Source organism: Sphaerodactylus townsendi, linkage group LG03 (genome assembly GCF_021028975.2).
Source record: "Sphaerodactylus townsendi isolate TG3544 linkage group LG03, MPM_Stown_v2.3, whole genome shotgun sequence".
NCBI classification, from domain to species: domain Eukaryota; kingdom Metazoa; phylum Chordata; class Lepidosauria; order Squamata; family Sphaerodactylidae; genus Sphaerodactylus; species Sphaerodactylus townsendi.
The window spans coordinates 44,917,918-44,987,441 of NC_059427.1; the positions used below are offsets into that span (position 1 = coordinate 44,917,918).

Below are 69,524 nucleotides of genomic sequence, written 5' to 3' on the forward strand. Positions count from 1 at the left end.
GTCCACAATGCAATATTAGTGAATGAAGAAATTTAACAGCCCTGGCTAATGATTTGTTTACAGAATCAGTGTCAGCATTACCAATTGTTTATGTCAAATCGCTTGTGTTTGTAATTCTCTCCTGCTTCTTACATAAGGCAATTCCAGAGCACAATGTCTTGGGGGAATTATCATGGTTGCTGATCTCTTGACCTTTAACTTTGGCATCTATCCATCCATTCTACCTTTCTGTCTACTGCCTTTCTACTACACATCCTCTGCCGGGCTAAGTGACACAAAGCTATGTTAAGACCACTTATTGTTCCAGACTCAAAAATCGCTTCAGTGACGTGAAGGCACCATCTCAAGAGCTTTAATTGTGTTTGGACTAAATTCCTAGTGGAATTTCATATCTTGCAAAGAATCTCGACACCAGGAGCCAGCATTCAATGTTATGCATGTTAGTTTTGCCAGTTGTGGAGCATATCTGAAATTATTAGAAGCAACCTGGGCTTTTCCCGCACAAGTCACTTAAAATATTTCTGGAAAGTTTACGATCACACTTCTCCCTTTATCATAATGTTTGTCTGCTCTCACCTCCTACAAATGTTTCATTGTTGCCATGGGTTTTTTGTTTTGTTTTTGCTTATACATTGAAACGATGCCTCATTGATTAATTGCTTCAATGCTCTGTAGATCTGTTTAATCAATGTTTCACTGATTCACCCCAAATGACAAAACACACACGCAAAATGACAAAAATGAAGAGGCAAGGAAGAAAGGAGTGAGGTGAGGGACATGAAAAAATGGCACACCAGATGCCAAGGGGGAAGTTGGGCCATGGCAGAAAATGGCCAGGCTTTTTGGCAGCAAAGATAAAACATTTCAACTATGACGGCATTGCGAAGGAGGCTGACTTGGAAACATTTCAGCAAAAAGGAACTCTGTATAAGTATTTTCAGGTACTATGAAGAAAACCAAAATGGGGGTGGGGGGGACAAGGTGTAACTCCACGGAGGAAACATTTTATTTCCAACCTGGAAACATCATAAATGGCATATGTGCAAAAGGCCCTGGTTTCATTTACACATGCAAGCTGCATAATGCAAGCCCTGGCTTTATAAGTACTGGTTAAATGCATCCTACTGCACAGAGCAAATTCTAGGGCAAGTTTTACTGTTGCAAAATGATTATTCTTATCCTAGCAATTTACCTTAATGCTTCTCTGAAGTGATTCGGAGACCTCTTGTGGTGGAATTATATAACAGATGCTAGTTAGCATAATACAGAACCTTTTGAGATTTTACAACTGGGACATTTGATAGCAAGGAGCTAAGACTCAGTTCTTACATCATATAATCCTTACATTACTTTAAGTGTATGGCATCACGCAGGGGGCTGCAACTATGATCTTGTAGGCAAAAGCTGTTGAAGATTTTTGACTCTTGTATAAATGAAAGACTTCAAGGGGAAAAGATTCCACTGTAATCTAGAAAAGATATCTGCAAAGGCCCATTTCCCTTAGCTTACTTTCTTGGAAAGACGGCTTTTGAGAAAGTTTTAAAACTTTTTTTTTTTTTTTGCCAAACAGTAATGTCAGTCACAGCAGAGATGAGTACACCATGATGGTGTATAAACCTCATTCCGAACTGCTTTTACTGGGCTTTTAGTTCCTTTAATGTATCCTAGTGAAATCCTACTGAAAACAAAATCTGACTCTTTGAATCTTTCATCATATAGCTTGCCACTTGTTTTGTAGCCAGCACCAGCTGATTTAATAAACTCTGCAGCACAACCCATATTTCATTTTAAATGTCTGCATGCAGTAGATGTTGGTCCTCGCCCTTATGCCCTTTGAATCTTTTTGTTCTCCTTTGTGTGAGTGGTTAAAGTTCTGTCAAGTCTCAGCCAACTTGTGGTAACATGGTTGGGTTTTCAAGGCAAGATACCTTCAGAGGTGGTTTGCCGTTGCATTCCTCTGCATAGTGACCCTGGTATTCCTTGGTGGTCTCCCATCCAGCTACTAACCAGAAAAACCTTGCTGAGCTTCTGAGATCTGACAAGACCAGGCTAGCCTGGGCCATCCAAGTCAGCTCTTTCCCAATCTGTCTCTATTGCTGTACTGAATATACCACCTGATGAAGAGTTCTGGAGAATTCAAAATCTCGCTTACTGCTCTCTGATACTCAATTTGGTCTTAATAATACAATTGCTTCAGGATTTGTTTTCCTGTACAGCAACATATGTGCTTGTTCCTTCATCTTCCCAACTCAAAAATACTGCTAATGTCTATGATCTGCAGGAATGGCATCAGTGAGAGAGAACAGCCCACATCTACATATTTCTAGGAATGAAGCCATGCATGTCATCTTGAGAGTTCTAAAGTCTTTGATAATAGTAAATTCCTGCAAGTGACAGCAAAGAGCAAACAACTGAGAGCAGGTGGGCTGAACACTCTCCTTGTATCATATGATTGTGCAGCAGCACTCTCCTGGATAGTCTTTGGCATATACCTTCTTCTCATTGCCAAACACATAGAAGGAATGGAGCTTCCCTTTCCATTCATATTCTACCTTCGACACAGGCACCAACTCAACGGTTTGTTTCTGAAACAGAAATTTAAAATCCTAGAATAAGTTACCAATACAGTAAGAATAGCATTTTTTCATCTTCTCCAGATGAAGGAAATGAGACCCTACCTTTGTTGCCCTGATCTAGCTACAGTGGTCCATGCAACGATCACCTCCAGCCTAGAATATTGTAACTTTCTCTACGCATCACTGTCTTTTCTCTACGTATCACTGCCTTTGAGATGGCTCCAGACAACTAGTCCAGAATGCAGCAGCAAGAGTTTTGATGGGTACCTCATTAAGATATCATATGTGGCCTGTACTCTGCCAGCTATACTGGCTCCTAGTTGAATACTAGGTCAGGTTCAACATTTTTGTATTAATCTTTAAATGGTCTGGGACTGTCATACCTGCAGACTGCCTCTCCCAATATAACCCTGAAAGAGCACTATGGTTGATTGAAAACAACATCTGGTGGTCCTTGGCTCTTGGAGTGTCTGCTTGTCCTCCTCCAGGGCCAGAGCATTTTCTGTTGGCCTGGTGAAATGCAATGTGAACAGAAACATGGGCTTTGTGAGATCTTGCTGAATTCTGAAGGGCCTGTAATATGGAGATGTTCCACCAGGCCTGGGGTTGAGGCAGTGATGGTTACACTGCTGCTGGCCTCCCTGTCCTTATTTCTGTGTTATCCTTATTGTATTATATTAATATTGGTTTAGATATTGATTGGATTGGTTGATGTTTTCTATAAAGTTCTTTCTTAGTCACTGGGTAGTGAATGAGATGTTACTAGAACATCAGGGAATATTGCTGTATTGCAGTTTTAATACATATGAACTTTGGATTGCTTTAATATTTTAAGGCGTTAGCTGCTTTAAGCTTACTCCAGTCAGGAAAGGTCAGGATAGAAGCATAACAAACAAACATAAATGATTCCTGCACCAAAGAACTAGTTTAGAGAAGCAGGTGTGGTAGAGCAGAGGTCTCTAATGTGGTGACCATGGTGCACACTAAAACTTTTCTTGGCACCCATCAAGTGGTTTTTGAAAGCGGGTTGGGCTCTGGCCAAACAGGGCTTCTGATCAAAGATCTGAATGGAAACTGCATTACAATGTTTGTTGAAGTTTCTCTCACCCCTCATTCCTATTATGTTTTAATTATTCCTCTTCTCCCCTGCACTTGGGCTTCTTCTGTGTGAATGGTTCTGCCTCTCATGGCAGCCATTTTACGGCTGGTTCCACCTCCTGAGGTAGCCATTTTGTGGTTGTGCCTACCAGCTTATTCAGAATTCCAAAGGTGCTGACAGTCTCAAAAGTGTTGGGAATCCCTGTGGTAGAGAATGTGCTTTGCACATGGAATGGTCTCAGGAACAATTCCTGGCATGTTCAGCTAAAAAGGCCCAGGTGGGAGACAATGTGGCAGGCTTATACCTGAGATCTTGACCAATCAGTTAGGCCAGTGGTTTGGCTTAACATAAGACAGCTTAATGGGACCAAAATCTAATCTTCTGTGAACAGTTTGCTTACCAAGGTACCGGTAATTGCAGTGCATGGGTTACAGGCTGTGGCTTGTCATCACTGTGCTGCCAAGCAGGCAGCAGAACTGGCAGGTTTATCAAGTTCACAGTGGACTGTATTGGCTGAGCAGTGGGCACAGTCAGCCTGGTGGTCACAGCATGAATTAACACCAGGTCTAGGAAGCTATAGAGCAGTTATAAGAGGATCTATTCCAATTATTCAACTTCTTGCCTGGGGATCAACTGTGACTCATAAGAGTAAATGAAGAATGAAATTGCATTCTCTGCCCTGCCTAATGTGCAATTGTTAATTGATGTAACCTCTACAAATTTAGCATTATTGTTTGTTAATTTTTTAACCTTTGAAACACACATCACATAGCATTAAATCTCAGAAGTGAACCGTGTGAAAAATTACCTTCTTTAGATTTGGAACTTTGTCTATTTATTTTTTACAGGATTCTTCTTTCCGTTCTCCTATAGTTTTCAACTTTCTTTTAAAAAGAAGAGTAAATCTGTTTCTATTATATATATATACACATTATAATTCCAATAAATTTTGAAAACATTTATTTTCTGGAGGGTTCCTCAAGTTAACTGATGTTTTACTAAACTGTGATCTTTTAGAATTTGAAGGGTTTCATTCTTAGAAATTTCGGTTGACTGCTAACATTATTCGCCTTGTGTTCTTTATTTTGCTGTGTACTGCTTTTATTGGTGGCATCCCATGGAGTATTTTCATCCGCTGTTTTTGAGATCTTATTGTTTTCATTATATAACTGTTGCCTGACATATTTATTTTTGAATGCTATTATTTTATTTATTGTATTTCATACAAATTACCATATTGTTATTAACATCAACGACTTCTCTCAAGAATAGTTTTACATAAGGGGTCCCCAGTCTTTTTCAGCCTGTGAGGACCTTTGGAATTGTGACACAAAGGTGTGTGCACAACCACAAAATGGCTGCTACAAAAAGTGGACCTGGCTACAAAATGTCAGGGATGAAGTCATACATTACATTAATAATAACTCTTCAGCATTTCAGGCAGAATCTCTGTTTAACAAAATGCCTTTCAAAATGTTTGTTTAAAATTATGTTCTTGCATATACCTTTAGTCTCACAATGAAGACCCTTTTGTAGTGGTGGCAGCTGCTGCCAAAACAACTTGTAAACAATCTGCAAAGCCAGATGTCCAAAGGCCCTCAGAAGCCCTGATGGGCAAAAGCTTCATCTGATCCTACAGCAAAAAAGGTGCTGTCATGGCTAGCCCTCCGTCCATGTTGAACGCCCTGGTTTTACATGGAATGTTTCTCACCCAGTTTTGGGCCTGTTCTGCATGGGCCGAAATCACCAATTCTGGCCCAGTAAAACATTGTTGGGGGGGGGGACCCTTTGCACAGGTGGCACTGCCAAAACAATGCACCGCCGTTCTTCCCCCCCCCCCCCCCCAAACGTTGTATTCCAACCTTGCCCGGGGAGTGACGTTTTTAGAATACGCTGGCTTCCATCTGGTGCCAAGCAAATGGCACCGGGTGGAAGCCAGTGTATTCCGTTTGCCGCCCCCAAATGCCTCCTTACCTCCTCCTGGCTTCCATCGCTCTGTGGAAGCCAGGGGACACACCTCCGGGTCCTTGCAGTCGCCGCTCTGGCCATGGGGTCATGTCCCCTGGCCTCCACAGAGTGACAGAAGCCAGGAGGAGGTAAGGAGGAGTTTGGGGGGCTGCACAGCCGTGCGGAGCCTGCTCCGCCAGCTGCGCAGCCAGTGAGGCCATTCATGCGAACGGCCCCAGGGCTTACATCGGCATGAACCATGTCAATGCAGCCCCGCTGCTCTGGCCATGCAGAAAAGGCCTTGTATTTTATTTTTGTTCCCAATCCTTTATTTTATTTTTGTTCTGCTCACCTGCCTTAAGATGCGACTTTCCAATGCAAATTGCATTTTGTGTTGTTCAATGCACGCCCGTGAACCCTCATTAATAGATGACTCGGGGAAATTAACAATGGGATATACCTGGAGAACAAACAAATACACTGTTTCACATCCATTTTTGCATTTTTTTTTACATATTTCAGAGTGATAAAAATATGATGGTAACATTCTTTTAAGTGACCAACAGCAACAGATGACAGGCCATACTCATGGAGGGCTATACCTTAAAAGCTGTTGAAAGGCCAGAAAGTGTAGTGAAAAACAAACAAATATCTCCAGCAGCACTTTTACAGTAGTAAAGGGGATGATATAAAAATGAGATTCAAAATGGGAGCAGAAAGGTTGTATCGTCTCATGGGTCTGTGTCATAATGCATGGTGGCATAACAGGAATTCAGTGTGACAATCAAGGTCTAAATAAAGATTACAAAAGGTGAGCTAATATTTTTGTAGTACTAATTTTCCCCTTGCATAAAACTTAGTGGCAAGTGGAGAGACAAGTGGATTTTTGCAAAAGGTAAATCCTTTTCTCTTTCACCCAGCCTGTCTTTTCTGTCTTAAACTTTCTCCTGGCCCTACCACTGCCAGCTCTAAGCACACCCTATACACAAACATCTGCTTTCTTACTTAAGCACTTCTTCTCCTGCCTACCCCCCCATAATTGATTATGACATTTTCTTTCCACTCCCTTATCACCAGTTCTGCTACCCACACCCTGCAGCTTAGTGCTGTCTCTTTTTCTATGTTCTCCTGGCTTCTGCTCTCCCCACACCCAACTCCTTCTGGAGGAAGACATGATTTTGCAGCATGAACAATCAAAATCTATCACTGTTACAAGGTAGAAGGAGGGACATTATGGGATATTATAAAGTAATTTCCTTTGTCTTATTCTGGGGGAACATGTACATAATTTTCTGTGTGTATGTTTCCCCCAAACTTTCTGTTTGCAAATAAAGAATTTGGCTTCATTTAGACCAATCATTTGTCTGGAGAATGTTTCCAACACCTTTAAGAATTCTTCCTTGCACATGGAAATTTTAGGCAGGCTCCAACTCAAGAGCATTAACCCAGGCCCATCAAGCTGATGCTACATCTTCAAATTGGGCAACATTAACCCTTGTGGGAGAGAATACAAATTATTAATCCTCCTAAATGCAGCCTGAATAGAATTAAAAAACCTTTGGAAAGATAAAACTTCTCCATAAACACCGATGAGGAAATAGTACCTACGAATATAGAAAGATACTGTTTTAGGAATTGGATGATCCTTGTTTCACCCAAAATAGGGACCGGCCCCCAGATAGGTCAACCTCTTTCCTCGGAATGAAAAACAGGAAAGGGGGTTCTTTTTAAGGAATCAAGTGGGCAAGGTAAAGATAACCATTTGCCCACTTGCCAGGAAGAAGAAGAGAAGAAGAGTTTGGAAGCAAGTTTTGGAAGCAAGAGTTTGGAAGCAAGAAACAAGATAGATCACTATTTTGGAAATCTTGTGTCAGAGCCACAGAAACTGAGGATGAGTGTCTTATCACTGAAGAAATATACAGGGCTGCACACATGGGGATTCAGTTCCCACCTCAGAATAGTTCAGAGAGAAATCCTCCTAGTGGGGAGAAAAGAGTTAAAAGGTTTAGCACACCCTAACAGGAGAACTAGTGCTGTCAAAGCCCTCTCACTTGGCTACTAGTGAGCAAGAAAAGTGAGCAAAGAGAATATCAGTTAGTAAGGAGAGTAGTGTTGGGAGGTAGATTATCACCATGGAAACAACCATGGAAAAGCTCATCATCTAGATGCCCTTAGAAAAAGGAAAATAAATCCAAATATATATTTTAATAGTCATATACTCCAATAACCTCTAAAAGTCTGTCATATAGGGCTATAACACTGTAATCTTCTGTATGAATATGGTTGGTACTATCTTATATTTTATCCCCAGTCCTCACTGTTTGTAGTTCATATTTCTCTGTTGTTATTATTGTACATTAGAAGTCTTTGCAACGTAAGATTAAAGTTTTTTTACAAAATCACTCACGTACAGGAGGTTGATTAACCTGCCTTAATAATACTAAGATAAAAAGAGATGCTGCTTCAAAAACAAATGGCACTGAACAGTCGGCTGAATTACAGTGGCTAAGTACACCAGACAGCATGTGACTTTTTTGTCCTGTTCATTGGAAAAGATGGTATACAACTTATATCTATACCATCAGTGGTTTTTAACACCCTCTCAATGCTATTTTAATGTGTTACCAAAGAGTGCTCGTCAGTAAATATTCCTTTCCCCGTCACTTCCTGCAAACGGTAAACTGGAAAACCTGAGTTTTTGTCTACTACATGCTCTGTTCTGTTGTTCTTCCTGTTGAGAAAAGAAGGAAACAAAGAACTGCTAGTTTTCTTTCTATGATATAAATTTAAGGATGAGAAAATATGATCATTGTTGATCCATATCAGCCCCCACCCCTGTTGGCATTCAAAAGATATATTAAATCATGGCTCAGACTATATCTGATGACTGTGGTTATCATTTGGATGACTTACAGTTCCATCCTAGGCAGAGTTATGCTCTTCTATAGCCACTGCCTTCATTGGATTTCAATGGACATAACTCTGTTTAGGATTTCAGTGTTAGTGGAAATGTTCTGTTCAAATTTTGGACCCAAATATCTGAGATTGAGAGGCAATCCTGCTCTCTAATCAGATTAGCCATTTACTCAAGAAAGTCCTAAACCACAAAGACTACTTGGGTAAAACTGAAATACAGGGGAATCTACTTTTAAATATCATATCAGATTCTGCACTGATTTATTGTACACTGATTTATGTATTCCTTGAATGACAATTAATCTATGAACAAACATGCACAAGAGAAAGCTCTATGCTAATTTGTACTGGTGTTATGCCAGGATATCACTTCAGAATATTTAAGAGTTGTATAAAAACCACACATCTTATTCATTAAGACATTTTTCTTTAAGGCTTCGACTTACCAAGTTATTGTTAGTTCAGTATGAAACAGCAAGATGCCACTCCCACTGCAACGATAACATTTCAGCCATCCATTGCCTCCACACATAAAACAACTGTGGGAAGGGGGAAAATATTTAAACCGCAAAAGTTGGATCTTGTGTCTGTCTGCTGACAAGTTGGATCCCATGACTTTCTTCTGCTAAGTTGTCCTTCAAAAGAGAAATACTTCCTCCAATGGAAAATTGCTTTTTCTCATGCTAAAAGGCTCGTGATGAAAAGTCTACTTTGTTGAAGGAAGTCTTTTTCTGTTGGATGAAGGCTTGGTGAAAGGGAGCCCCGGATCCAAACAGAACACTTTCATGTAACCTCTGCCTCTTCATGTCAATACATTTTAAACTTTCTCAGGGCACTGGAATATTCTGCTAAAGTAATGATGTGGGATAGTCACCATAATGTATTTGATCAAATGCAACAATGTAAGATCTTCCATATCATTTCTCAGCCTCAGTGACTCTTCTGTAAAATGGGAATATTCTGTAAAATGGGATACAAATGGCTATGTTTGCAGAGGGTCAATAATAAATAGTGCAAAGGATTCTAAATGGATGCTGAAGGATTCCAAATTATTGCACAGAGGTTTTGATAAATGACAGCATTCTTCACAAATCATCCTTGCTGAACAAGCAAAGGATTCAACCAAGTGATAGCCTCCAATTGCGCAGGTTACTAAAGAAAGAAAGTCCAGTGGACATAACCTATCCCTTATTCACTTACCAAACCGTTCCTGAACCTCCACAAAATGAACAGATATTGAAGTCTGCCTGATCGGTAGTCCCACTTCCATTGCAAGCAGAACATGTTTTCTACACATGAAGAAATAACACACATTTTATTTTCTATCCTTTATATTCTATCCTTTATTTTCTATCATTCTTTACATTCAGTCAAGTGGATAAAAAGCTTGTCTTTTTTAAACCAGCAAGTGAAGTAGCAGATAGAAACCAGCACTTGCTCCGCCACTTCTAAATGCTAGCCATTGCTCACAGGCACAGCTCTGCCCGGACAATACTACAAATCAGGACGTTATTCTGCAACTGTAACGACAGCATTACGGGGTTAATTTTAAGAATAATGATGCTCACTTTGCATAAATAAATTAACAGGCTGGAAAGTTTCCAGTTTCTATATGTTTCATGACCGTTTATCATACAAAGTGCTGGGGAAGAGAGGAGAAGGGAGGATGAAGGAGGAGAAAGAGAGTTTCTGATCATCTGTCAGCTGCATGGTGGCAGCAGCTACGACATAAGGCGGTTGGGATGCTTGCAAGGGGAAGGAAGGGGCTGGTAAGTGATTGGGTGTTCCGGGGCCAGAGCTAGGGGAAACTGCCCAGGGCAAGCGTGTCCTTACACTCCACCTAGCCCCTGCCTGTCCCTGCCATGCCCTGGAATGCCCCCGAAATGCCCCCACACAGGCACGCTCGGTGCATTGCGTGCGCCCCCGCCCCCTTGGCGCTAAGCCACTGGAGTGTTCATGAAGAGTGCTCAGAAAACATGAAGGAGAATTGTCCAGGATAAAGGGGTTTTCTTTTGATATCACTGTTCACTGACATCTCTTTCAGGACTTATGCAGTGAGAGACCATTTGTCAAAGTAGTAGTGACTGTTCAGTGATTTTTGAATGGTGTTACCAGAGATGCACATTTTCTCCATACTTCCTTTATTGCTAATTTATCTGATCCCTTCCTCTGGATGGAAGAACACTACTGACTCTACCAGCAGTTTTCATTAGGCAGTAAGATGAGAATGATTCTCATAGGACTTATTTTCTGTTGCTTGTCCACAATGGAGGTGAAATGGTCATGTCATTTTTTTCCAGCCCATTGTTCTTCTCATCATGTGTGACAGAGCTTTTAAAACCAAATATCTCATCAAATGAATGTTAAGATGAACATGAACAAATTGGCACTGAGGGCAATTATGGCCAATGGTCATAATCTCAAGTTTGCTCCATAATTTTTATGTAGGAGAAAACATATATTGTAACACACCACAGTTGTCATATATTAGCATGTTCTTTGGAAGTCACTGCTACTGCTACTAAAGCTACTGTGATCTCTCTGCTGCTTAAACTATGGACAGTACTGGGTAAAATAATTTATCTCAGATTATCTCTTTTACAATCTTGCATTTTAACTCTTTTCGTCATATGGACACACGATTCTGCCTTCTAATTTCTATCTAAAATTCAAATGATTGCATTCACTTTACAAAATGTTGACCCAATAAAGGGTATAATCTACCAGTGTTTTTTTTCTTTTTTTCTTTTCAGTTTACTATTTTTCAATATAAAAACTAAACAGTGCATAAAAATATGTATCTACATAGACATATACTAAAGCAACCTATCCTGCTCTAATCTATTAATCTAATCTATTGATCTATTAATTTAATCTATTATACACCACATTTCAATTGATAAGAAAATTTGAGCTATTATCAATTCAGTTTCTATGTATTTATAGATAACTAGCGGTCCCGGCCATGCTTTACTGTGGCTTGGGGGGAGGGGGAATGAGAAGGGTGGCAGGGATTCCTGGGTGGGTGGGATGCGGCTCAAGCACGCGTGCGAGGGATGTCGGCAGTTGGTACTGGGACGGGGCGGGAGGGTCCCGTCCCAGGGCCGATGCCTGTGTGAGTGGCTCGCACTCGGATGGGTCGGGGAAGTTTCATCGTGGCTGGGGGGGGGGTTGAAAGGGAAGGGAGGAGGGAGGGGAGAGGGCTACCGTGTGTTTCTTGCGGCAGGGTTGTGAACGGTCCTCCTGCCTCTCCCTGTGGGTGGCAGCAGGTGGTGTCACACAGCGTGCACGCGCACAGCTCTGCAAAGACAGGCAAGGCATGCCCCTTCCCCGGCACGGCGGCCCCTGATTGGTCTGCTGAGGGATTGGGGAAACATCCCTTTTACTGGGCTCTGGTGTGACGTGCGAGCCCGGTGAAGAGCCAATTACTTGCCCACAATGGGGAGGGACATCGTGGCAAAATTTGGGAGCAATAAGGCCAGGCGTTTCGGCGTTAGGGCGTGACTAACACAGTCACGGTTAGCTTTTTATATATATATATAGATGAGATGAAATCTATGTCTCTCTCTCCACTCAAGAAAAGGAGCCCTGCTTTGTCTATATACGGGACTATTCTATACCCCCTCTGCCCTGAGGAAAAAATAATCCTAGACCATTGTGTGCACATTTCCCCATTTTGCACTCTCTTATTGATTCTTGCAGTCACCAAATTGTCAATTAGATTTACAAGATGAGCCCCCTACATGGCCCTCTTCAATTGCATTGGAGCACCAATTAACACGAGTATTTATCATTTTAATGAACTGTGTTCTGTTAACCTTTCCATACTCTCCAGGATGGCTTTCCAGAGATCATTTATCATTTTGTAGTCTCACATAATATATATAATACTTGGTCCTGCTTAGCCAAATCTCCAGTAATGACCTAAAACAGTATTGTACATGCATTTTTTTTAATTTATCCAGTGTATAAAGCCATCAACACAAAATTTTATAAACTTTTTCTTTAAACCTTGTATTCAATATTGTATGTCATGAACATTTATCAATTACCTTCTAAATGCACGTTTGGTTTTTATTATATGGGAATCAGATCACTTTGGGCCTTTCCCCACTCGAAGCAATCCCCCCTATGCCACGCGCTGCTCTCAGCGCCCATTATGCTTGATGCCGTTTTTTCCATCGCCAGGGATACCGCACACTGAGAGCAGTGTCGGGGCGGCTTCGCTGTGGCCGCCCCTGTCGTGGGGAGTGCCTGAGGACCCCGCACTACTTGAAGAGAGTAGTGCGGGGCTTAAGGTAAGTGGGGAAAGGCCCTTAGATAAGCATTTTAATATATAAATGTTGGCTCAGATCCATTAGAGTTTTTCACAGAAAGAAGGGATTTCCCTCTGGCTAGCAGGATTTCTCCACCTCCTACTCCACAGCAATTCCTGGAAGAAAGGCGAGCAGCATGGTATAGATGGAAGTCTGCAGTAGGGTGAGGAAAATTGGTGAAATCTGCAGAAATCTTACACAGGATCCAACCTTTAATCTATGGGTTCCCACAGGTTAAAATTATACATGGAAAGGGGCAGAAATATGTGATAAGAATTTTGTAATGTTTTCATCGTAGGATACCTTGCCAGTTCCATTGCACGATGTGCATTCAGTTCTGCCACGTCCTTTGCAGTTTGGACAGTGCTAAAATCAGAACACAGAAAGCCACATAACTTTGCCGTTTGCAAAGCTTCGACAGTGCACATTTTATCACAAAGACAGTCAGACACAGCCATGCAATAGAAAACTACCAGAGAAGCAAGCATCAGAATAAAGCAAATGTGAAAGAATAGATGTGGAGTGTGGGGAGAGCACTGAGGCCTAAGGTTCAGTGGGAGCCTGCCTGATCTGGACTGATCCCCAGTGGACCTTCCTTTGTCTTTACCTGCTGTTGGTTCATCTGTTCTTTGTTACAACATCTACTCCAGTACTAGAGTGGGTACCTCTCAGCCCTTGTTCAGTGTACTTGTTGCCAGCTTCTCTTCCCAGAGCAGACTAGGGCCCCTTCCGTATATGCAGAGTAATGCACTTTCAATCCATTTTTACAATTGTTTGCAAGTGGATTTTGCTATTCCGCACAGTAAAATCCAGCTGCAAAGTGCATTTAAAGTGCATTGAAAGTGCATTATGCTGCATGTGCGGAAGGGGCCTCTGTTGGAGCTAGTGCACTGAGAGCATGGCTTTTCATCATCACCACTGAGGGCCCCCTTGCAGCTGGCAGTTCAGATGATTACGCCTTCTGCTTTGCTGGGCTTAATGGGCTGCAAGTTGCATCCACTGACCATGTTCTAGCCCTGTCAAGCACTGGACCCCCGTGTCATGGTAGCTGTATGGGTCAAGTTGCCTGAATGGTATGCAGTACAGCTCAAGTGAGCACTCTGTAGCATCATTCATATTGTGCCTTCATTTGGCCTGGGGTCATGGAACTTCATGGACCTGGGGCAGGAAGCCCTTGGCCCATTATGCTTGATGCACAGACCATACAGCTGTGGGAAAGGAAGCGGCACACCTCCCTTGAGAATTATGAAAGCTTGGCAAACAGGATCCTGAGGCTGAGCCATATGTATGCAATGGCTTGAGGCTTGGAGCCAAGGTGGCCTTGACCATACATTCAGGGATGAACAAACAAGAGAAAATCTGACTCTTTTGTGGCCCACCAACAGTCCACATTGTGATTGGACTTGTGATGGGGTTTGGCCTGTGAGGCCCACAGATCCCCCTTTGCCATATTTGAAAGTGTCCAAAGGTGTCAGCTTTCCTTATTCTGCATTGACATGCAAGAGATATTTTCCAGCAACATCTACATGGATGTAACAAGCTGGCATAACATTTGTTTTCCTCCAAGTGTATCCTTCCATTCATAAACAATATTACATGAAAATCAACCCATAGACCCTTTTCCTTCTTTTGTGATAGAATTCTTTTAACAACATTTCCATTTAGTTAAACTATCTACATTACTTAGACATCCTGATGGCAAGAATCAAAAGTACTTTAAGAAACATGTCTTCTTTCAAAAGCAGGATCAGTGAACGCAACTGTTCCTACTGAGGGCATAACTGCCTCAAGTGGCACAACAGCTTATCCTGCCTTGGGCGCACTTAGGCAGGTCGTGTTGCCGGCCATCCCTCTTTCAACTGCACCCCACCCAAACTCCATACGAAGTTCAGGAGTAGGGGAGCAGTTGAATGGTAAGTTGACCAATGCGTGCTCGCCCTGCCTCACATTTCACATGGAGTTTGGAGCAGGAGTGGGCCTGTTCCACACTAAGCTCAGCTTGGCTGGGTGCAGCTTAAAATTACAGGCTAAACCTGAAGTTTAAAGCTCGACCCAAGCCACGCTGAACCCAGGATCGAACTAAACACTGGGCTGATGGCTCCAACTTTATACCGTTGGCTTCACCAATATGTGATATAGCTTTGATTTCTAAGATCTTGCAAGGAACAAAGGTGGAGCATTCCTGTTTTAAACAAAACAAATGCATAAACAGTTTGTTTTAACTGAAACTATTTTTTGTATTTAAATGTTGATTGTTTTGTGAACCGCCCTGAGCCCTTCGGGGGTAGGGCGGTCTATTAAATTTAATAATAATAATAATAATAATAATAATAATAATAATAATAATAATAATAATAATAATAATAATAATAATAAACAAATCAGGGAAAATCACTTATACCTGTATCACACAGGAGTATCAATGCTAACATTCTAAATACAGAAGGCATTCTAAATACAGAAGGCAATGTTTGGTGATTTTACCTCCACTGAATATGTATGAGGTACTGGGATATGCATTTCACAGTCTGTGAACAATGGAGGAGGATCCACTTCTATTTCCCAAAGGGCAGGAGGGGGCGCAACAGCACAAGAGTCTACAAATCCACCTGGAACAAATTTAAAAATTATTACTTGTAAAAATGATGTACCTTAAGACAAATAGCAATCATATTCCCAAATTTTCTGGCTTCTACCTTGCTACTGCACCCATGCATCTGGCAGTCTTCTATTAGCATCGTAGCTGTTCCTGAATCCCAGAAATATGGCAAATTGCTTTAAATTGAATTATACTACAGCTTCAATTCAGTCCTATTTCCATTTTCTCAGGACCACGGTTGGTACTACAGGCTATTTACAAATGTATTTAACGTTTTTTTGCCACAATTTGAGAAAGTATAAAATGTCTGGCTAACTTTGGGTAAAGAATCACTGGAACAATTCCTTCCATTCATTCAATGAGTTGCCAAGAGATTCTACAGGAATTCAAGATTGGATCTCCTTTACAGATGAATGTTCACAGAAACATTTATTCAGAGGTTTCACTCTTTAGATATCATTGAAGGAGAAAGTCTCCACATACTTTCCGTTCAGTAGCAAAACTAAAAAGAAGATCAAGAATTATCATGGGAATGCATCTGTAGTAGAGATTCAGATATGCCAAACCAAAAAAAGCTGAAAAAAACATTTTGACTTTTTTCAGCCAAAAAAAGAGGCATTACTTTAATGCAGCCAAAAAAGCAAGACTAGAGGGACGACACATTTTTTTTTTCAAATTAATTATCTTTGCAGGGGCCCATAAAGTTGGAAACTCTTCGCCAAATTTGGTTTTTTTCCTAAGGAGAGTCACCTGCAACTATGATGTAAATTTGGTGGTTCTACCTTTAAAAAAGCCTTGCAAATTTTTCCCATATGATTTAATGGACCTGAACATTTTTAGATATTTGGAAAAAGTCCAAAAAGATCATCATATCGATATGATTCAGCTTTTTTCAGCTTTTCCAAAAAATTCAGGTTTATTAAACTCAAATCCAAAACATACAAAAAAAATATTGGTGCACACCCCTAATCTGTAGCACGTGATATCCTTTGAAGGCAGATAGTACACCATTAATTAATTTTGTTACAGCAACCAATTTTTCTCAGCCCTTTGGCTCCACTTTTTCTTGAAAGGAAAGATGTTCAAAATCTCATGCGCTCAGCACAGAGTAAACTAATTTCACTGTTCAGGAGCTGATTAAAAAATGAACTGTATACAAGGAAACATAACTTCTGCCCAAAGCAATGCAGAAGCTCACATCTGCCACTGGAAACAGAAAAGGCAGTGTTGCTTTCTGAACTGGAAGATGTATAAGAAGCCCAGTAGCTCAACTGGGAGATCAGAGAACTACAAGGTGGAATATTCTTCTGCGAAAATAAGGCTTATCTGACCTCCTCCTTTTCCCAGGGCCACTCACCTTTGTAAAGCTCACTGGCCCGGTGCGTTTCTCGATGTTCAGTAAAGGTCTCTAGATGATACTGAGAATGCATAAGAGCAAATGTGTACATAAGAAGCGGCACTGAAGTGATTTTAATGAAAAAAAATCCTGGCTGCCTTGGGGGGAAAGGCAGAGTGGTATGCAAAAAATGGCTTTTCTCAGTGTGACCTTAACTGAAGTCAAAGTTTAATTGAATACAGGTTCTTCGATTCAACTTTGGAACACATGAAGCTAAGTACAGAGGTGTTTGGGCTTATGTCGATTTTAAAGTCATTTAACAATGCTAAGAGATGTTATTCTCCCTGCACCTTTTCAAGTGCAGAAATAGCCATGTAGGGGCTGGCTGTTTTAGCACTTCAAAATGTGTGGGGGAGAACATTTCAATTTACTATACTGCAGGCCTGATTAGGATTGGGCCCTCACAGGATTTTTAATTTACTTTAAACAAGTGGTATATCCTTGTGAGGGTTGCTGTCATGTCCAGTTTGGCTGAAACACAAGATATTAGGGAACCGGAGCCATTTTACAAATTGATCAGCCAATTAAGTTTTCAGGTTGGCTTACACATAAATCAAAATTAACAATAACAATCACTTAGATGTTTTGAAACAGCAAAACAATATATAAAAGGAAATAGTGCATAAAAGGAGTGATTTATTTAAATAAAATTAGTGAGAAAATCAAATCCACAAAATGCTAGTGAAAATAAATGGATTTCCATTTAAAAAAATGGATTTCCATTCAAAATTTTAAAACAGTTCAGCATCAGATATGCAATTACCAGGAAGGTGGTCTAAACTGGGTGACACAAAGAGCCCAGTTTGTCACTTCCTACCTCACTTCTGAAAGAGAAGAAAGAGTGAATGGGGTCTTTTTGGTTCTCAGTTGACAACTGGTTTGTATTTTGGCTGAATTTCTAGATCAAAGCTTGAGTTCAGTCAAGATAAGCTGCAGTGCAAAACTTTGCAGAGCTTTTTCTTTTTAAAGAAAAGGTTAGCTTAGAAGAAGAGTTTGGATTTATATCCCCACTTTCTCTCCAGTAAGGAGACTCAAAGGAGCTTACAATCTCCTTTCTCTCCCCCTCCCTCACACAACAAACCCTTTATGAGGGGGGTGGGGCTGATAGAGCTCCAAGGAATTGTGACTAGCCCAAGGTCACCCAGCTGCCGCTGGCATGTGTTGGAGTGCACGAGCTAATCTGGTTCACCAGATAAACCTCCACAGCTCAAGTGGCACAGAGAATCAAACCCAGTTCTCCAGATTAGAGTGCACCTGCTCTTAACCACTACACCACACTGGTTTACTTTATGCAGCTATGGTACGTACCCTGTATGTGTTGAGAGGGATGAGGTTCTGGACTTTCATATGCTTTGCAGGAGCAGTCCTATAGAAACACTTGCTGGATACATACTGCAGGAGAGCTTCTTTAATGTCCTGCTCAGAAACATAGACGGTGCTGGCAAATAAAGAAGTAGGTTATTCCTAGGTAACTTTCTATTTTTCATTTTTTTACATCAGTGTGAAGCGGTGTATAATGTAACAAATATTGCCTACTTTTTCACAAGCAAGTCTCATGCACACTGGCACATTTAAAGACTTCCTGTATGTCCATTTCTCCAGACGTACATAGGGTTGACATGATCTGGGTAGTTTCAACCAATGCAGAAACGTATCAGTCCTCCTCAGACAACATAACCAGGGAGACAAGGTGTAGTGATAGAGAGCAAAAATAAGCATACAGGCCTCACACCTGTCCTTGATGACACATATTGATCTCAACCATACCTATGCTGGAACACTATGACACCAACATCTGGTCAAAGGCCCCTTCCGCACACGCACAATAATGCATGTTCAAACCACTTTCACAACTGTTTGCAAGTGGATTTTGCTATTCTGCACAGCTTCAAAGAGCATTGAAAGCAGTTTGAAAGTGCATTATTCTGCATGTGCGGAAGGAGCCAAACTGTGCACACTTAGGCCCCATTCCCATGGCCATAAAAAATGAGTGTGCAGATGGATGGCTTTACTATGCACATTCCTGCTCCACATTTATGCATGTTGTCTTGTCTCTGCTTATGCCCTCTGAGGAGAGCTAGTATTACAGACTGGTACATAATTTTTGCACGTGATGAACTATGCTTGGGATTCTGTTTTCTTCCTCCCCACACACAGGGACTCAAGGTAGCTTATGGCATCACTGTCATCCACTTAATGCTCATAGTAACAATCTGTGAGGTAGGATAGGCAGTTTTCACTAGCCCAAAGCTACCCAGTAAGTGTCCATGGCAGAGTGGGGATTCCAGCCAAGCTCCTAACCCAACACCCTGACAGCCATACCATGCTGTATGTTTTTTCTTATGAAGAAGGTACTATGAGGAATTTATACTGTTGGAGAAAAATTAATACATGCAAGGTTTTCCCAAATATTTTAAAAATAATAATTGAATATCATTGTAACAATGTATTCATCAGCTTCTCTCTTTAAGCTTTAAAAAACGTCTAGCCACTTCTGTTGTGGAGATATAATAGGAAAGGTATAGCAGCAGGTTGGGAAAGATTACAGGAAAGTTGGGGAAACTCCTGGAAATACATAGATTCACCATGATGTTGTGAAGAAGGAGGGAAAAATATGCTTCTCAACATCATCCAAACTGGGGAAAACAATCCATATGAAAGTGATCAAGATTTTACTCCATGATTTTAAATACTGGTAAAAATTCATCTTACCTAAGCAAATTTAAAACAGCAGTTTTTAAAAGTCTTACTTCAGCTCTGTCTGGCATGGACTAAATTCTTCATGCTCCTGAAGGGCCAACTGATTAGCTTGGCCAGATTTGTCTCCTGCAATAGTATGGATGGAACATAATGTGATAGATAGGTTAATAACTTCTTTTACTACTGGTTTAGAGACAACTGAGCTGAAGGCATTGTTTAGTGATCAGTAATGAGCAGTCTGAACATCTGTGATATGGTACAGGAACACATGGTTTTCTATTTTCCATTTTTCTTGTGCATCCAGCCTGAACAAGAGTTATGTGAGATTCAAAAATTTGCTTCCCGGACAGTATAAAGGTGACATTTTCGTCACTGAAATTCATCTTCTTCCTTTCCTCTTCCCTTCCAGGAATTGCAGATCCTGTTTTTTTCAGGATATCATAACAAGATTATTACTAATATTACTAGATCTCAAGAGCACAAAAAGGGTCCCTCCTTCACACACAATCTTAGCCTTCACAGGCTTTTCTTTTGCAATAATAGGGAAGAATTATGAGAACTGGTTTCTTTTTTTGGAGGGGAGGAAGAATTATGACAGGGAGATGATCAATAATTGAAAAGATTCCTTGCAGTAGAGATTTCTGTAGAGATGGTCTTTATTTTATGTCTATTCTGCATGTGAATGGAGACATTCACTAGCCCAAACCTAGATAGCCCAGGCTAACCCAAGTTTGGAAGCTGAGTCTGCCCTGGTTTATTATTTGGATGGGAGTTGGTGGAAGTCTAGGGTTGTTTGGAAGAGGCAGGCAATGGCAAACCACCTCTGAACATCTCTTGCCCTGCAACTTGAGGGCACATTCCCCTCCCCCCCAAAGCAGAGATATCCCTTAAAACCTCAATTATTTATATGTATAATTCAGATGCATAATAACTTAGTAGAAGAGTGGGTTTTTTTAAAAAAAATTGTAAATATGTGCTGGATAAGCTGCATGAAAGATTGAATGCCACACTGTAGCTTCTCATTAAAAATATTTTTGCTCAAATCATCAAAAGTCATCAAATCATCATATACAGGCTGAACCTTGGGGTGGCCAGGGGCGGTGCTGCTGCAGCAGCACACCACTGCCTCCAGAGGGCTTTTCAGCAGTGCAGGGAGGCAAAATACAAAAAAACTCTCCCTGCCACCAAAAAACCCTTCATTGGTCTCAATGGGCTTATGCCACCCAAAGGGTAGCATAAATCCATGCCCTGTCCTGTCACTTATCTGGAGGCAGCCAGGATGGCACGTGGCTAAAGTTATCCCCAGCCCTGACCATGCCTTTGAAATAACCATGCTACAGCAGAAGGTCCAGTGGTGCTGCAGAGGCTCAAGCAAGAGCTCTGCACTATGCCCAGGTATTTTGTCAGGCCACAGTGTCCACCTACTGGCAGATTTGTCCCTCTGCCAGGGTAAGTTCCACTGGCACAGGGCCATGCTACCTCCTGATGGAGGTTCCCCCCACCCCCAGATTGAACCATAAGTGTATACCTACCAGTATTTTTCATTCCATTCTCCATTAGCTCAAAAGGGGGTGCAGAGGCTCCTTCGTAGGCAGAATATTGGTCAGGTGCACCTACAACCCAGAAGGGAATCATTCACAGACTCAAAAAGCTTCTCTTCCCCTTGCTCATGTAACTAGGTATTGAGGATACAGCAGGACAATCCATCTACTTCACAGCAGGTAGTTCTAATAACTATAAGCTTGTTAGCACTGTTAATCATGCAGAGATGGAGCATGGCCCAAAGGACAGAGTGTGAGATGTTGAGTGGGGAGATGAGAGTCTGGATACCATGGCTAAAAGGGAATCACTTTCTTTCAACAACATGCTCTCAGGTTATAAAAGTAACACTAACACCTGAACTCACAAAATAATGGCAGCTGACAGAAATGCGGAAATGACTTTCCACATACAAAAGTTAAAACTCAAAAGTGTTTTTGTAATGATAAATGTTCATAAGTCAAATTACACTGGATATGTACAATTACACGTGTTTTCATAAATTAGAAAGTTCACCATTAACTCCTTGGAACAGATAGCAGTGCCCTACACTGATTCCCTCCAGGAACATTACTTTGAACTGGTTTCTAAAAATTATTTCGTGAATGTTGCCTCTGAAAGAATCAAGATATGAGAGTGGCAAAAAAGTTTTAACTTATCATATACTTACTTGACCCTGATTTCAAGGTTTAATTTAATCCAGTGCTCACACTGGTTTTCTGAAAATGGAACTGAGCCCTGGTCTTGGCAGGGGAGATTCCAGTCAAGTTGAATACAACTTATGACAACCCCTCACAGTTTTCAAGGCAAGGTGGTTTACATTTCCTGTCTCTATGAAATAACCCTAGATTTCCTTGGTGGTTTTCCATCTGATACTAACCAAGAATGGGGGGGGGGGGGGGAGAAAGAGAGAGCGAGGGAGAGAGTCAGAAAAGGCCTTAAAATTAAAAGGAGTGTGTTTTCAAAACACATGAAATAGAACATTTTGTTAATTACCTCATGTCATTAAAAGAGCCACTTGTATGCTAGTGAGCCAGCAAATAATTATAAAGCCATTTTTTAAAAAAAAAACAACTTTGCACTAGTTGTTCCTGATGACCAATGAAAACATCTGCAGCTCTTTTTGAATTTTTATTCCAGATGGAGGATTTAATCATCTATTCTGCATCTCTCATTGTTGTGAGGACAGTTTGACAACCATGCTTCATGGCACACTAGGTGGCACTGTTGAACTTAGCTCTAAAAGTGAACAAAGTAAAGAAGCCACTTGTGTTTAAGGTCTCATAGTACATACCGGTATCTGGAATACCTTTTGGGTCACAGCTGTCTCTGAATACCTGCTGTTGCATATGGATGAATTTGAAAATATTCTAGCTTCCAGAACAGCCCAGATAATATCAGCAGGTCTGTTGCTGCTGCAGCCAAAATGATTTTCACTGGATCAGAGTATGTGTAAAAAATTGAGCATAACTCCACCTTTCATTAGCTGCTTGGGTAAGTGAAGACATGGAGGAACTTTCTTAACAGGAAAAAATCTTAAGTACATGGAATTTCACAACTCACCATGTGATTGCAGAAGAGGGTGTGTTTCAGCAAGAGGGAAGCATTTGCTTTAAATGGAGCATTGTCGTGCTCACATGACATGGGTTTTATCGCTGTAAGACAATCCAGGTCTTCTGAAACTGGAAGGCCAAGATGTTTGTCCCAGCAAGTCAATAGAGGTAGACATTTTACCTCCCACAAGTTTATGAAACAATCAACATTCTTTGAGAATGTAAAAATCCAAAATGTCCTTAAATTTAGTTGGATTTTTTAACAAGTATACATTGTTAACATTAGAATAAACTAGTAAATCCAATATACCTGCCACAGTAGGAGAATAATGATTGAAATTAATGGAGCTGGATGCCTTTTCTGTTCTGACAAAAAAAGAAACATCTGGCTATGACCTAAAATGTGGCTCCTATTTTTAAAAAGGCAGCATCTTTCTAGTTATGGTGTTAAAGCTTCAAAATTCCTTTTTCAAATAGGAATTTCAGTCAAAACTAAATCTTGATGTTACTGGGACTGACTGTGATCTCTTTTTCTAATTGATAGTATTTGAGGGCTGAGACAAACTGAGGGAACAGATATCAAGCAAGTATAAGGAGTCATTAGATGTTGCTTATTCCTTAAAAGGACAGCAGTATTATCCAAAGGAGGATTGCATACTTCTAAACTTATTGGGTTGGATCCAGCCAACTTGTCCATTAATTCCCACTCTGTTCCCTTTCATGCAAGCACTTGTTCTACATGAGTTTTTTATCCATGCCAGTCTCATGATATCCGGAACAGCTTTCATGGTTAGATTCAAGTTCCATAATGCATTAGAAAGTTAGACCTCCCATTGGCTCTTGAAAGCTTACATACCTCCAAATCTGTTTGGTCTCTAAGGTGTTACTGGACTCAAATCTAGCTGTTCTACTGCAGACCAGCACAGTTACCCTCTGAAAGTAGTTTTCTTGGTGGTCAGTAGTGGCCACCTCTTCCCCTCAAACTGTTTAATTCAGTTGAACTCAAACTGTTTAATTCAATTGACTAAGAAGGATGTGACTGGGCTTAGAATTGCACCGTGGAGATTTTTTTCCTGTTGAAATCAATGTGTACCAGCCCAATGATAGTTATATTGTCTCTTTTCTCTCTCCCCCAGCTCCTGCCTGCCTTCTCTCCTCATCTGTACTGGGTAACAGCAAACCAACCAGGTTTCACCAACCAGGAGACTGAGAATTCTCTAGCCATCTGGCTCACCTTGCTTGAAAGTAACTTTCAGTTCTTATGAATAGGGCTGGCTGAATCAATCATACCTTCCGCAGTCCTTGCAGGGAGAAGGTGGTTACTTCCATAGCTCGCACAGCTTTTACCTCTGTCAGGAAGAATTCAAACAAAGAGTGTTATGGACCATCTTCTTAAAGAAGAGTTAGATATTGTGACGACAAAGGTTTGAAATGAATTCACTTTATCCTATAATGAAGATGAGAAGCATAGCCTAGCAACAGGCGCATAGCTGCAATGGGGACATCCAGGACAGCTTGGCCGGGTGCCACCATTGCAGTCACATGGGGAGGCGGGGCTGGGAGCATGTTGGGGGTGTGTTGGGGGAGGGGCGTGTCAGGGTAGGGAGGGCGCACGTGGGCAGTTCATACCCCGGGCGCAGTTCCCCCCCGTCACTTTGTCAGTGATCTCTGAGTTTACTGTATCAACAAGCCTATTCTGAACTGATCAGTTCCTAGTAAATAGTTTTGCTTTTTTTCAAAAAGAAAAAAAACCCATATTTGTCTGATTCATAATTCTCAGTAATTCTCAAAAATAGTTTTAGAGTTTGCTCTTCTGCCAAAGATCTCCATTTTCCTTCCCCATCACTAAACCTTCCAAGTGTCAAATTGGTTTTGACCTTTAAGGCACATGAGCGGTCTTGGACCTGTGTACCTTAGGGCAGTGGTGGGATTCAAATAATTTAACAACCGGTTCTGGTGGTGAAATTCAAATAATTTAACAACTGGTTGTTAACGAGCACCATTTTAACAACCGGTTCTGCTGAAGTAGTGAGAACCTGCTGAATCCCACCACTGCCTTAGGGACCGCCTTTCCCCATGTCACCCAATCAGGTCCCTCTGCTCCCTGGGGGAGAACCTGCTGGTAATCCCTGGCCCGAAGAATACCCAGCTGGTCTCAACAAGAGCCAGAAGCTTTTCGGTCCTGGCCTCCACCTGGTGGAATGGGCTCCTGAGAAAGATAACAGGGCCATGCGGGATCTGAATTCCTTCTGCAGGGCCTGAAAGATGGAGCTCTTCCGACGGGTATTTCCTAGGGGCCAGCTGAGCTAACATCTATTATGTTATCCCAGAGGATAGTAGAGATAAGTCGCCATCATGTATGAATCTGGTGATTTTGTTGTATTGTTGTATTGTATTTCTATTTTAATTGTATTTTATTTTATCTTGTTTTATTGCCACCCTGATCCCTTCAGGGATGGGAGGGGTATAAATGAATGAATGAATGAATGAATGAATGAATGAACCTAAGACATTATCCGTGTTATCATTCAGACTGTGGTCAGAAGGACCTCGGTACATGCTGTGCGGTCTCTCTGAACAACACAGAATGGATCAACTACACCCAAGCTACTGGGTGTAAAGACAAAGTGAACACATATATATATATATGCTAGCCAGCCGGCAGGTGCACTATACCCCTGTAGCGGATGAATGCTATAAGTCTTGATGCAAAAGTGTCTCACAATAGATCCAAAGGAGTATTCACAGGCACTGAAATAATCAATTTAAAAAGGAGCACGAGAGCCAGCATGGTGTAGTGGTTAAGAGCAGGTGGATTCTAATCTATCTATCTATCTATCTATCTATCTATCTATCTATCTATCTATCTATCTATCTATCTATCTATCTATCTATCTATCTATCTATCTATCTATCTATCTATCGTCTGTGTGTCTGTGTGTGTGTGTGTGTGTGTGTGTGTCTGTCTGTCTGTCTGTCTGTCTGTCTGTCTGTCTACGTCTTGGGTAAATGGTGGTCATAGTAAACAATGGGCATATTTTCCAGAAGACCCCTGTTTCACCGTAGGCGGCTTCTTCAGCAATGCCCAGATATTGCTAACTTGCTCAGAAAAAAGATATAAATATCAAGCTTTAAACATGATAATATAATGTATAAAAGCAATTAAATGTACATAACATAAATGAATTAGCATAAATAGGTACAGATAGTATAAAATATAACTCTATCACATTTTTGTTTCCATAAATAAATACAAATGTTGCAATGTATAGCTGAAAAATGCCATCAGGAAAAATGCTATGAATAATTAAATACATGTTTATAAATATAGCATAATAATACTATGTCTAAAAACCCTATGAAGCAGGTTATAAAATTTAGAAAGCTAATAACAGTAAATATACTCACATTAAAGTGCAGCTTGTACAAAAAAATTCCCAAAACCAATACGGCTAAGTGCAAAAAAATGTTTTCTTGTAGGTTACATATTGGTATATTATTTATCTGGTTACTACACGTAAAATAAATAGTAAAAGCTAATAAGTCAATGTAATAACCACTCAATAGCCATTGAAATTAGCATCCTAATAATCTAAACAACTTTGTTCATTCACAGCTCCTGGAAAGACTCATATCAATGAAGACCCAATTCAATAGGAGATGTCCAGAAAGGCAAAGTGTTATTGTGCACAATAAATAATCATTTTACAAATACTTTTGAAAACTATCTTATTATTTAAACCAGGGGTCTGCAATCTGCCTGCTCCATCTGGCAGAGGGGGTTTTCCTGCCTGGCACCACCGCCTCCCGCAGAACAAGAGGCGGCGGCACCAGGCAGGCTGCAGCCGCCATCCCCCCTCTGCCCCACGGAGCAGATGCCTGCCTGCTCCGTCAGGCAGAGGGGGTTTCCCTGCCCGGGGCCTCCGCCTCCCAGCACTGGAAGGAAAGGTGAGTGGAGGAGCCGAACCAGAGGCGGCTCCTTAGATCTTTGGGGCTGAGGAATTCGGGTCCAAATGGCTCTTTGGGTGATAAAGGTTGCTGACCCCTGATTTAAACCATAGGGGTGGAAGGATCTGAAGGTAAAAATAAACTTGTCCTCCAGCCGGTGAAATTATTTTTTTCTGATGTCAATCTGTTTAAATAGACAGCCCTTTTTAGTGTTTAGTACAGAAAATTTCAGATCATTTTCAGTATGTCCTGAGTCTATAAAATGATATACAAGAGGGGGGGAGTGTTCTAGAACCTTATTGCGGATCTTAAATTTATGCTCAATCAATCTCACATGATTGGCCCTTCCTGACATTCCAGTATATTTAAGACCACATGGGTATTCAAAAAGATAGACAAATTGTTAAATATTTCCACCTCAATTTTTTTCTTCAAACTGGCATGTGCATATTCAATCCAGGAACACCCACTCACATACGCATGCAGAAACCATAGAGCAGCTCATGGAGGCCAATGGAAGAAAGGTCAGGAGGAGTCACCAGAGGCATATGGCCACACCCAGAAGGGGTGAATCAGATTTGGAACTGAACAACTACTCCCACAATGGGAAGAGGCGAGGGAGAGGTGATGCCCTCGTCACTGGACCCAATGGCCACAGAGGGAGAAATTCAAAAGGACAGCCAAGGTAGCTCCAATAACCAGAAGGGCCCAATGCCACTAACTGGCCTGGAGGCATGGTGGCCTAATATTGACAGGTTATCGGTTATTCAAACAGCCCAGCCCATCTTGGGGTACCCCAAATACCATGAACTCTAGCATAATTTGCATAGTGCCAATGCCATGTGATGGTGTACCTGACCTTCCCAGACTCTTTGCCCAAATCACCAGGAGTTTCCTAACCAAGATCTGGCAACCCTACCCTCCATCTCCCACCATGGTCAGTTGGGGGGCGGAGGGGAATCTGACAACCCTTGGTGCAAGAAAAGTTTTCAGAATACACTGTTTCTCTTTCAAATTGAAGTGTACATTTGTCCTCTCTAAATGGGAGGAAAATGTTAAGGGAAATGAATGGCAAAGTAAGATGCAAATAAACATCACAGAAATTATTTAGGGAAACGAGTAACAAAGTATGACACAAATAAACAAGTGAACAAATTCATTGTTATATTGGCAACAAAAGAACTTCCCACACTGCTATACTCAACACATGGAAAAAATACAACACCCAGCAAGAGGTTCCACTGAAACACTGTGAAATCAAATATGCTCAGCTTAGATTTTATCAATGTCACTAATATACAAAAAATATTACTGCTGTGTTGTTCACTAGATATAGTAAGCACTGGGCATTGTTGAGATATTATCACTGATGGCTTTATTTGGTTAACATGAAATCATTGCTTTTAAATAACACTCACCCAATAAGCAATTCTTTGTTCATTGCTATTTTGGCTTGAGGGGCTGGAAGAGAGAACAAAATGGTCCTGCGTTCTAGAAAGCCTCCTTGATATGCTTGGGATGAGTGTGTATGCCCAAAGCCCGGAGAACAGCAGTTTGCTGTTCAGCTGCTGTGGAAGTAATCAGAATGGTCCCATAAAGTAAAAAAAAATGTTTCTTAGCTTGTGAAAGAAGGAAGGAAATCAATGACACTTCCTCACTGCACACAAGATCATTAGTAATAGGCAACGCTGTAAGTTTCAGTTTGAAGAAACTTTGACCAGAATGTACAAATAACAGCATGCTATTGTCTGTTGTGGGGGGGGGGGAATCTGTGTGCATTCCTCTCCCCTCCCATTATTATGTCACTGTTGGTCAAATGATTCAATGCAGGGAAGGTTTTGTGGCTGCACTTGTAACCCCTGTGTCAGAATGGGATGACCCAGAAAGGGGTGGAGTCTGAAATGAAGTAGAATGCTGCAGAACTCATGAGGTTGGAGGAAGCGAGACTACCAGGCTGGGACCTTGATTGATTTTATTAAGCCCTTAACACCTTGTTTAAGGTAACTGCAATGTTGTGGGGAACTAGTGGGAAGGAGAGTTTATTTTTTGCTATATTGTAAATGTTAAATTTATTGTTTCCAGGGTTTTTTTTGTGTGTATGTAAAATGGGTAGAGTTTTTCTGGGAACCTTCTATCATCCTTGAAGCCCATTCACCAAGCCTCAGAAGTCTTCAAAACCAACCACCAACTTGAAGGTGGACTTGGCAATATCAGTAGACTGTAAATAAGGACTTGAAAATGCAAACTTAACAGGACTGCAAAGTGTAAAGGTTAAATTGCTCTTTTAAAAGTGTTATTTGTTGTTAAGTAAAGTAAACTGTTTTGTTTAAATTTGGTTCTTTGCAACTCCTTCCAAAAAGTACTGCCCCCCACAGAACCCACAAGCTGAGGTTACAAATCTGAGCCCAACCAGCGTGGGGCTTGGAAGTGAGGATTGCAAATATAAATTGCTTGGTACCAATGGAAGTGTGCAAAACAAGTTGGGGTTTGATCCCCTTAAAACTGTCTTGTTATGTGATGCATAAGTTCAAAGATGTTAATGAGAGGATATTCAACATACTGTATGAAACTTATGAGGTGCAATTGCTAAAATGCACAGGATAAAGGGCAGAGGGAAAGAGGGATGTTGCTGTGTGAATTTGAAACACATAATTCTGTTTGCAAGATAGTCAACCAATGTATAAACTCAGTTGTAGAATTGCAAAGGAAATGGGATGTAATCCCTATTGATGATGCAAGAGAGTTTGAAAGCAGTTGGTTAGGGAAGTGAAGCAAAAGGAAACCACCAGTGCACAGGGAGAAAAAAAAGGGAACACTGTTTGGCAGTTAAGCATGAATGGAAGTGGGATTCCAGTTGCAACCTCTACCCCTTTTGCAAACTCATCCCTCTGGATTGCAGCAGCTGCTGGAAAAGAGTTTTTGCAAAAGGCCAGTACATCTAAGTTTCCAGCAGTAGACCTTGAAGTTTGCAATTAAAAAACATTTTAAATTTTACCTAAACCAGCAGGGGAAATTAGGAATATTCAGTTTAGTGAGGAGTTCATGCAAGAGGAATTAATCTGCGAAAGATGACAGTGTTCCTGAAAAATATTAAAAGAAGGAAAATTATAGAGAGCTTGCTGCCTCCTGCACTTGCCCATATGGCTTTGGGAATGGGAAAGGATAGATCTGCAAAACAATGTTTGCATATTTTGAAAGTGCATATGGCAATATTGTCTCAGTTCTGAATTGAAAGCCAAGGCTCTTTATGAGACATATCAGCACATTAATATGAACCCCCATCAGCATATTCATCGGTTGCATGCTCTAGGCCTATGGAAATATTAAGAAGAGGGATTGCTTGATAGAAGAACTTAAGTTCTATGTTCAGGAACAATTCTTTAGGGGATGCTGGCATGAAGCATTGTTAAGCAATACTCAAAATAAGGAACATAAGAGTGCAGTAGTGGGCTAAAAGAAGTTGGTCAATATGTTGCTCTCCTTCAATGCAGTGAGAGATCCACAGTAGGAGAAAGAAATCTCTAGTAAAACAGGGAAAAAAGAAAACTGAAGAAGCAGAGATGAGGGGAAAAGGGAAAAGCCCTCAAATAAAGAATTGTGGGACTATTTGATAAAAAATACAGAAAAGACTGAGAAAAGAGTGGTACTAACAAAGAGATAGAATGGAAATCTAAATACTTACAAGCTGAGAGGGAGGTGGCTAAAGTGAAGACTTCCTCTCATCAAGCAAGGGGATTGTAGCAATTCAAAACCTCCAGTTCTCCCAGGGTCTGAGAGAAAAGGAGAATGGTAGCCTCTAAAGACCCCTGGCAGTAAGATATGGTGCCTTTAACTGTGGACTTAAAGGGTCACATGTTAAGCGTGGAATGTGTCAATCAGCCAAAATCCAGAATTGGTTCATCAAATATTACTAAATACAGTTGGTGTAAACCAAGAAAAAAAACTTGTTTAGATGGACCATCTAAAAAAACAGCACTGCTCTGGAAGTCAGTGGGCATCTGGAAAGCAGACTACAGGTATGGGTGGGAAAGAAACTATTACCTTGGAGTTTGAGGTAGGACCTGTATGCTGCCATGACTAAGCGTGATATTTGGATGGAGTGAAATGCTGCTGTTTCTAATAGATACAGGTTCACAAGTGACATGCATTTGTGAGGACCCACATAAAGCCCCACTTATCTCTACTTCAATGAACTGCAGCCTATTAGGGATTTATTGGATATAGAAGGAGCAGGAGGTCAGACAGTGCCCTATTTGGGATTTATATTTCCTAGAATTGCACATTCCAATTAATACTGAAGGTATAGAAGAGAAATATGAAATTTTAGCTCTAAGTTTGCCCAGACCAACGCATGAATCAACAAAGTTTCAGCCATTATTGGTACCTAAATGTATTAAGATGTGTGACTTATGCCAATATTGATTCAGATGGGATCAGTTTTGCAACTAAGCGAAGACTTGCCATATCAGTTGGAAAAGAAGCTTGGCAGCTATTATTTAGAAGACACAAAAGTTTAAGAAGAATTGAAGTGGAAGAGGGAAGTGAAGTATGTGGCTTATCCAGGGTGCAGGAAGGGGCCTGTACATGTCCCCGGCAGGAGGGTGCATGCACAGTGATGACAGGTGTGTTGTAAACTTCACCACAGAAAAATAGGAACAACAGTCCTTTTTTTAGAAGACCCAGAAGTGGCAACTGGACCAGGAGGGTTTATCCATCTTTCCACAAATGAAGTAAAACCCCTAATGGTAATCAAATATGAGAGGATAGGGGTCTGTGCTCAAGAATTTGACACAAAAAAAAGGATATTAATAAATTGAAGCCTCATACAGTAGTTGCTAAAGCTTCTGAAGTAGAATGGACAAGAGCTCCTAGCCCTGCTCAGGTTTGGACCCTCCCCACAAATATAAATGGAAATAGATTCCCAGTTCTTTTAAATTTTGAAGCTTCAGCATTAAGTCCAGTCAAGAACAGGAAAGAATTTCACAGCGATGCTTAACAAGAAACACCAAAGGGTCTCTTTGCAATGCATGATTTAGACCTTGCAGGAGAGTTTCAGGAGTGTTGCCCACAAAATTTCATTTTAAAAAAGTGATGATGCCCTTTAGAGAGAACTGGCCGAGGTTCGCCTTCAGATTTTGAAGATCTAACGGCAACATTTGGGGAGTTGGCTTGCAAGCACTAGGTGTAAATTGAAAAAGAAGAAACCAACAGTCCATATGCATCACCAATAGTATTGGTAAGGAAAAGAAAAAATGGGAGCTCTCTTAGGGATGGTAGTGGACTATAGGAAATTAAATAATTTTAACAGAAAAGGATGCTTACCCTCTGCCAAGAATAGAAGAAATTTTTTGCTTGCACTTACCCGGATCACAGTGGTTCTCTACCATCGCCGAATTTTAAAAAAGTTGATATTAAACCTCAGGTGCCAATGGACTCCAGTAGATTTCCAAAAGAGCAGCATTTACCACCCCATTTGGTAATTGGCAGTTCAAGATGATGCCCCAAAGGGTTAACAAATGCCCCCTCAACCTTTCCTTGAATGATGGAAAAGAAAATGTGATGCAAGGCTTCTTAAACCTTACTGAAACTATTGCCTTTTTGGATGATTTGATCATATTCTCTGCAACTAAAGAAGAGCACGCTGAAGAAGAGCGTCTCCTCAAAGGTTTCCTTGCAAAGACTTCCAGAACATATGGATTAAAGTTGGCTCCCTTCTAAATGTAAAGCTATTCTCAATCATCAGTGAAATATTTAGGTCAGCATCATATCAGCCTCTGGAGATAGAGCCAGGACAAGGAAAAAGACGAATGCCATTACCACCTGGCCTGGTAAGCCTCTACAAACCCTCAGTGAACTTCTTCGAGATTTCTTGGAGTTTGCTTGGATATTATAGGAAGGTTTGTGTCAGGGATATTCAGTCATTGCTAAGCCAAGATTAAATTCATTTGCTAGCAAGGTAGTCTCTAGAGGAAGTAAAAATAAAGGGAAACCAGTCTCCTCAAAAGACAAATGGGATGTAGGCTGTCAAGAGGCCTTTGAAGGACTTTTAAAGTTAAAGTTGACCACAGCACCAGTATTATTGGGATTTTGCAGACTGGAAGTTGCCATATATATTGCATCACAGTTGCTAGTCTCTACAGGATTAAGTGCAGCCCACATACCAAGTGCAAAATAACTTTGTCTCCGTGTCATCGCATATGCCAGTAGAGGTTTTAAGCCCCGTGAGTGAACACTTAATTATCCAGGGCACAAAATTGGAGTTTTTGGCATTAAAATGGGGCAGTTTGTGACAAGTTCCATGATTTTTTTTGTATGGATCAAGAGTCTTCAAGGTAATGGACTGATAACAACCTACTGACTTATGTTCTAACCTCTGCCTAAATTAGATGCACTGCAGGGCAGAGGTGGGTGTCAGCATTATCTTGCTTATATGAATTTTGAAATGAGTCTACAGATCTGGAAAAGCTAATATAGATGCTTGACTCACTTTCTAGGGAGACATGAAAGAGCTCCACTGAAGGGATGAGGGAAGGAGATAAACAACTAGAAAAATTTTCTAAAATGCTCCTAAAAGATTCAACATGATCCTAATGCTAAAATTAAGCTATGGGATGCTGAGAGTCTGTAAGGACAGTTATCCAAGTTCATAGTGTATGCGCCCCAAACATCCAGCTAGTGCCCAAGATGCTGAATGGAAGTGGGACCACAGTTATATTGAGACCCTTACCTGCCTCTGAGGAGGACAGTATTTCCAGAAGAATTTGCAAATGAAGGATGTCATATTAAATCCCCTTCTGATCAAAATGACGAAGTTTCTGACTGGAAGAGAGTTGCAAAGAAAGGGACAAATATATATAGCTAAGAATAATACACTTTTGAGAGAGAGAAGCATAAACCCATCCTGGGATGAAGAAAGAAAAGAGGAGTATGAAACTAGACTGTACTTGAGAGAAATTGGTCCTCCAACCTTTTTCTGTCAAAATGGAGTTCTATATCCCGGAAGGCTGTCTAACGTAAAAGGAAGAAGATGTAAGAGCAATCTTGTGATCCCACTTACACTCAATCGAGGAAGAGAGCTCTGGAGAAGGCATTCATGATGAAATGGGTCATACCTTTGGGAATTGGAAAAGAACTTTGGAATTGTACAAGGGATTAGATTCTTCATGGCCTAGAATGGCACAGAAGCCTATAGAGACAGAAGTGCCGCAGTGAATTAGAGCAGCTTGCCTAGTAGTAAAGAGAGGAAAGCAGTGAGAGTAGAAAAGAGCAGCTGAATTGGATTAACATAAGAAACATATGTCTCCTTTTAGAGTTAGATCATTATAGGATTTTTTTTAACTCTTGAACCTGATGTAAATGGCACCAAAAATATTTTAGTAGTTACTGATCATTTTACCAAATACTGCACAAGCATACTTACCCCACTCGAGATCAAGGACTGCAAGGAACAGTAGCTACAGCTCTCTGGGAAGGAAATTTTATATGCCATTATGGATTTCCTAGAAGATTCCACAGTGATCAAGGAGGCATGCTCTTTGAGTCCGGAACTGGTTACAGAACTGAGTAAAAATTGCAGGAACTAAGTCCCACTTTGTACAACACCATATCACCCAAGAGGGAAACCCTGTTGAGAGAGAGTTCAATGCGTACCCTTTTAGACATGTTGCTTGGGCACATTAGAGGTAAATAATAAGAAATCTAATTGGAGAGAAGTACATAAAACCATTAGTTCATGCTTATAATTGTACCCAAAAAATGATACTCACTGGAGAATCTCCTTATTTTTTTAATGTTTGGAAGACAAATCCATTACTACCAATTGATTTGTAAGTTTTGGGGATAAAGTCGAGGAAGGAGCAAAAACAGAAGTAACTCATCAAGAATTATGTAAGAAGACTTAAAGCGCCATGGGCTCTCGTTATGCATATGATCTGGCCACCTCAGGAGAAAGTGAAAAAGCATCAGCAAGCCAATAGCGAAGATGGGATAGGAAAGGCTCATCAAATCAACCATTCTTCAACAGGAGACAGAGGTGCTAGTTAAGTAACTTAAGCCCCCGTGGAATGCAGTAGAAATTAGCTGGACCCGATGGGAACCTGTTGTGCATATAGTTCTGAACAACCCTGATGGGGAAACCCTTCCACTGTTTACAGGAGTCCAATCAGAAGATGCAGGCAAAGGTGTTGTTCGAACTCTGCAATCGGGATATGCTGAGACCATGTGGTTTTACTATTTCCTCCTCTGAGGATATAGGAGTGATTTGAGACAGTCCAGAGAGGATACCTATTAGTGAGTAGGATATGAGACAAAGAGATTAGCTGATGTGAACTCCAGTAGGAGAGAGAAAGATTGTGCATCCACATCTAACTCTCTTTCAGAACCCTCAATCCCATGGCAAGGGAATTACACACCAAGCTCCCCTTCCAATGAGGTTACTGCAGTCCGAGGAAATCCTTGTAAGAAAAGACAAAGGGAAAGACAAAAGGTTATTGCTGTCAGATTCACTCAAATGTGGTCCCTACCAGTACAGGGGATCTCTGGGGAAATTAGTAACCTACCCCTTAGACCCATAAAGAGTTAAGAACCCAGCCTACTAAGGATTAGCTGGATTATGTTCTGAATTTCTTCTAATGAGGAGTTAAATTGGAGTCAACACTCCACTACTGTAATATGTCATTTGTTCAATCATTTTCAAGAGGATTAGAATTGTAAGAAATACTGTCGAGACGACAAGAATTTTTAGTGGGGAGAATGTAACCCCTGTGTCCAGGAGAAATGGGATGACCCAGGGGTGGAGTCTGAAATGAAAGTAGAATGGCTGCCAGAACTCAATGAGGTTGGAGGCAGCTGAGACTACCACCGAGGCTGGGACCTTGGATTGGATTTTATTAAGCCCTTAACACCTTTGTTTAAAAGGTAGCAATCCTGTAATGTTGCATTGGGGAAACTAGTGGGAAGGGAGCTTCTACATTTTTTTTGCTATGCATTGTAAAATGTTAGAATTTCTATTGTTTCCAGGGTCTTTGGTATGTACAAATGGTGAGAGTTTTCTGGGAACCTTCATCATCTTGAAGCCCATTCACCAAGCCTCAGAAGTCTTCAAAACCAACCACCAGCAAAGAAGAATTGGACTTGGCAATATCAGTAGACTGTAAATAAGGACTTGAAAATGCAAACTTAACAGGACTGCAAAGTGTAAAGGTTAAATGTTTTAAAAGTGTTATTTGTTAAGTAAAGTAAACTGTTTTGTTTAAATTTGGTTCTTTGCAACTCCTTCCAAGTACTGCCCCACAGAACCCACAAGCTGAGGTTACACACTCACAGGTACTGTGTACCAGCACCTTGCCGTGTGTGTGTGTGTGTGTGTGTGTGTGTGTGTGTCCAATGTCTTGAAAGGGGAATTGATAGAAATCAGTGCACCTTGTGTGTAAATACTTCCATCTTTTTGTTATTGTTCTCCCCCCCCCCCCCCCCCAAAAAAAGCCCTGCTTTTAGGAAGGAACTAAATATCTGATTTGTATGGGTTAAAGGGGGAATTGTAAGGAGCTTCTATGGGGAAGAGGCAAAGATCTACTCCACTTTCAAAATGGTGTGCCACTCTCCTTTTAAGCTTTTTTCACTGTCCTTATTTAACTGTGCTGCAGTGTCACAATACAGCTCTGAAGGGAAAGGAGAGGGGAAATAAAAAAGAGATGGTCTGGGCTTTGAGGGCCACAACAAAATTGCTGTAATTGTGCAGAAACATAATGGGGAAAGTGGGGGAACAGGGAAGGAGTGGGTTAAGGAGAGTTTCCAGCCTCCAGTTGGGGCCAGGAGATCTTCTGGAATTAAAGCTGATCTCCAGATGTCAGAGATCAGCTCCCCTGGAGGAAATGGCAGCTTCAGAGGGAAATTGTATGGTATTATCATTTGTCTCTCCTTGCCTCTGCAATTATTCCTGGAGAGAAAATATTGTATTGTAGATATTGTAGATAGCCACTAGGTGGCAATATAGACCTAATAAAAAACACATACAGGCGACTGTCCTGAAAACATACTTTAGTTTTCACCATTGGTTACCTGTGGTCACTGGACTGCTGGAAGCATTACAAAATGTTGCACAACTTGGTCAAAAGAGCTGTGTCATTTGAAATCCTTAGGAATCTGCCTAGGATTGCTGTGATTTATTATCAATCATATTTGAATCAGGAATGCTGTTTAATTAGTATTCACTGGATGAATTGTCAATTTATCCCCTATACGTTTATATGATTTTCTACTAAGTGTACACTGATGACAGCTGTAACAGACAGGTTTAGTTCCATCTCTCTGGGAGTGCAGCCAATTAGAGTTCATGAAATGTTGGAGGAAAGTTGACAGTGGACAGTACAGTTAGGAAGAGGGAGAGCTATGTGAGGAGTGACAGTGTGTAAGAGAAGCAGTATTTAGTTCCCTAACCCAATAGCTTAGGGAACTAAACTCAGTGAGGACTAGTTGAAAAATGAACTACACTGCCCTTTCTGGAGGTGTCTCTGGGAAAGACAGTGAGGATTCACTGTATTAAAGGGCCAGTGCTTGCATAAAAATAGAGACAAAACGAGTGGTGAACCTGCATCCGCTTAACAGTGAGCTGGCTCTGAATGTGGAAGAGGAACAGTGAGTTTCACAGCCCAATTCAAAGCCCCAGGGCACCACTCACTCCCTTTGCCTTGCATGCCGCCCCTCCCTCCCCTCTCCCTCCCTCCATTGGGGTGGGTGGGCCAGGACCAGATGCTGGGCCCCCCTCCCCTTTCCTCCCCTCCCTTGCATGCCACCCCTCCCTCCCCTCCCCCTCTCTCCACTAGGGTGGATGGGCCAGGTCCAGATTCTGGGCCCCCTCCCCTTCCCTACATGCCACCCCTCACTGTGCAGCCCCACTACCCCATTGCATGCCACCCCTCCCATTCCCTCCGCTAGAGTGGATGGGCCATGTTCAGATGCCGGGCCCCCTCCCTCCCCTCCCTCCGCTAGGGTGGTCCAGATGCTGGGCCCCCTCCCCTTCCCTCCCTTACGTGCCACCCCTCACTGTGCAATCCCACAGCCCCATTGCATGCCACCCCTCCACTATGGTGGGTGGGCCATGTTCAGATGCCATGTCCAGATGCCATGTCCAGATGCCAGGCCCCCTCCCCTCCCTCCCCTCCCTTGCATGCCACCCCTCCCTCCCCTCCCAACTTCCAGGAGTCCCCACCGCAGAATTGAGAGGTGCCTGGCTGCTGGCGTCTTTCCCACCTCCACCAGCAAGGGTGGCCCTTGATGCGATTTCAGCACCGCCCCCCCCCATAGGATTGCACTGCCAGTCTCACTTGTTAAATCTTTCACTGAAAACTCTCTTGCAATATCACTTTTTCATAAAAAGAAAAATATTCTATAATATTTACAGATTACTTTCTGACAGACTATTATTTCAAATGTCACACTGTGGGTGACTAGTTACTGAATGGAAAAGTGTGTATTGGAACGCCTTTGAGCCACTAGGTGGCAATTCACTACCAAGAAACCAACAAAAACGCCCCATGACTATTCCATCAAACCACCAATGACGGCAGTATTAAATGAGTTTGTCAGAGCTAGGTACTATATTAAAACCAAACAATTGACAAAGCAGTTAATGATGGGAGCAAACCCATAAATTCTGAATTGCAAATGCTGCTTGAAACAGTAGAATTTCTCACAGTGGTCACACTCATCCCTTTTTAAAGACGTTGAAATATGTGAAGCTCTCCCTCTTTTATTGATAAGGCTGCCTTCTCAAGCAGTGAGAACACGTTAATCAAAATAATTGTTTCTGAATTACCTCTCTATTTCACTGAGACATTGCTCTGAAACTATAGCTCTCCTGTAGCCAAATTGGTTCTCTGATAGCCTTTTTACTCCCATTGTGTTTTATTAAAGACCTTTACAAATTTTTTTCACATTTTAAGCATCCTTTTAGTTTTAAACTCCATTTGTACATTCATCCCTATCCAAAACATACTATCAATGATCCAAAGCCTTGACAGTAATTCCCCATTTATACACAGAAGTACCTAATGATGTAAACAAGGCTTTATCAAACTCCATTTCAAAAACCTTCATCGGCATAGAGTACAGAAATGGCACTATGACATCCATGTTTAACACTTAAAATGCTGCTAAATACCATTCATGAAACTTCAGTTTGAGTAGAATTTTATCTGGCTTAAAGAGGAAAACTGAGAAGCTTCTGAATACATGGAGTTTCATGCATAAACTAGCAAACCAATATGCTGGCTCTAGGGAAATATTTCCACAGAAGGAAAGAGGACTTTTCTTCCCTTTGGTTTTATCTCCTGTCTATCTCCAGCTCTCCCTCTTCACAGTCTTTTCAGGCGGGGGGGGGGGGGGGGGGGTCCCATCCTCCAAGAATAGTATGTGTGTTATCATTTTGGATGGTAATAAAAGAAGACAGGTAAGGAAGTCATGTTTTCTTTTCATGGGAATTCCTTCCATGGGCAAAGATTAAGCCAGCAGATTTATTGCTTTTTTCTGTCTTGTGAAATTCACTGGATAACCAGACAAATACAAAAGGGTGTTTATTTCCTCTTTTGATTGACTTCTGACAAGTTGAGTTCTAACAAGAAATTCTTCTGACAAGTTGAGTTCTAACAAGAAAGGGCCTAACAGAAATTCCAAGACAGAAAGATTCAATTCCTGCATTGTATCATAGTAATTGGAAAGGGGTGTCTGTGCACACACAAAGTACAAAGAGAGCAGATCCCCTAACATTTTAGAGAATCCTGGAGCTGGAACGTGACTCATAAATACTGGATATCTCTCAAAAACAATATCTTAATAGATTACAAGAGAGGAACCAAGTGATAAAACTAATGACAACCCAGCAATCGAATGGCTTGTGTCTGCATTTTATCTTCATGTTGCCAGGATTCTAGGACAATTTGTTTTGCTTTTCTTGAAAAACTGTGATTTATATACATACGCCACCTTTTTGTTCCTAGAGTATGCACAGCCTTCTTTCTAGTTGGCCCGAGTCATTGCTGTACTGGTTAGCCGTGGCATTAGGCCACCCAATGTGCAGAAATAATAGGTTTGATCGTTTTTTATTCAGCCATGTGCTTGACGCAATAATTCAAGAGCCCAGGGCACCCTCTAACACTTTTCCAGGTGTGCACCAAGTGCTTTTAGAAAGTGGGTAGGTGCGGCCAGGTGGGGCTTATCCCAAGCAGGGCCATTGGAAATACAACTGGCCGTGCAGATTAAAGAAACATTATTTCAGCAACTTAAGCCACCACAGTACTGATTGTAGTCTCACTCACATCTCTTTCCCAGTATATTTTTAAATTATCCCTTTTCTCAGCGTATTTTTAAACTATCCCTCTTCCTCCTGCGGCAGCCATTTTGTGGTCATACCCACCACCTTGTTCCAGGATTCCACAGGCTCAGAAAGTATAGGAACCTCTGCAATATTGATTCAGATTATACTGTGTCAAGTACTCTTAAATTTCTATGTGTTTCTGATGAATGGATGCTATTTGGTCCAATATTTAGTGTGGCTACACTATTTAATCAATCTGAAACATTTTCCCAGAAGCAATATATGAAATGGGACAAAACCATTTAACATTACTCATACACAATCCTATAAATGCTGTACCAAACTCTGAAAGTGCTGGAACCATAACCCCTTAATCTACTGCTGCATGGTAAGTCTAGGAAGGGATCCAGGAAGAGTGCTTCAGTGATTGATATCCTACCACCAACTTCTACTTCTTTTTCCACTGCCTTTGCCCCACCTAGAGGTTTCCTTTGAACTGTGGCTCCAAATATTCAGTACCAAAGTCTACTCCAGCTTGTTGTGAAATTCTAGTTTAAGAACAAACCATACCCTGATTTCCCCTGAGACATGAGAAATTAGCAACAGTCTTAATTGATTTCCTTAGAAATAATTTATTATGAAGATAAACACATTGAATATTCACATTTATCTTACTATTAAAATCTGTTTTAGCTCCCACCCACCCCCAAACAAGTAGATTGACTCAAACTTTAATACTACATAAACATAATAAATCAACCAAGGTAGCTTTGAAATATCTCAATACTGTACCATTCTAAACTGACCACCTCACTGTTTAGTAGTCTGTTTTAACATCTTCATCTAGTTCCCCAGATGGTCTGCTCTCTTCAGCCCTGGCCAGTTGGTCGTTTTCTTAAGTGTCCCTCTTCAACTCTCTATTCTGGCTTTCCATCCCCAAAATTCTAAAAGATTACACAGCTGTGCATTTAACAAATCATTCACCATTTCTTTTCTAACAGGAAGCTATATTGCAATAGGACATAGTATTCACTGTAAATACGCATATTAAAAAGCTAAAATATGTATTTTGAAATCTAAAACATATGCAAAACTGATGAAGTCATTTTATTACAAAGATAAGGCTCAAACTTTTACGAGGCTTCAAAACTAATAGCCCAATCCAGATGTGGGGAGGAAATTAGCTCTTGGAACTTGTGCGGGGTCGTGCCAGTGTGGTTCCCCACCCTGCCGGTATAAGTGACCCCCCTCCTCCCCAGCCCCAGAGCTGCACTGGCCTAAATGTGGTCCCTAGTGCATCTGGGGGCAGGCTAGGGGCATTCCCGAGGTGGAGCCAATCTCAGTGAGCCTCCACCAAATGTTCTGCCCAGGAATGCCCCCTGCCCAGGGCTCCCAACTTACACCATCTGAAGGGGTAGCGTAAGTCTGTTTTCTGAAATGGCAGCCAGGAATTTTCTGGGTTTTGCTGCCTTCTCATGCCGCCTGGAAGCCCTCCGGAGATAGCGTGGCAGCAGCACCATCCCCAGCTGCCGTGGCCTCTGGATTGGGCTGCCAAATTTCCTGTGCTGTGAAGTTTCCCCTTTGCACATTAACAATAAATAAGTCGTGCAAAAACTTTATAGCATACTTCCAGCGGCAAATCTTGGCATTATGTGATCCATTCTTGATTTCCCCCCTTTAATTAATTAATTTTTATTTTATTTATTTATATCCCACCCTATCCCTGCAGGGCTCAGGGAGGGTCACAACATCAAATTTAAAACAATCATTAAAACATTAAAATATAGAATTCCAATATAAACATTAAAAGCAATTAAACAATACTACAATAATAATGCAAACACCAAACTCCAAAATTAAAAGCGATGGTGATAAGTAGTACTCTTCCACCTCTTCCCGCCCCCTCCCCCCGAGGTCAAAAGAGATGACCTATTTCTTTTTGCACTGAGTGTCACATGTATGACTATCTGCCACTAGGACAGAAGTCATGGGTGTGCCCTCGCTGCAATGAGCTCCTGGCACTCAAGGAACGTGTGCGTTCTCTTGAAGCCAAGGTGGCAGACCTGGAGAAGCTGAAAGAGGCAGAGAGGGTGACAGACGAGGCTTTCAGGGACCTAACAGCCGGGTCCCACTCCCAAGGTGACATCTCTTCAGATGTCATGGAGAATGAAGGCCTTGGGGATGGAGGGTGCCAGTCTGAGGTGGGGGAAAATGCTCCCTTAGATGGGATCCCTTCCTTAACTGGTGATCAGCTATCCTCTCGCACTGAGGATACCCCTCGGGGAGGTGGGGGGCTCCTTGTAGTGGGTGATTCGATCATTAGAAATGTAGAGAGTTGGGTTTGTGAGAGGCGTGATGACCGCATGGTGACTTGCCTGCCTGGTGCAAAGGTTGCGGATGTGACGCTTCGTCTAGATAGGCTTTTAGACAGTGCTGGGGTGGAGTCAGCAGTTGTGGTCCACATTGGCACCAACGACATTGGGAAATGTAGCCGGGAGGTTCTGGAAGCTAAATTTAGGCTGCTAGGAAACAGGTTGAAGTCCAGGACCTCCAAGGTGGCATTCTCCGAAATGCTACCTGTTCCACGCGCAGGGCGAGCTAGGCAAGCGGAGATACAGGGTCTCAATGCGTGGATGAGAAGGTGGTGTAAGGCAGAGGGTTTCAGATTTGTCAGGAACTGGGGAACCTTTTGGGACAAGGCAGGCCTGTACAAACAGGACGGGCTTCATCTTAACCAAAGAGGAACCAGGCTGCTGGCGCTCAACATTAAAAAGGTGGCAGAACAGCTTTTAAACTGATCACTGGGGGAAAGCCGACAGGAGCTGAGGTGACTTCGGTTCGAATACAGTATCTATGGGGGATGCAGACAGAGAGGGAGGTTTTTCTAAATCAACCACATACAAGCGAGGAACATAGCAATGTGCATGTGACAAGGGATAGTGTCTACAAAAGACTTGAGGGTAAAGCACATAAATCCCAGGTTAAGGACAGAGACAGGGTATACAGGTGTCTCTATGCTAATAGTAGAAGCATTCGACCTAAAATGGGGGAGCTAGAGTACAGGGTTTTGAAGGAGGACTTTGATATAGTGGGCATTACAGAGACATGGTGGAATGAGGAGAACCAGTGGGATGCTGTTATACCAGGCTACAGGCTCTATAGGAAGGATAGGACAGGGCGCATTGGGGTGGAGTTGTCTTTACATCAAAGAGAGCATAGTATCACATAAAATAGACAATGCAAGGGGAGCTGGTTCCCCTACAGAATCACTGTGGATATCAATATCAGGTGTGAAGGACAGTTTAATATTAGGAATATATTATCGTCCCCCTGACCAAAGTGCACAAGAGGATTCTGAGATGGAAAAAGAAATTAGAGAGGCCAACAAAAACAAAAAATGTAGTGGTAATGGGTGATTTTAACTATCCCCATATAAACTGGAAAAATGCATGTTCAGGTCATAGTAAGGAGAGAGCATTCCTGGATATGCTAAATGACTGTGGCTTAGAGCAGATGGTTGTGGAACCAACCAGGGGAGAGGTGATCCTAGATCTAATTCTATGTGGGACCCAGGACCTGGTGCAGGAAGTCAGTGTTGTTGAGCCGATAGGGAACAGCGACCACAATGCTGTCAGATTCAGTATCTCAGCATGCGAACAAGTGGCAACTACTAATGTAGTTACATTCGCCTCCGAAAGGGAAATTTCTCAAAGATGAGGGGGATAGTGCGCAGGAAGCTGAAAGGGAAAATCAAGAGAGTCAAAACTGTCCAGGATGCTTGGAGGTTATTTAAAAACACAGTAATAAAAGCTCAGCTGGAATGTGTTCCACAGGTTAGAAAAGGCAGCACCCAGTCCAAAAGAAAGCCACCATGGTTAACAAGAGAGGTTGAGGAAATTATCAGAAAAAAGAAAATGTCTTTTAGAAAATGGAAGTCCAGTTTGGCTGATGAAGAATATGAGAGGGAACACAAATGGTGGCAAAAGAGAAGCAAGTTAGCTGTAAGGGGGCAAAAAAGGATTATGAGGAACGCATGGCTGCGAACATCAAGACCAGCAACAAACAGTTCTTCAAGTACATCAAAAGCAGGAAGCCAGCAAGGGAAGCGGTAGGCCCATTAGATGACAAAGGAACAAAGGGTGTGCTAAAAGATGGCAGGGAGATTGCAGAGAAGCTGAATGAATTCTTTGCATCTGTCTTCACCCAAGAGGAGGTGAGGAACATTCCTGCACCTGAACCAAGCTTCTTAGGAGGCGAATCCAAGGAACTAGCGAAGATAGTGGTAGACAAGGAAGAAGTTCTGGCAGCCATTGATAAGCTAAATGTTACCAAATCCCCTGGCCCAGATTGCATTCACCCAAGAGTTCTTAAAGAGCTCAAGTATGAAATTGCTGATCTTCTCACTTTAATATGCAACTTATCCCTGAAATCAGGCTCCATCCCTGAAGACTGGAAGATGGCCAATGTCACACCAATCTTTAAGAAAGGATCTAGGGGGGGACCCGGGAAATTACAGGCCAGTCAGTTTGACATCTGTTCCTGGTAAATTAGTAGAATCTATCATTAAAGATAAAATTATAAAACATGTAGAAAAGCAAGACCTGCTGAGAAAGAGTCAGCATGGCTTTTGCAGAGGCAAATCCTGTCTTACAAACTTACTAGAGTTCTTTGAGGGTGTAAACAGGCATGTGGACAGGGGTGAACCGGTGGACATTGTCTACTTGGATTTCCAAAAGGCTTTTGACAAAGTTCCTCACCAGAGACTGTTGAGAAAACTCAGCAATGAAGGAATAAGAGGGGAAGTCCTCCTATGGATTAAAAACTGGTTGAGAAACAGGAAACAAAGAGTGGGTGTAAATAGGAAGTTCTCACAATGGAGAGATGTTGGGAGTGGTGTCCCCCAAGGATCCGTTTTGGGACCAGTGCTCTTTAACCTGTTCATAAATGACCTGGAAGTAGGGGTGGGTAGCGTGGTGGCCAAGTTTGCAGATGATACCAAATTATGTAGGGTGGTGAGAACCACAAAGGATTGCGAAGAGCTCCAAGCGGACCTTGATAAATTAGGTGAGTGGGCTCAGAAATGGCAAATGCAGTTCAATGTAGCAAAATGTAAAGTGATGCACATAGGGGCAAAAAATCCAAACTTCACATACACGCTACAGGGGTCAGTGCTATCAGTCACAGACCAGGAAAGGGATTTAGGCGTCTTAGTTGATAGTTCCATGGGAATGTCAACTCAATGCATGGCAGCTGTGAAAAAGGCAAACTCTATGCTGGGGATGTAGAAAAGGAATTGATAATAAAACTGCAAAGATTGTCGCCCTTATATAAAGCAGTGAGATGGGCCGCACTTGGAGTGCACTGTGTCCAGTTCTGGTGCAGCACATCTCAAAAGGATATTGAGGAGATAGAAAAAAAGTGCAGAGAAGAGACAGCAAAAGGATGATTGAGGGACTGGGAGCACCTTCCTATGAGGAGAGGCTGCAGCGTTTGGAGACTCTTAGTTTGGAGAGAAGGCGTCTGAGGGGATATGATTGAAGTCTACAAAATTATGCATAGAATTTAGAAAATGTTGACAGAGAAATTTTTCTCTCTTTCTCACAATACTAGAACCAGGGGCATTCATTGAAAATGCTGGGGGGGAAAAGGTGGGACTAATAGAAAGGAAGCACTTCTTCATAGCGTGTGATTGGTGTTTGGAATATGCTGCCACAGGAGGTGGTGATGACTACTAACCTGGATAGCTTTAAGGGGCTTGGACAGATTTATGGAGGAGAAGTCGATTTATGGCTACCAATCTTGATCCTCTTTGATCTGAGATTGCAAATGCCTTAACAGACCAGGTGATCGGGAGCAACAGCCGCAGAAGGCCATTGCGTTCACATCCTGCATGTGAGCTCCCAAAGGCACCTGGTGGGCCACTGCGAGTAGCAGAGAGCTGGACTAGATGGACTTTGGTCTGATCCAGCTGGCTTGTTCTTATGTTCTTATGTTCTTATGTTTTTGATCAGGCTGGCTAGTTAGGAAAGGCCTGGTGGAACAGCCGCGTCTGACAGGCCCCGTGGGATTGCCATAACTCCCACAGGGCCCTGACGTCACTTGGCAGCTTGTTCTACCAGGCCAGAACTAGGGCCGTAAAAGCCCTGGCTCTTGTCAAAGCCAGACAGATATCTCTCAGGCTGGGGATAGCCAGGAGGTTCCCCTCCAACGATATGGGGAGATGCAGTCTCGAAGATATGCACCTCCAATTCTGCTTAAGGCCTTAAAGGTTAACACCAATACTTTTGAAGATGACCCAGAACTCGACCGGAAGCCAGTGCAGTCCTTTAAGGACCAGTGTTACGTGGTCACAATTGGTTGCCCCAGTAAGCAGCCTTGCGGCCACATTCTCCTCAAGATTTAATTTCTGGCTCAAAGACAAAGGTAGGCTAGCGTAGAGCGAGTTACAGTAGTTAAGTCTTGAAGTGACCGTGAAGTGAAGGTCATTTTAAGGGACATAATCCTTTCTAAGTCCTACAACATAGATCAATGACTTTCCCTCTGAAAATGGAACACTAAGCAGCATCACAGTGGATGGAATGGTCCACATATCAGATGATAGTACAGCAACACTTTTGAGGATAGTCTTCTGTATGCACCTTGCGTTCATTTCCATAAACGTAAAATGAGTAGGACTTTGAGTGCCAACTGTATTCCACTCTGGTAAGAGGTATATGCTCAATCATTTGCTTCTGTAAAAAGACAAAGAGCAAAGATATTTTCAGGATCTAAACTGTAAGATATTATCTGGGGCTGGGGACACCTTTGCCAAGTATCATGGTTTACCCAGATTGTAAGAAGAACACTGACCCACCCTCCATTTTCTAGTATCCAGTCACGTGGCTTAGTTTCTCCCAATCAGTTCTGGCAACTGACTTAAAGTTGTAACAAGGGCTTTTCAAAAAAATTACAACAATCACATCCCAACCCAACAACACTAAGGAAGAAATCTCCTAAATGTCATCTAAATATGCCTTCCCAGCTCTACTCCATATACCACTACAGGAAACAAATAATTTGCTTTGATAATTCTATGGCTGGGAGCAGTGGCCATTGCAGCTTGCCACCCCTCAGCTTGACTGAACAAAATATTCAGCTGGAACAAATTCTGCTTGTAATGGTATGTCTTTTCAGCCGGATTTATTAAAAGGAACTGGCTAAGTGATAACATGTTGAGATGTGGTGGTTACAATGAGACAGCACTTTATTGAAGGAAACTTTGCCCCAGCATTGATTATTCCCACATTCTGGAAGCTCCTCTGTATAAGCATGTTCTCCTTTGCAAATGGCACAATGCATAATTTTTTTAAAGGACACTGAGCGCCTGATAAGAAATTATAAAGTGACTACTATTGTTACAAGGAAAATTATTCTGGTTTTATAATTTGAGAAATAAGAATTTACGGGAACAAGCTGGGGCCTGCAGAAATTACAGTCCCAAGAAACTGTCTATGGTGCTGGACAAATTCTTATCTTCCCTTTTAGACTCATAGTTGCTTATATGCCAGTATTTCATACAAGTCCCCATTATTCTGAGATCACACATGGGGTCTCTTTCCTCATTGCTTGTCAAGATAGCTTGAAATTTCATCATCTGAAAAGTTTTAAGCAATTCTACCCTTTTCAATTAATGTTAACAAGGTGTCAGGGCATTAGGGCACCCTTAATGAACCCAATTAAGGATGCCAGTGCTCTGATAAGAATTCTCCCAGAATAAGTCATTCTCATCAGAAATGTTCATGTTATCAAACAGAACTTTGTGCATATTCATTTCTCTTGTTCACCATTGGTTCATCCTAGACTTTTTTAGAATGAGGATGTATTATCATCCTAAAACAACCACTTTCTAAAAGGTGTTATCATCTCAGCAGGAGTCACTTCCTTAAGTATACTCCATGTATTGCTGCAGCTACATCGAGGGAGGGGACACTGTGACCTCGATACACTTCTAAATTGCCTGGAGTGAGAAGGCTTGAAGCAACAATGTCGTGCTTGCCATTTCCTATGTTTGCAACTAACTTTGGCGGATTCCGCACAGGCCATATACAGCGGTGTGCGGCCAGTAAAAAACACCATTGTGGGGAAAGACTTCGCACAGCTTCCACTGCTGGAGCAAAGCCACAATGGCCTATTTTCCCCATAATGGTGTTTTTGTGACTTGCTAAACAAGCAAGCCTTTTAGAAAATGCCAGTGTGCAGCTGGCACCACACAAATGGCTGGGCAGGAGGCGCCTCTTTTCTTGCAGCTTCCTGTCTGTGTAGCCATGAAGGCGTAGGGGTTGGTATCTGGGTCCTGTGAGATGTCAGTGTGGCTGTGGGGGTTCATGGGTCCATTCCAGAGTGGCTACACAGGACTGGATGGGCAACAAGAAACAAATGCCAGGCCCCATGCAAAGGCCCATGGCCCGGCCGGTTTACATGCTGGCCACGGGGTGCCCGGCCATGCGATCACCTCGGGGCAGCTGCATTACCATCTAGGCTGGCCGCACACTGCTGTTTACGGCCGTGCAGAATCCGCCTTTATCCTAACACCCAGCACAGGATGTCTCTTTCCAATTCTCCACATGTAGTTATTTGTATGGATGTGTATTCAGATACAACCCAGCAGAATATTTATACAAACGTATTGGGTTCTCCCAAATGTATCTGGGATTTTTTCAGGATACCAAAAAAATGGGTCCCAAAACTCCAGGAAATATTTGGAATTCACTGGGAACATTGAGAGCAAGCATTTTTCCTCCCTCCTTCCCAACCATCTTTCTCTGTCTCCCAGGGCTTGGAACAGCTTGACAGACTGCTTAAGGTAAGATTTCATCAACTTCAAGTGGTTTTGATGTTTTTTTTTTTTAAGTTTGTTCTTTCCTGAAGTTGGTTTGGGTCAAGTTTGTGGGGTTTGGAGAGGATTCTCAAATTTCACACTGAGATTTTTGCCTTCTTTATAGTTTAAGGTTCCTGTGTTTTACAGAGTTTTCTGATTCTCAGGTTCTACTTTGTTATGGCTAAATCTCCTTATGAGCCTTATGAGAGATTTTCGAGTGTACATTTTTCACAGATTTTTTTTCTTCCAAACAATGGAAAACAGCTCAGAGCACCTTGTTCAGATGCCCATGGAATTGGAACCCTTGGTCCAATTGACTTGAAATTTGGGGTTTGCTAGGGCAAGCCCTAGCAATTTTGGTACCAGTACCTTTAAAAACACTCCCCAGCCCAGTGGAAAGTTTATGAAAGGGAATAATGCAGCCAAAAAATACCAGAATTAAAAGAAAAAGCTTCAATTACCATACTGGTATTTGGAACATGGGAAACGGAATACTGAGGGTTTTTTTACTCCAATATATCAGGATTTTGGTATCAGTACCTAAAAATACTTTTCCCTCTCTTGCACACCCCAAGTTGTTTGGACCTTAACAGCCTTGGTTTGCTTTACTGTGGTAGGCTTTGCATGAACAAGAACTCTTTCCTTCCTCCATATCTTTATCTCCACTTTGTGTCAACTTCTAGACCTTTTGCATCTTTAATCTGCCTCTGCTCTTTCCATTAGTCCCTGACCCAATTGGTAGGATTCCTCCCAAATATCCTTGCTTGCATTAGACTGAGATGCTGTTCTTAGCACCATTGAACCTTGGCAGTTTCCATCTAAAACTCATCAGGGCAGCAGCAACCACATATATGATGGAGCGAGTCCACAAAAGGGCAAAGTATCAAACACCTGAGTTGCACTAATGGGCCTCAGAGCAGGCAGAAATTTCAGCACAACCTTTTACAAGAAGAGAAATGCCCATGTGCCAAAAGTTTCTATTCTCACAGGAGGAAAAAGAAATACCTGTGGACTCAGCGCTGTGAATCATCACCTTTCTTTTGAGTGTTGTTAACACTCAATCTCTGATGCACTCACCTGTCTCAGTATCCATGATGTGGACATAAACTGAGCTCGATGGCTTTCAACAGCATTCCTGGAGGCACTATTTATGCTATTATCAGGGAAATTTGTAATTGGGTAAACCTATAAGGGGGTAAAAACAGTTTCAGAACATACAAGAGGAAACAGAAGTCCAAACAACATGTTTAAGGATGAGAAGGTCTTGACAGGCACTGGAAATCAATCATAAAATAAGCCAAGTTTTGGGGGGCTATTGTCTTGTCATGGTGCTTAAATGATTCAGGTTAACGGCTTAGTAACAACATGCACAGAGATAATGAAAAGTTTCTGTAGGCACTACTGCTAAGCAAATAAAATGGAGGAATAGATTTGTTTATTTAAAAGGTCTATACGCAGGACTGAGCAAAATCAGCGTCTTGGGTAAGCTTTTTAAAATACAATATTTTCAAACAAGCTATGGCTAAAATAGACATGATATAGCATTTTATTTATTTATCTTATTGAGAGAATATGTTGAGGCAACTAAAATATAACTTAAAATAAAATATGATTGTAATAAGGAGAATTAAAAGCAATTGCCCCCCTCTTTCAGACAAGAACTGTTTCTAAAATGAAGTCCTCTTTATCTATCATACATAACATACTGTATATACTTACCTGGGTCTCTGCTCAAGGCTATGTGGAAAAAAAATGGAACCAAGCTCTTGACTATGAGGCACATAACTATGTTTGGAAATTTCTCTTGGCTACCAACATATTTTCAACTCGCCCCACCCTCCCCCACCCTAACATTATAACAGTCTCCATTAATTACCTTCAGACTTCTACAATTAATTTCAGGCTCTGCCTTATCAGTGAAGATTGGATGCATCAAACCATCAATGTCTGTTTGATATATTTATTTTCCTCACTGTATTCTCTCTGAAATTAAAAACCCAAACAAATGTGCACTCATCCTTCCTTTGTAACAAAAAATGTGAAAACAGGGCCCTTAGGTTCAGCCATGGAGCATCTAGATATAATTTCCACTATTATATGTTATTCTGTTTTTGCCCTCGCCAATCTTGAAAAAGCTCAAGATAGTTTTCAAAAAAGGGATTTCAAGTGGGAACTCCCATAATTTTTGGCTGAACCAGGGGCACTGTTTTTACACCTTTTGTTACCAAGGAAGTATAGGACTTGTGAAATGTCAATGGGATACTACATTCATGCGTTTCATCATGCTTCGCCATTATTCTACCCATTCAATCCCTATTTTTCCCTGAAAAGAAAGATCTGTGGAGAGGACAAATAGTGATTGCACTAGGCCATGTTCATCAATCCTCAAGTACTCTGGTTATTTGGAGGAAAAGATATTTGTCAACATGCAATTTTGCTCCTTTATACTCCTGCCCATCTGGCTGTTTTGTTTTTGTTTCATTACCATGTCCTGTTCATCAACAAATAATTTCTGTCCAGTAACTGCTTGGAAGAGCTTAGCAGGAAAGTCGTCTTTTTGATGTGCCACATATTCAAAAATGTTATTTTTCCTAGGAAGGTAAAAGACATGCAATTAGCACTTGTTTGTTTTATTTTTGTGAAAAATCAGTCTCAAACTGGGCTAGGTTTCTAACTTTTTTTTCCTTTTTGGATCACAGGACTGCATTAACTTTGTTAACCTTTTTAATTCTGGTAACCTTTCTAATATGCAGTTCCAACCTTTGTCACCCTCTTCCCGGAGTACAAGTCACATGAGGGGCTTATACCATATTGGGGAATGACTATAAATCAGAAGAAAACAACTGGTACAATTTCTGAGGAATCTAACGTCAGAAATCGAAATGTTTTGATAGATTAAAGGCCAAACCATGCAAAATGTTAGAGGAGTCTTATGTTCTTAGGTTTGACCATGGCCATTTGAGGATGGGAAAAGGGGAAAAGTTTTGCAGCAGTGATTCAAATTGAGATAGAGGCATGTTTGCTATTTAGCAACAGAACATATGCTAGAAAGAGACAATTCTGAGATAACCATCAGTGGTGATACCGTTTTTCATGTAACAAAGCAGCCGAGTGGTCTTGAACAATCAAATTGACTGGAGCAGGCCTCAGTCCTAATCAGCATCTCTTTCCTAGCTCCCAAAACAAAACAAAAAACTTCTGTTCTTTGCTGAAGACCAAACCCAGCTTCGTGTACTCACTATTAACCCACCCTATGAGAGCATCACTTTTCATATGCTCAGTAGTGGCCCTTTTCACTTCCCATAATGTTTTTCTAATGGGACTTGCCATTTAACTACCAGTGCGTGGTATGTCAGCAAGAGTCCTCGTCCTTTACAATCATCACAGTTTAACATTCCCAATCCAGAACAAGCTTTACACCTGTGAAGAATTGAAAACAAGGTAATTTTCCATGGGAACAAATCAGCATGAAACCTAATATCCCGGGAGTTATAAATCTAGTCATTACTTGGCAAAAATTCTGCTGTCCTCCCTTTCCCCTTTTGTAGAAATTAAATTTTACTTCAGTTTATACATTTTATACTAATTTCTCCATAATTATGACAAAAAACCCAACTTTTATAAAGTGTTCTTCTTTGTTTGTGCTGTATGTTTTTCTAATATTTCTAGATAGTTAAGAAAAAGTCACCTAACAATCAGGGCTGGTCTCAGATGACATGACTCTGATGTAAGGCTGATTCCGTATGGGCCAAAAACAGTGGTGTGAAAACGGTGTGAAAATGGTGTAAAGGGTTTACACCATTTTCAACACTGTTTTCACACCACTGGTTTTGGCCCATGTGGAATCAGCTTAAGATTTTTGTGACACTCGCATCAATTTTGACTGGCACTTTACTTCCTAAACATCCAGCATCCACTCCTTGACACACTAGAACAGTAAGTCCTCATGACTGGTTTAAGCTAACATTACAAGCTATTTGAATTGTTTTGTGTTTCAGTTGGCTGAACCTGCAGCAGGGATTTGTTGAACACAGAGTCAAATCTATTTTACTGTCCCTCCAAGCAGCAGGGGGGAGGGGGGGGGGCTTCAGGAAAGATGCCAAGCTATTCAAAAAAAGATTTCTCAATAGGCTTTTCCAGACTTAAATACCCCTGTGAGGTGGGCGGGAGAATACTGTGGCTCAGGGCAAAGGAAATAGGACATAGAACTAGTTCCCAATACACCATTTTCCCAAGGCAAAGCTTCCCACATTGTGTAACAGATTTCCTCTATGATACACCTCTGAAAATGCCAGCCACAGATGCTGGCAAAACATTAGGAACAAGATCCCACAGACCACGACCACACAGCCCGGAAAACCCACCACAACCACTGCCCACCATTGTCTTTTGTGGCTGCTATTTGCCCTGAGGGGAAACATACTTGGACCATCTGAGTCCCTCCTTATTTTCTGCCATAGGGAGCTCTAGTGGGAGAGATTTGTTGAGGGAAATTGGGCTACCTCCAAGCCCCAACGCTAATTTATCACACCACCTTCAGTTTGTTTAAAAAAAGAATGATGGCAGATTCATTCTTGAACATTGAATTATTTTTTTTCTCCAATACTGTCAGCCCCCAATACATGGCTATCTTATTGCTACTCCCTGGAGATGCCCCATTTTCACGCACACTTACAGATGCACATACACATAGCAGGGGTTTGACAACCACTGGCTAAGCAGGCAGTTTTATGGGGGGAAAACTAGGGGGGGAATAATCACTACAATTCAGGATCATTTCTCAATTCCCTTGTCACAAGCCTTCCCTTTATATTAACACAAACTCTGCATTCAGGCTGTATATCTATACATGGGCATAAAGTTTAGTGTAAGAAGATGGCCTCAGATCATTCATGAGATCTCAGTTCAATTCATGCCACATTTAAACCTGCCTGAGAAAGAGAAATGACTGTACATCTGACAGTTCTTTGTACATTGTCTTACAGGGTAGTAAGTGATCCAGTTCCAGAACAGTGGTGGCATGTGTCACTAGCGAATACTCCTCGTCCTTCACACCAGTGGCATCGTTCCTATTGGGATTCAATTTTAAACGAAAAGAAATTGACATGCAGAGTTGGTTCTTACTACTTTTCTTTTTGATTAAGGAAGACATCCGATTTTGCAAGACAGCAATAGGGATCTGAATGGAGGGATAAAGTAACAAACTCCCCTATGAGTTATAGGGCTGTGATAGTGGCTGGCACAGCATCAACTAGGATACAAGACTATGCACTCTTGATGGTGAATCTCAATTCTCAATTATGTTCCTAGGAAACACAGAGTGGTTGTGATCATTTGGACTCCTCTGTTGTCCTGATGGATGTTTATGATCTCGGATGGACAAATTTATTTCACTACTGAGAATACAAAGGCTGGGGTTCAAAAGACTTGGGTAGGATTATTTCCTGTAAACTAGAAAATGTGTTGGCGATTTGCATGTCCCTGACAGGCCAATACACTCCTATACCTGCCTTGCAGAGGCAATGATAACCAGAAAAGCTACCATCTGGCAAAGTTCATGAGGCAGAACAGAATGCAGGTGTCAGTGGCTGCCTTTGTGAAAGGCATCTGAATGAAGAAAGACCACCCAGAGAAAGCACTTTGGTCATGAACAGAGGCGCAGCTATAATGGGGCAGGATGGGGACAAACGCCCTGGGTGGACTGCTGTTGGGTCCCACACGCCTCCTCCTTGTCCCCTCAGCCCGCCTCACCCTGCCCACCCTGCCCCGCCAGACTGCTCTCGAAGGAGCAGCCTGGCACCGCCACCATTGGGCACCCTTTGCCCCACCAGGTTGCCCGAGACAACCTATGTGCCGTCTAAGCTAAGTGGGGCACGGGGCATGAGGCCCATGGGAGCCCAGCAGAGGCCTTCCTTCCCCCCCCCACCCCAAAAGGCCAGCAGTGCCCATGACGGCCCGGCAGATGCCTTCCCCCCCACGCCACCCCAAAAGGCCAGCAGGTCCCCGGGGGCCTGGCAATGGCCTTCCCTCCCCCCGCCACCCTAGTCACCCCTTGCCACCCTCACCCCGGGGATGCATGATTTTGTGTTTAGACATGTGGCCAGGGGCTTGGGCTATGATTTGATGCTGATTTGGGGGGGACTTAGTGCAAAAATCATGAGGATCCATGTTTTCCAAGCAGGTTTTTGCACCACTGCAGTGTCACAGAGCATGGGATGCGTGATCGTTGTGTTCACACATGTGTCTAGGGGACCTTAGGTATCATTAAGGTCAAGAACTATAAAGTTCCCAGTATGTTGCTTTGGCTCAAAAAAAATTATTGGGATGGGCTACAGCACAAGAGAAAAAATATTACTGGAAACCTTTCTTCCCATCCTCCCCAAGAGCTGTTTTTAGTTTTTTATTTGATCAACCTCCTTGAGAATAAATTCTACATGATATAACACTGTTCACTTATAGATCTAAATTTCATCAGATATACCTTAGTATTTCCACCACATCGTTTGCAGGGAATTTTACCTGAAGCCATGCACACTGAGCATTCCTTGAAATCAGAAGAGAAGAAAGAGTTATGGTAGAGCAGTCACATGTTTAACAATTCATAAAGCTTTTTAAAATGTATATTACCAGAAGGGGGAAACCATTTCTTCAGCCAAAGGCCAGGGAAAATAGGTGTGTCTTTACTAGTTTTCCAAATGCATATAAAGAAGATGCTTTACATACCTTAGGGGGAGATCATTTCAGAGTCTCGAGCCCACCACTAAAAAAGCCCTTTCTTGGGTCTCTACCTTTTGAAGTCAGTGCTACCATCAGAAGGGCTTCATCTGCTAATCTTAGGGCATGGGCAAAGTATGGGAGAAGGCATTCCTTTAGATACCAAGCCATTCAGAGCTTTATAAGTCAAATGTAATACCTTGAACTGGGTTCACTAGTGAATTGGTAGTCAATACAGTTCTTCAAAGACCAGTCTGATATGCATTTGGCAAGCAGTACCTATTACCAGTCTTGCTGCCATGCTCTATACTAGCTGCAGCTTTCAAACCATCTTCAAGGGCGGCCCCATGTAAAGCGCATTACAGTAGTCCAATATGGAGATCACCAGAGCATGGATTACTGTACCCAGATTGTCTCTTTCCAGAGCAGGTCAAAGCTGGTGAACCAGCTGGAGCTGGGAATAGTGTCAAGTGCCATAGCAGAGTCCAGGAGCACCCCTAGATTTCACACCTGTCCCTTCCTGGGCAATACAGTCCCATCAAGTACAGGATGTCTTTCATTTCATGAACCAACTGACACACAGCACCTCCATCTTGTCTGGATTCAGCCTCAATGTATTAGCCCTCAGCCAGCCCATTATGGCCTCAGAGCACCTGCCAAGAACATTGACCATCTCTCCCAGTGGCGTATTTGCTTAGGGAACATGGGGTACCCCATGTCCCCGGGCACCCCCCTAGTGGAGGTCACAAAAATTTCAGGTCCGTTTGTATGTTTTTGGTATTTTTTAGTGTTTTTTCTGTTTTTGGCCAGCAGGGGGGTGCAGTTTTAGGCTAACAGCACCACAATTTCAGGGATTTTTCAGGAGACTCTCCTGATGACACCACCCAAGTTAGGTGACGTCTGGTTCAGGGGGTCCAAAGTTATGGACTCCAAAAAGGGGTGCCCCCATCCCCCATTGTTTTCAATGGGAGCTAATAGGAGATGGGAGCTACACATTTGAGGGTCCATAACTTTGGACCCCCTGAACCAAACTTTACCAAACCTGGGTGGTATCATCAGGAGAGTTTCCTAAAGATACCCTGAAAGTTTGGTGCTGCTAGCTTAACAATTGCACCCCTGATAGTAAGCACACTCCAAATTTCCCCAGATTCTCCTTTTAAATTCACCCCCTTCAGCATGGACTTAAAGGGGAAATGTGAGGTCCACAGTTTAGAAGCATTATGAAAGTGATGCTTTGTGATGACTTTCCTAAGGGTGGGGAGGAGAATCCACCCCAATAGCAGCTTGTAATTTGCATCAAGTGTTAGCACTTAACTGGGGACCCCAGATTCTCCCTTTAAGGTGGATTTAAAATAAGAATCTGGACTCCCTAGTTTAAAAACCATTGAAAGTTACCTGTTTGGAGGTGGATTCCACTGGAGGTGTTTTGTTAGAGATGATGCTGACATTTGTTTGGTAAAGGCTTTGCTGGGGGTGATTTGTGAGAGATTTACATGCTTAATATCCACTTGCACTGGCTTGGAGCTGTTTCTCAGGCTAACAACATGCCTCATAGGGTTGGTGTGAGGACAAAATTAGGAAAGAGAGTTGGTGGGGAGAGAGCCATGTATGTTTTGCTGGGGGTAGGAGGTGTTTTGTGAGCTGGTGCAAAAATCATTGTTTGGCTGTGGTGGGGGAGGATGGCCGCCCATATGGGGCAGCGCCAATCTCAGGTTTTGCCCCTCCCGGCTCCAGTTTGCCTAGATATGTCTCTGACCTCTCCTAATTGAGATGGCAGGGAGAAACGGAGCTGAGTGTCATCAGCATATTGATGGCACCTTACAGTTTCACTAATCAAAACTGATCACTCTGTGCTATTAAACAGTATTGGGATGGGCGGGGAGGGAGGGAGGAGAGACAGGCAAAGATTGTGCATGTCTTTTTCTTCCACAGCCCTCTTCTCTTCACAAGCTACAATCAGTTTTTTTAAATAGTCTGTTAAAACCTGTCAAATATTTGCCAGGTCAATACCTGCTTTGATCTTTATGCACACATTCACTCTGTACCTTTACTGAAGATGTATTAGGCAACATGAATTCTTTGGTGTTGTTTTGAAACATCATAGGAATAGCCACAGGAACATTCCAAGGTGAAACAGCTATCATATCCACAATGGGAACTTCAGTTCTTCCTGGAGCAGAAAAAAGCCATGTTGTACTATTTTCAGATACCTGCACTTATGTCATACTATCATCTTGGCTGGTCTAAGACTAGGAATCTTCATCAGATGAGAACAGATGTCAATGAAAACTCACTGGACCAATGAAAACATAATGATTTTTTTTCTTATTTAGAACATTTTTATGCTAACTCTCCAAGAACCTGCATGAAGTAGCTTACAAAAAGAATAAAGCATTAAAAGTTATTTATTGGAATGAATCATTTAAAAACCATGCCCCATTATAAAAGCAAAAGTCATATAGGTTAGAATAAGTTTCCAGATTAAAATAGCGTTAAAACTCAATCCCTTATTTAAAAGCCTGGATGAACATTTCGGTCTGGTGCATAAAAGAAAGCCATGAAGGCACCAGGAAAGCCTCAAGGGGAAAGGCATTCCACAAGTGAAACAAAATCCTGTCTCTGCCACTTGCCTTACTTCTGAAGGTAGATTCATGAAGAGCACAGCTCGAGAGGCAGAACTTAACTGGCATACAGGAGAATATAGGAGAATTCACAATCACAAATCATGGTTAGGAGCCAGGCTCATAAATATAAGGTGTTTCCTCAGATTTTTCCTCTCTCCGGAGGGAATTTTTTCATCTTGATCTCCCTGGGGTCACTTTTGTTTCATGTACTATGTGTACCACAACATAACATATTCGACATTTATGGCACCACTTGCCATTTTCAAGCTATGATCTGCAGGGTCACTGAGTAACTGATCTATACCTATCTTGCAAAGATTTGTCACACCACTATTCTTTTGTGCGAAAAAAGAGAAATATATATATATATTAGTTCCAAACTAACACAGAAAGATGCAAAATCGGGAGGTGGAGGACAAAGGGAAGTTTCTTGGTTGCACAGAATGTTTTACATAGGAATGCTATTTACCTGCCAACTTACTGTGGAAATCACTATGTGCTTCTTTTCAAGTCATTTTTGCCTGGTTACAGATGCATGGGTGGAGCGTTTATATAGCACTGGGCCCAGAAAGGTCAAAAAGTAATTTTCTTTTATTGTAATTTTTTCCTAATGAGGGTAAAGGCGAGGCTTTTGGCAGAAGGACAGATTATGCTCAACAGATAATACAGGCCTATCACCTTACCCAAGCTGCAACTCACTTGTATTTATTAATTTGAACAGCCAGAGTGCAAAACAGTATATTAAACCGAGCTGCACCACTGAAGGCAATGGTGCATCTCTGTTTAGGATTACCCTATTAATCACAGAACTGTTTTATTCATTCATTACGGTATTTATCTCCCCCACCCTTTCCCTTGGCTGAAGGCAGCTTCAAAACACAAAATGTAGGGCAAATTCACACAATATTTCCAAACCAGGTCATGCCACAAAGGATTGCAGCTGACCATTGCTATCTGGACAATATGCAAGTCCACAAAAAACCATGTGTTACATTCAGACTTTGGGCAAACATTTAACTCGCCCTTAAAAATAAAGTTTTCTGGTTTCTTCAGTGTTAAGAGTGCATATGGTTTAACCAATTATAATGCCCAGTATGATAGTTTGCAGCCTAACCACACTAGCTGGCTGCTCTGTCACAGGCCAGCAGAAAGCCACTCATTGAGCCAATCCACACTTACAATGCTGTTTCTCTCCCTTTCCTTTTTAATCACTCACACTGAGTTGCAAGAACTCAAGAGAAATTTCAAATACACACTCACAAGTAGAAAGCAACCTCTCCCACATGGAAAAAGACCATTTGGATCATAATATTTTTGACAACACAATTACAGCTTGCACTGAATAAAATGAAGAAAAAAGAGGAAGGCAGAAGAGCAGACTTGCTCAGTCATGGCATCAAAATGATTGTCATGAAGGCCAAGACCCAGCTTAATTCCCAAGTGCTTTCCTTTGCTCTTCACTGAGCTGTTGCAGAAAAACACATGGCAACACCTTCCAGATATTTACAAATCAGTTGTTGGATAAATCTAAGCCCAAGGCCAGTCTGTTTTGCCTACACTTAACATCCTCTAACAGGGTGGTCATTTAACTTTTCCTGACAGCTGCTTAACATGGAAATATTATTTATTTCACACCTGTCATCCAATCTTCATTACTGGGTGAATGCTGAAAGGTGGTCATTTAAAAATAAAAAACTTGAGAATAACTTAATTCACTGAAGTGTTTATAAGAATAGCCAACTTATTCTGAACTCCAGACTTAATAAATCTGGGATTGTATAACCCAGGAATGAAAGTGGAGTATGAGTTTCACTAAGATTCTGGTTGATGTTATACTAGCTTTTGCTCCTTAGTGATCAACACATGCAAAAATGCTCAGTTAGCACTCCATAATACTTTCTCTATATCCATCCATTCCTGGCCAGATTTACTATTGGAGAATGAAATAACTGGAGCTTGGTGGTTTAGGGAAATTATTGCCAAATAGAAATGTCTCAACAGCATTTTACATCAAAAGTACAAATTCTAATGTACTCTAAGTAGCTTTTACCTGTGAAAGGTTTGGTCCTCCATTCAAAAGATCTAGATTCAGTGAAGGTCTCCAACTGATACTAGAAAATTAAACAGAAAACAGTAGTAAATTCAGGAACATGCCAAGGAGCCTATGAAAGCTGGCAAAAACACAACCTCCACTGGAAACTTGTTATGAGGTGAAAGGATGGAATAATCACAAAGTTAGTGTCAAAAAGCAAAGTATATCACATATAATAATTCAAAACTGTGACAAATACTAAAAGATAGCTGTAGGAATAGACAATTTTTGATGCTATTATACAAAACGTTTAAACTGCTGAAAAATGAATTCACAATGTTGGATCCTGTGATTTATCAGCCCAAAGCAGTGATGGCTGGCAATCCTTCTGTTAGCAAACCTCTTTGCCCTGTTGGGGGAACTATTGTGGATAAATGTGCTACATGCAAGTTTCCCCATTGGGTCAAATAGCAGCTTCCAAAGTCATTTCACTTTGGGAGGAGGAAAGCTTAAGACTCTCTGCCTCACTGTCCCAATCCAAACAGAATCTGCACATACCTGAGAATTCAGTTTTGAACATGAAGATCTTAGTATATTTTTGGCTGACTTATGAAAATACACAGGTCCTAGTGGGTGTGCCCCAGAGGTGGGATTCAGACAGTTCGCACCAGTTCTACCAAACCGGTAGCTAACTGGCTGGAATCCCACCACCCCAGGACTACTGCAGATAAGGCTTTGCGCCTGGGCCGGCAGGGTGGTCTCCCCTGAAGGTTGGTTGATCTTTTAGCATCCCACCACTGGAGTGCCCTCCCCCAATTTAATGTGATATGCAGTAGGAAAAATCAGTACCAAAAAAAGGAACAGAAAGAAGTCAAGAACAGTACACTGAACAAACATCTGCAAGTATTAAAAGTATAGAATTTTTACAGTGTTTCTACGATGCTGGAAGTGGTTAACCTTATCTCAGGGGTCTTTACTACAAGCCTGTGAAATCAGCTGTTGTGCCCCTGGATTGTACAAAAGAAAGCACCTGTTTGCGGAGGGTTTCAGGAACGTAGATGCGGGACACCAACCATAACAGATCATCCTTCTTAGCAATTTCCTCTTCCTGTCACCATTCAAGTTACAAAACTCAGGTTCTCAGTAAACTAGTGCCTTGGGGTACCCAAGCAAGGCTACCTCTGAACATGTGTAAAGGGCAGAGCTTCTAACTACCTGAGCTCCCTCTGTGAGTGTGTGTCCTTTAGCATTTAGATCAGTCCTATCAATCAAATCAATTTCCCCAAGCACAGTCTGCTTTCTTAAACATAAAGAAGCTTTATTACAAAAGATTAAACTGGAACACAGATATGGAAAATAGCCTCCATAGTAAGGAATACTGATTTAAGAAAATAAAAGTAAAACCCCTGTATCTAACTTAACTGCATCTTGCAAATGGATCAAGCACATTTCCCCCATCCCAGCATGAAGGATGGGTTTCTACATGTCAGAACAAAGCTGACCTTTCCATCTTTGCGCTCCCCTCACAGCACATCAGATCTCTCAGCATCTCTCTTCACTCCCTGCTTCTTGAACACAAAAGAAGGGGGAACTTTTTAACCTTTTTGCCTGCTAAGGTCAAATCGCTCCCACCCCCATAGTCTGCCTAGTAAATGTTGTGATGACGCAGTGCTTGCAAAGGGCACTACTGTTACCTTTTTCAACCAAAGCCTTCCATCATGGCACTCCCATTTTCAACACCCTTTTTAGCCCCTGGGATAACCAGCCTAAAAAGGCCATCACTGAGAGACAACTCACTCATGATCATTAAATGTCGCTAGTCAGTGCATACTAACTGAGGGAGTTAAAGGAGAATGAACTACTTACTCGATAAGCACTGAATCCCTGCAGGTCGTTGAACACCATCTCTTTGGCAGGGTTGCTGCTGTAGCAACATTTACTTGAAGCATACTCAAGGAAAGCTTGCTGGGCTTCATCTTCTGAGATGGTAGGAATGCTGTGGAAAAGGACAGAGGAAAAAAAGAAAAAGCATACAAGAAGAAGAATAAAAAGAGTTTGGATTCACACCCCACCTTTCTCGCCTGTAAGGAGACTCAAGGTGGCTTACAAGCTTCTTTCCCTTCCTCTCCCCACAACAGACACCTTGTGAGGTAGGTGGGGCTGAGAGAGTTCTGAAGAATTGTGACTAGCCCAAGGTCACCCAGCAGGAATGTAGGAGTGCGAAAACAGATAAGCCTCCACCACTCAGGTGGAGGAGTGGGCAATCAAACCTGGTTCTCCAGATTAGAATCCATCTGCTCTTAACCACTATACCACACTGGCTCTCAAGACAACACATAACTCTATACTCTACAACAGGGGTCTTCAAACTATGGCCCTCCAGATGTTCATGGCCAAGTGGCAGGGCTGATGGGAATTGTAGTTCATGAACATCTGGGGAGCCATAGTTTGAAGACCCCTAACTCTAACAAAGGAGCTAAAATGCACACTGGATTACAGCATGGTGAAAATCTGTTGAGCAATACATAGGATGAGCTACTCATCTAGTGAACTGATTCTGACCATGTTTACCAAAGAGAACAACCTGTTGCTCACTCTACAGACACACCACCATTGCTCAACCTAATTTCAGCCGTTCTATGATTGCAAGGTATATTTATTTATTTATGTTGGATTTATATCCCACTCAATCGCCAATCTTTCAATAGCTCTACTAAAGGTACAATCAACTCAGGCAGTCTGTTGCTATTTACTGTGCACTTAAAATAGCCCTAAGCACTGTGCCAGAAGCACAGTAGATAGATCTCTGCCATTGTGCCTCACAATCTTAGAAAAAGGGCACAAAACGAAGAAGTGATTGGAAAGGAAAAATAAGTGGTTTCAGTTACCAATTCCTATTTGAATATATTTCGATTAAATGGAATGGTCACTGCTGCCAGGAGAAGAACCCGGGCAAATTGTCTTAGCCAGGCGACGAAAAAGGTTTTGCTACCCTATTTCTCCCTCTGCAATCAAATGCAATAAGCGCTAGATGGAAACAGTTTGGAAAACTGTCACAGTCAGACCAGTGGAGAACCTTTCTGTCACATCCACTAGATAGCTACCAACATGTTCAAAATATACTATCACACCAAGTTCAATCACAATGAACTAGCTCCAAAACGGACCTTTGTTCAAACAGACAAACCTTGCGACATCCATGTTGTGTGCTCCACAGCTTGCTGAGCACAGCTGAGGTCTCCTTCACTTTTTCCTCAAAGCCACTCACCAGATCCAGCCTATCTTCTAAGCTCCCACAAAAAGATTTACACCCAAGAACCAAATATGCAGCTGTTAACCCATTCTGCACATCTGATCTTAGTATTAGATGTTTGCCTACCTGTAAGGCATTCCATTCTTTTTCCCTGAACTTTAGAGATCTGTGCACCTTCCCACTCCACAAGAGATTTTACTGGGAAGGTACTGTCTATTCCCTTGGCAACAAAAGGAAAAAAGTTTCTCCTAAAACATTCTGTCCCATTAGCTAAAGATTGAAAGCCCATCTCAACAGGCCATTATCACTGGCGCTCATTCCTTTCCACTGCTGCATAGTACAAAAGGCTTAATACTGCAGTGCTTAATGTACCTTCTAGGACTACATTTTACAACAATGTTTAGCTTCTGTTTCTTTAGAAAATTTATATGTCACCTTTCTACCAAAGTCAATCAGCCGCTTCCAGAAGCAACTCATACTGTGAAATTAAAGTTATAAAAACACAACTTTAAAAACAGATACATACTATAGAATCTGCAAACAAATTATGGTAAAATGCTGGCTGCTATGGGTTTCCTGGGCTATGTGGCCACGGTCTGGTAGTTTTACATGCCACCTTTCTGACCACTTCTACCAAGACTGACCGCATCTTGCACATTTAAAGGAACAGGGCCCATCTTACTTCCAGATCCTCTGCACTGGCTGACCTCCATGATCTGAAACTGCATAAGGCGGAGGCGGAAAATATTCACTTCCTGCAAACAAAAAGTTGAAGTAAAACGTTGGTATTAGGAATATCAGTTGTAAGAATTCTGTAAACAAAGAAGTTACACTCTTGAAAAATTCTGTAAACAAAGAAGTTACACTCTTGAAAAATAACAATGCAAAAGCTATAGTACACAGGTTGTATCCACATGGATACTTTGGTCCACCCTGGTTCTCAAAGCAGAGTCGGGTTTTTTCTTTGAAGCAGATACAGGATATCAGCTGTTTTCAAATGAGTTTTTTAAAAAAATAATTAACATCTGAACCACAACAGATTATTTTAAAACTTTCATACTCTACTGTTGTCCTTCTGCCTGTGCTTTTTCAAACCACTTTTGATTTGATATTTCCATCTAGTGCACAACTAAATCACTATAGTTTTTCATGCAAAAGATATTTATTTATTTATTTATACTTTAAATTTCTATCCCGCCCCGTCCCCAAAGTATCACCCACAATTCTGCTGCCATCTGCTATGAAAGTTCCCATTCCTAATATCAGTCTATCAATATAACCCTGTATACAGATAAAGGTGAAAACACTGGGTCACTACTGTCCCATGGGTGACATCATGTCATGATGTTTACTTGCCATCTATGAGGTAGTTTGCCATTGTCTTCCCCAAGGTAGTTTGCCGTTGTCTTCCCCGATCATCTACTCTGTATCTCAGCAAACTAGGTACTTATTTTACTGACCTTGGAAGGATGGAAGGCTGAGTCAACCTTGAGCTGGTTACCTGAAACCAAGTTCTGTCAGGATCAAACTCAGATTATGAACAGAGCTTGGACTGCAGTACTGCAGCTTACCATTGTATGCCACAGGGCTCATAAACTAAGCATATACTGATATAATATTTACATTTGTTTCCTCAAATGGATGTTGTGGGTTTTCCAGGATGTGGCAAATGCAACTACATATAAACTTCACTCAAATGCACCATACCCCCACCTGTGAGGTGGACAAAACATAAACCCCAGCACACAATTACGCTACACTGTGCCATGGAGAGAAACACATCTTACCGTGACATGCCTTTGAAGATACCAGCCATAGATGCAGGTGAACCATTAGGAACAAAAGGCCACATTAGGCCACACAACCCAGAAAACCCACAACAGCCAGTGGATTCAAGGTGAAGGAAAAGAGATTCCTCCCAAACATCAAAAGAAATTCCTGGCAGTAAAGGTTGTTTGCCAATGGAATACGCTGCCTCAGAGAATGGTGGAGTCTCCTTCTTGGGAGGTTTTTAAACAGAGGCTGGATTGCCACCTGTCAGGAGTGCTTTGATTGTGTATTCCTACATGGCAGCAAGTTGGACTTCATGACCCTTGTGGTCTCTTTCAAGTCTATGGCTCATTCCGCACATGCAGAATAATGCACTTTGTTGGGAACTACTGGGAAGGTAGTTGTTTATTTTTGCTATGTTGTAAATGTTGGAGTTTATTGTTTCAGGGTTTCTTTTTGTGGTTGTAATGGGTGAGAGTTCTCCTGGAAACCTTCATCATGTTGAATCCTGTGTATCAAGCCCTTGGAGTCTTCAGGAGCCAACCCACTTGCAAAGAAGAATTGGACTTGGCAGTATCAGTAGACTGTAAATATAAGGACTTGAAAATGCAACCTGAACAGGACCTTGAAATGTGATGTTAAATGTTGATGTTATATGTTATATGTTAAGAAAGTAAACCATTTTGTTTTTTAAAAAAATTGTTGCAAACTCATTCCACGTTCTGCCCCACAGAACCCACAAGCTGAGGTTACACAAGGAAGACAGAAAAACTGAACAAACAAACATGATGGATAAGCTACAAGAATGCTTTCATCCGTTTTTATAATAAATTTTGTCCTATCTTTTAATGTGTCATGAGTTATGTAGTAGGAAATCTCACCAGCCTTATTGAGTGTGAATAGCAATGACTCTGGATTAATAAACTAAAATGTTTGGTCTTGTTACAAGTCATTACAGTTAGTTGCATTGTAAATAACCCATAGATTGAAAGGAAAGCCTCAAGCTGGATAAACTGCTGAAGCTACACTCAGTTTTGCTTGAATTTTCTTTTAGTCCATTTGTTATTTCCAATGTTTACAGTAGTAGGTATCCATGACAGTGATGTTTTCATACCTGGTGTCCCTTGTGTTGGCTCTGTGCTGAAAGTTCCAAAATTCTGATGAAAGGATTCTCTAGTAGAAGAAAGTGAAAGAGCAAAAAAAACATGACCACAACACACGAATACATATATTAGCTGAAATACATGGAACAGTAACTGGTAAAGGCAGATATGGTATGTTTACTGAATATGTCCTTAGAGGGAAGTTCTGTATAAAATTCCACTATGAACATAAGAAGAGCTATGTTGGATCAGACCATAGGTCCAATAAGTACAGCATTCTTTTCACACATTGGAAGACCACTGCCTCTTGCAAGCCCACAAATAGGATGACTGCAAAAGGAACCTCCCACCCATGGATATAAGAAGGCGTATTTTGCCTCTGGCACTGGCAGGAATAGTTATCCACTGTGATTAGTAAACATTGTGACTAACAGCTGTTGATAACCCCATCCTCCCATTCACAGAGGTTTTATGTAGAGCCAGAAACTTAACACTAGAATAAAAATGTAGTCACTTAAAACTTTAAATGCAGCCGAGCCTTGGATTCAAGCAATGGCCCTTGCCACGCAAATCACCTAAAATGTTTAGAAAACATTTTTAATCCCCTTCTCCTCAAAACCAGGGAAAGCAAAATGTGCTCCTGAACATATATTTTGCTGCCTTTCCCTGCCATTTGCCAAGGATCTTGCTTTTTATACATGACTTTTTATGCGGATTTACTGGGACTAGGACGAAAGCAGTCGGTGATTACGCGTTGAACTCTTTTACACAGTTGTTGGTTACATAACTATTGCATAGGAGGTTAGGCTCCCCTTGCCAAACCGTTATTTGAATGTACTATAGCTGTACTAGTGGTTCTGAGAGATGCAAAACAGGGAGAATCTGGAAAGTTGGACCAGCCTTGCCTGAGTAGCCATTGTCTTCATCATCCCAATTAAATACCACACTGGGCTGGTGAGGGGGGGGGGGGGCTCTGTGAAAGGGAAGCCTGGTGGAGCCCCTCTAGTCCCCAAACCACACCCTTCTCAAAATGCTCTCCCCAGTCAGTCTCCCAGGATTTCCCAGTCCAGGGTTGGCCACTCTAGTTCCAGGTGCACAGTGCACTTTAATGGTAGCCAAAGAAGAAGGCTGGCAAGGACCGAAGAGCTACGGAAGAGAGACAGAAGTCTTCCTCCCCGTAACAGTCCCAATTTTTTAAAGCCCTTTAAAAGGGGGGGGGGAGGGCACAATCTGGATTCTGCACCGCAAGCCCTTCAGGGAGCTTTTTGCTTCGGGCCTCATTGCCCTGCAAGCGCGAACCCGTTTCTGAGAAGTAAAAGACTTCACGCATCCCCTCTTCGGATGCGAGTGCGTCGCAAGCCAGAAAGTGGGAAGGAAAAGGTTTGGGGTGAGTTTAAAAGCACGCCCCACACCAGCCCCCCGCGGGCTAAGTAGTCTGTTCGTCCTGCACCTTCCCTCGCCTCCCCCCTGGAAAAGCGTCTCCAACCTGAGGGCCATGCTCCGCTCTGCCACGGCTCTTCGGAAAGGGGCAGCAACTTCAACTTACTTTCGTTTCCTCCCCCTCCAGCTTCCTCTCACTCAGCGACGTCCTGCCCGAGCCGCTGAGTCAGAGAAGCTCTTCCCCCGCTGAAACTTCCCGGATTGCTAAATGGTGAATGCCCTTGGCCGTTTTCGCAACTGAACACATAATCATGAGGAAAAGGTTTGCGGGCCCAATTCGCTGTGCATCTGGCAACAGTTAGGTTCAAGGTTGGATCTTTCTGCCAGAGAAGGTTCAACTGAATCTTTCCCAGTTCTGTCTCTGCAGCCCTCCTGTCACCAGGGGAGAGGAAGTTAAAGGAGTTGAGTCTTTTTTTTACAGGAGAGAAAGGCGGGGTATAAATCCAAACTCTTCTTCTTCTTCAGAGATTGAGACATCATTATTCGCACTCTTTTCTTTTCAACCGCTGTCATGTCTGGCTCATTCTGTGCTGACAGCTGTTTGTTTCCAGAATCAAGCCTTTTGTTTCGTTCTTTAATGTTCCCATTTTAGGCTGTTTGATATCACAGCTGCAAGTTTTTTAGCTAGTTGTTGGTCTTTCCTTACAATTCCAGCCTCACCCAGGGCCAGAGGCCTAGGACATTGTAATGTATCAACGTAGCGTTCCCGCAGATCCCAGCAGGGCTGTCTTTTGAATCTGATCAATGTTGAGTTTGTCAAATCGAAGGTGTTTCGAGTGCAGGCCTAAGTGTTTTCAGAATGGTGCCCGGCATGCCAACTACCACTGGGACAACCTCAGCTGGTTCCTGCCATAGTCGCTGAATCTCTATCTTGAAATATCATCATCATTTAGATTTTTCTGCACACCCAAGGCTTTTCTCAGATTTGTAGAAATATCTGTCAAATCTGTTCATGGCTCCTCCAATATTTGGATTTAAGTATCTTCAGATTCGGTTGAGCTGAGAATTACCCGTATTGATTGCGCAGGTTTGCCTCTGGCATTAATATCCTAGAATGCTAGAATTTTCAAGTCTAAACTTTTGCAATCAGTTTTTGTGTTTTTGTGTGTTTGGTGGCTTTATTATTTTGATATTGTGAAATAATTTCTCATGGGTAGATTTTCCTCTCTTATCAGACATAACAGGGGATTCTGGAACAAGTGGGTTGTCCCCAAGGTCCTGGTTTCAGGTTTCTTTCTTTTGTTTCTTTTTCACAAAAATGGGAGATTGTGCATCTATTCCCTTTTATCTCCAAATCAGGTACTTTTTAATCAAGGAGGGGAATGGAGAGGCAAGCAGATGTGCTACAAGATTTTATATGAAATTGAAACCAACCTACAGTATGAAGAGAAGAAAATGTGTATGTCAGTAATTCTCAAACTGTGTGCTGTAAGAAATAAATGAAACCAAGATAAAAGTACTTCTCCATATCACAAACACACACTCACACACAGGCAGGAAGTTGCCTGCTACATTCTTCTGAAGAATCTCTGCTGAGGCTCAGCTTCCTGCCTACATCATTTCCCCCTCCCCCCTCTGAATAAACAGTATCTGTTGCTGATCTTTGCTCTTCCAATGTTCACTGAGTTTTCCAGTTTCCCTGGGGGGTTTTCCAGATCACCTTTGTTCTGATGTTTCCAGAAGGAATGCCCGGGAAGCGGGTTTCGTGGACTTTGTAATATTTGGTGTGCTTTTTAGGTGCTGCCCACTTCCAAACACTTCCCCACCCCCTTTTCTAACCATTTATTTTTCTGACCAACCACAGTTTTCCCAGACAGTGTATGCATTTAA

The 69,524-nt window shown here is 41.8% G+C and overlaps 2 protein-coding genes across 2 annotated transcripts; both read right to left on the bottom strand.

Annotated features, from left to right (window-relative positions):
- Nucleotides 1–1,972: 1,972 nt before the first annotated feature.
- On the bottom strand, nucleotides 1,973–28,121 carry LOC125429530 (protein SSUH2 homolog). The gene is made up of 13 exons (XM_048490724.1): nucleotides 28,008–28,121; nucleotides 23,932–23,990; nucleotides 21,082–21,162; nucleotides 19,600–19,675; nucleotides 18,158–18,287; nucleotides 16,811–16,871; nucleotides 15,339–15,463; nucleotides 13,158–13,220; nucleotides 9,739–9,827; nucleotides 8,985–9,077; nucleotides 8,248–8,353; nucleotides 5,975–6,082; nucleotides 1,973–2,585 (listed from the first exon to the last, which is right to left on the bottom strand). Exons 1-13 carry the CDS (start codon nucleotides 28,028–28,030, stop codon nucleotides 2,445–2,447), a joined length of 1,155 nt encoding a protein of 384 aa, XP_048346681.1. The 5' UTR covers nucleotides 28,031–28,121; the 3' UTR covers nucleotides 1,973–2,444.
- Nucleotides 28,122–45,875: 17,754 nt separating this feature from the next.
- On the bottom strand, nucleotides 45,876–67,825 carry LOC125429499 (protein SSUH2 homolog). Its single transcript, XM_048490657.1, has 12 exons — nucleotides 67,741–67,825; nucleotides 66,266–66,324; nucleotides 64,064–64,136; nucleotides 61,995–62,124; nucleotides 60,147–60,207; nucleotides 57,518–57,642; nucleotides 55,240–55,302; nucleotides 53,742–53,827; nucleotides 52,086–52,178; nucleotides 51,244–51,349; nucleotides 49,836–49,943; nucleotides 45,876–46,632 (listed from the first exon to the last, which is right to left on the bottom strand). The coding sequence occupies exons 1-12, from the start codon at nucleotides 67,749–67,751 to the stop codon at nucleotides 46,492–46,494; spliced, it is 1,056 nt and encodes a 351-aa protein (XP_048346614.1). The 5' UTR covers nucleotides 67,752–67,825; the 3' UTR covers nucleotides 45,876–46,491.
- Between the last annotated feature and the right edge of the window lie 1,699 nt (nucleotides 67,826–69,524).

Excerpts from the sequence above, each read along its gene's own strand:
- LOC125429530 (XM_048490724.1), bottom strand. The coding sequence starts at position 28,030 with ATGAACAAAGAATTGCTTATTGG. Across the intron at positions 19,676-21,081 it reads GAATGGAATGAAAAATACTG|GAGACAAATCTGGCCAAGCT; the intron begins GTAGGTATACAC and ends ATACTATTGCAG. Across the intron at positions 2,586-5,974 it reads AAAGTCGCATCTTAAGGCAG|AAACAAACCGTTGAGTTGGT; the intron begins GTGAGCAGAACA and ends TTTCTGTTTCAG.
- LOC125429499 (XM_048490657.1), bottom strand. Across the intron at positions 62,125-64,063 it reads CCAGTGCAGAGGATCTGGAA|CATTCCTACCATCTCAGAAG; the intron begins GTAAGATGGGCC and ends CCTTTTCCACAG. Across the intron at positions 55,303-57,517 it reads CTAATACATCTTCAGTAAAG|GAATGCTCAGTGTGCATGGC; the intron begins GTACAGAGTGAA and ends TCTGATTTCAAG.